This window comes from Chenopodium quinoa, unplaced genomic scaffold (genome assembly GCF_001683475.1).
Source record: "Chenopodium quinoa cultivar QQ74 unplaced genomic scaffold, ASM168347v1, whole genome shotgun sequence".
NCBI classification, from domain to species: Eukaryota; Viridiplantae; Streptophyta; class Magnoliopsida; order Caryophyllales; family Amaranthaceae; genus Chenopodium; species Chenopodium quinoa.
This window is the reverse complement of record NW_018745617.1, coordinates 3081988-3154076: the sequence shown is the minus strand read 5'-3', so window position 1 is coordinate 3154076 and position 72089 is coordinate 3081988. Positions and strand designations below refer to the sequence as shown.

At 37.6% G+C, this 72089-nt stretch overlaps 1 protein-coding gene and 1 long non-coding RNA gene across 6 annotated transcripts; both read left to right on the top strand.

Annotated features, from left to right (window-relative positions):
* Positions 1–17531: 17531 nt before the first annotated feature.
* LOC110716639 lies at positions 17532–21321 on the top strand. Of its 5 annotated transcripts, none has more exons than XR_002510542.1 (6): positions 17555–18160; positions 18348–18476; positions 18596–18721; positions 19302–19358; positions 20667–20914; positions 21018–21264. It is a non-coding gene; the product is annotated as an uncharacterized LOC110716639 (long non-coding RNA). The 5 variants fall into 5 exon arrangements; XR_002510543.1 differs by having other exon boundaries at positions 17560–18160; positions 20727–20914; XR_002510539.1 differs by having other exon boundaries at positions 17532–18160; positions 18596–19358; positions 21018–21321.
* Positions 21322–62075: 40754 nt separating this feature from the next.
* On the top strand, positions 62076–69591 carry LOC110716734 (fatty acid hydroperoxide lyase, chloroplastic-like). The gene is made up of 2 exons (XM_021895366.1): positions 62076–62673; positions 68124–69591. Exons 1-2 carry the CDS (start codon positions 62242–62244, stop codon positions 69162–69164), a joined length of 1473 nt encoding a protein of 490 aa, XP_021751058.1. The 5' UTR covers positions 62076–62241; the 3' UTR covers positions 69165–69591.
* The last annotated feature ends 2498 nt before the right edge of the window (positions 69592–72089 follow it).

Sequence of the window (72089 nt, the reverse complement as noted above, 5' to 3'; positions counted from 1 at the left end):
TTTCACAGTACTTGGTCAAGGAACAGGGATAGATCAATACGGTTCGAGCCATTACCGCAACAATCTCTTAGATCTAATAGGCGTTCAAAGAGAACTTTGTCATCTCCGTTTCTCATCACCTTTCAATGGCCACTAAATAAGACATTGAGAACGTCAACAAATCCATTGAGGCACTGTCTTCCATGATGCAAACCCTTACCACTAGGGTCACTACCATGGAACAAAACAAGGTCACTGTTTCCACCCTTGACAAACTGAAGGAACAAATGAGTAAGATCTCTGAGGATTTCACTTATATGGAACGGCCTCCCACTCCTTTGAATGTGAAGGATAGACTCCTTGAAAAGTTCTCCACTGCTAATATTCCAAAGTTCAAGCCTACTGATAATCCAATATTCCATTTGAAGGCGTTCTTTGCAACCATGGCTCTTAAGGGATTGGACGTAACACTCTTCCCTACGGTGTTCCCTCTCTCCTTAGAACATGCTTGCCAACAATGGTTTTATTCCTTAGATGCCAAGCGTACTGCGACTTGGCAAGATGTCACCGAAAGTTTCATGAATCGTTACAAGTGTAACATTCAAACTAAAACTTTTGAACGTGAACTCTCCATTCTCAAACAAAAAGAGAATGAAGGCTTCACCGCTTATCTGAACAGGTGGAGGGAAACAACTTCACTCTTGGTAGATCCTCCCAAAGAAAGAGAGATGGTTCGCCTCTTTATTCAAAATCTGACTCATAAATATAGGGAACATCTCAAATTTCTTCCACTGAACACTTTCGAAGCTGTATACGACATCGACATCAATATCGAGGATGAGCTAATAAAGACTACTGGTAGTAACAATAATAACACTTGGAAAAACAAGAAGAACGACCATCCTTCTTCTTCGTCTTCTAAGCACGAAAATACTACCAACAATATAAGCCAAGTTGATCTCAATGAAGTGTTAGCTCTTGATACTCCATTGCCCAAGAAGAAAAGAACTTACACTCCTTTAGGAATGACTTATGATGCGGCCTTTGATCGCCTTTACAGTTAAGGCTTGATCACACCTATTGGGCCATTTCCAGAGCCAAAACCTGAAGAAAGGAGTGCCAAATGCAATCCCAATGCCCATTGCAAGTACCATCAAGGAAGGGGCCACACTACGGAGCAATTTTGGAATTTGAAGGACGTCATTCAAGACTTGATGGATGCAAATAAACTTCCTGTCCCTCCAGGCGGCAAGAAGTAATGAATACAAGGCACACAGATCCTTCATGCAAGATTTCATGCTTTTTTTTTATTCTTTTGTTTCAACCCTCTCCCCCAATAAGTCTAGCATAGGTTCCCTTTATCCATGTGTACTGTCTATGTGTCATATTTCTTACCTTTTCCATCAATGAGCATTCCTTTCCTTTGCAATCGATCATCAAATTCATTTGCAAAATAAAAAAAAAAATCAATTACCGAACTAAACCCAAGGTACACCAATGACTTGAGGCACCTTTGCAACCATGTCCTGTTAACCGTTCAATCACATTCCATTTCTTCATCAACCATTTTGAGCCTCGTCTAACGTTTGGCCTTCATTTCTTCAACCCACATTCACTTAACCCTGGGATTGAAAGATGTGTAATTGTATAACATTCAAAAAGCAAGTAAAAAAAAAAAAAAAAAAGCAGCAAAGCAACAATAAAACAATGTCTAAAGGCAAGTGTTCCAATGTCTTTGATAAGAACACGTCTCAAATTGCGTCTCTCATCGAGTGCTTGGTACCGTGCCTGAGAAACATGAATGCTAAGTGAGTGATGGACCGCATGATCTGAGATTGTCTACATTGATTCTAAAGAATAAAAAAAAAGGTTGAAAATAAACTTGCAAAATTCAAAATTTTCAAATTCAAAATTACACATCTTGGGGATTCTCTCGGGTCTTGAGCCTTTTATCCCTTTCTTCCTTAAACCATCAACTTAACTACATTACATCCCTTGAAAGACCTCTTTGAGGTGTACATACACTTGTGTAAAGTTCGGTTAGAGCTACGTTCGGCCTGATTCCTAACGGATACGTAGGCAACCTCACATTGAGGTGCGGCCACATTCACATTCATATCTATACATGATCGAGTCAAAGAATATCCAATACTTATCCCTACCCATTTAGAGCTAGACTTGGGGGCTTGAACCCAAATCACATCTTACCCAGCCTGAAGAGTCATCATCTTTAACTCTTCTCACATCTCTTTCCATCGCCATAACCCTTGCAGCCAGCCTTAGTATCACATTCACACACTTCACTCACATCCATATCAATCATCCTTCCCTTTAAGAGCCCTTTATCATGAAATCTTGTTTCAACACTATGCATGTTTCATCATATTTAAAGACAACAGAAGAAACATTGTATACTTGCTTAGCTTCCTGACCTGAGCAATGTTCATTGTTTCGCATAATGTGCTAAGAAACATTTATATATCAATGATTTTTAATCATACAAAGCATATCGTGCTTAGCTCCTTGACCTAAGCAACGTTCATTATGCAATAATCACTATACGTGCTTAGCTTCCAGACCTAAATGACGTTCAAAATCGCTTCTTTACACCATATATGATGCTTAGCTCCATGTCTTGAGTTCATTCATCTATCGCGTCACATGATGTAATTGTCCTTAGCCTCCTGGCCTAAGAGCTTGAATCATGCATACATTATTTTCAGGACAAGCAATTCAATCCATACGATTCATTTCATCTTGCTCAATTAGGAAGTTCAAAACTTCTTTCCTTTTTCATTATTTTATTTTGGGGAAGTTCAAAAACTTTTTCCAAGTTTTAATCGAAGGAAGTTCGAAAATAAAAGTTCAGTTTTCACATCTTTCTTTTTCGGGAGAAAGTCGGTACCCTCCACTCATGACAAAAATTGACGGAAATTTTTTGCTTTTGCATTTTTAATTGCTTGTGTCTACACACACTCACTCAAGACACACACAATCACAAGTCATACACATGTCATGTCAAGTCAAACTTGGTCAAGTCAGTTGGTCAAGTCAATCATAGTCTATACGAGTCCCCTGGCAAATTTTATTTTGCAGGTCTTATCTACAGCTCACGTCCGGGGACAAGCGGACCATTTACAACCCACGTTCGGGGACAAGCGAACCAACTACAGCCCACGTCTGGGGACAAGCGGACCATCTACAACCCACGCTCGGGGACAATTGAACCACCATCATTTCATGACGCAAGGTTCTCGATACAAAGAGACTTGCAATCTCATCATCTTTCGACTTTCCTCAAGCATGGAAAGTATTATCCGGTGGATTTTTCTTCAAGTATAGAAAACCGCCAAATCGGCTTTCCTCAAGCATGGAAGGCATTATCGGTGGAATTCTTCAAGCATAGAATGGCACCATATTCATCAGTCGGCTTTCCTCAGGTTTGGAAAGCGTTATCGGTGGATTTTTCTTCAAGTATAGAAAACCGCCAAGTCGGCTTTCCTCAGGCTTGGAAAGTATTATCGGTGGATTTTTCTTCAAGTATAGAAAACCGCCAAGTCGGCTTTCCTCAGGCTTGGAAAGCATTATCGGTGGATTTTTCTTCAAGTATAGAAAACCGCCAAATCGGCTTTCTTCAAGCATGGAAAGCGTTATCAGTGGATTTTTCTTCAAGTATAGAAAACCGCCAAGTCGGCTTTCCTCAGGCTTGGAAAGCGTTATCGGTGGATTTTTCTTCAAGTATAGAAAACCACCAAGTCGGCTTTCCTCAAGCTTGGAAAGCGTTATCGGTGGATTTTTCTTCAAGCATAGAAAACCGCCAAAATTCCTTTGTCGGCTTTCCTCAAGCATGGAAGGCATTATCGGTGGATTTCTTCAAGCATAGAATGACACAAAATTCGTTCGTCGACTTTCCTCAGGCATGGAAAGTATTATTCGGTAGCTTTCTTCAGGCTTAGAAAGGTACCAAACTCTTTAGTCGGCTTTCCTCAAGCATGGAAAGTGTTTTAACAAATGTCACTCGGTGGATTCCTTCAAGCTTAGGAAGCTGCCAAATTCATTTGTCACCGATACACTAGTGCCAGATATGTATTCTATCCCTTTACTCTTTTATCTGTGGAATTAACATTTTTCTGCAGGTATCAGCGTATACAAAATGATTTAGGATCACAGAACGTCTTAAATCATTCTCCGTCCCTATCGGCTACTTTGACTATCGTTTTTGAAACTGACGTTTCTACAAACTCAGTCAAAGTGGGGGCTTCTGTAGACACCTAAAAATGTCTCCCCAAAACCAAACCCGATGATGAACAACCTTTCACCGCCACTATTGGTCGGGTTTAGTATTTAATCCCGAGAGTGCTTAAAAAAAATCGTATTTTATTTTTGAACAGTCCATGGATTAGTCTTGATGTTTGGTAAAAGCTTAGTTTTAATTTCGGCCTAAACTTATTAATTAACTTTAAACCCAACCCTTTTTATTTTATTGTTTTATTATTTATTTTTGGCCCAAACCTTTTATTTATTTTTATTTAATTATTTTCTTATTTTAGCCCGCATAATAAAAGTCAGAAAAAAGCCCGAAATTATTAATCGGCACTTTAAAGCCGAAAGAAATTAGGGTTAAAAAAATGAATTTAGACGGAAAAATGGACTGGAAGTTCCCGCGTCACGGCAGACTGCCACCGTGTCACGGGAACCCTCCCGTCTCACGGTGGGACTTCCCGTGACACGGGAGGTCTTCCGTGACACGGGACGTTCCGTGTCCTTTCCGTGTAAACCCTTAACGCGTTTTTTATTCCGTTTTCAGAAAATTTCCCGCGTCACTCCAAAACTGTACCGTATCACGGGGAAGTGTACCGTCTGACGGTACAGTGTGACCGTGTCACGGTACAGTTTGACCGTGTCACGGGATACTTTTTTAGGGTTTTTATCATTTTAGGGTTCCGTGTGCTCCCTCAGCACATTTTCCCTACTAATACCCCCTCATTTCTGATGTACGGGGCACCGAGAATTTTGTTATTATTATTTTCTTTCTTCTATGCTATTAACCTAAACACTAGCCTACCCTTTTCACTTAAAAATTCCTTCTTCAAGCACTCAAAGGAGTCCATATTTTACTCGAGGTTTTGTCCTTAAACCAAGGCGTGAAAGGTAGAACTGTTTGAGGGTTTGGCCCCAAAATCAACTTTATTTTAATTAATTTAATTTAGTTATTGTTTATTTATTTCCTTGAAGTTACTAACTCGTTTATTATTTTGTAGTTGCTAACAAACAGATTCAAAGTAAGGATCATGCTCCTTTTATTATTATTATTATTATTATTTTTCTAACGATTTTATGTTGTTGGAATTGTGATTAATTTGGTTTTAATATTAATGTTGTTCTATTATATTTATTTTTATTACCATATTGCATGTTAAAGGGAATATGTAATTGAAAATCATGCCTAATAAGATAATTTGGACAATCGGTTTAGGTTCCTTTTTAATCTTGTTGTTAATTCAAGTGATCACCATATTTTAGAATTATGTGTGCATTAATATTCAACCAATTTAGTTAAATAATAGTTTGGAGCGAATTGAATTATTGTTTGTATGCCTTTGAGATCACATGAATGCTTTTCAATATAAGAATCGAGTAGAGGCCAATACGGGTGAATGTGACTCCATGACTCACTTCGTACCATCATCCCCGATCCTCCTTTCGTGGTTCCGAACCATATGGAGTTAGTAATCTCATGGATTATGAATGGGGTGTAACCTTCACGGGTCAATCGTTGATGCCTATCGTTGTCCCTTATCGTGGTTGCCTTTTATGATCCGTGAACGGTTTACAAGTTCCTTAAAAACTTGTTGGCGGCTCCTTACTTTCGTTGTCCCTTATCGTAATGTCAATTCCCACTTCCTATAAGTTCCAAGCATATTCACCACATGCTTTTAACGTAGGCGCACTTCAAACGACGACTACACCGCGACACGGGACATTCCACCGTGTCACGGTACTGTTCACTGTGGCACGGTGACCCTGAGCGCAAAAAAAAAAAAAAAAAAAAGGAATTGCCGTGGCGCGGGAATTTGTACCGTGTCACGGGATTTTTCACCGTGACACGGTGGAATTTCAGATTTTTCGTTTTTTTTTGTGACGCGTTCGTTGCGATTTCATTGTTTGTACGAGTTTTTTTTTATTTTTTTCGTTCTTCCATTGCGTCCGACTCCTTGACTCAGATAAATAAATAATAAATAAAAGTCATTGTAATTTTTATTCGTAAGGTTGAAATAAATTTGCTATTATTTATTAAAATAAATGCGACTACAAGTATTGGCATCATATGCCTTATTTTAAATAAAAATTAAAAATCATAAAAAGCAAAACACTATTGATCTAATCTCTCTTCCCTTTAGGAACATCCTTCTCTTGGTCAATTAGGTCGGCCTTCACCATTAATGTGTCTTTCGTAGCCCAAACCGTCACACCCCTAGTCGAACTTTCACCCCTTTCACCCCTCTTGAATTTTTTCGGTTGTTTCTCCATGTAGACCATCTTTTCTTTACCCTTTCCTTTCACATAATTCTTCTTTCTTGGCATTATAGGAGCCTTAAACTCAATCCCTTGTGTTCTCGAACCTAGACGATCTTTAGGAGGAGCTTTCTTATTTCCAAGACGACTCTTCACATCAAACTTGCGTGATCCGAATCGTTCCCTCCTACTTCTAGGGTTCAACCATGCCTTGTATGCACTAGATAAAGGAGGAGGAGCTTGGTCACTTGCAGAAACGGTCCACAAAGGTCTTCCAATCCAATAAGCCTCGTACTTGAGAATGTTACTTTCATGCAACGATACTTCACGAGGACTATCGTTATAGCGTGGAATTACTTGTTCAAGTCCATACTGCCGCATCAGTCGAGAAGGACAATAAAAGGTCAGTTTTGAGATACTAGGAACACGGCAATACGGTGTATCATTCGTGCCAACCATCCTAGTAAGCCTCCACCAAGGCACCACCCAACGAATGGAAAATTCTCTCTTTGCAAAGAAATTTTTCCAATCTTCATACGACATGTTCGTAGAGTAATTCTTTTTCCTGCGGAATAGGTCGTTAGGGCCATATTTTTCAACATCTTCGGGGGCGTCGAATAGTTCCAAACGCTCCATCAACCAAATCTGCAAAAAAAAAAAAAAAGAAAAAAAAATCAGTCGAAAAAAAAATGTAAAATATTCCCGTGACACGGGATTTTATCCCATCTGACGGGAGAAGTTCCCGTGTCACGGCAACAAAAAAATAAAAAAAAATAAAAAAAATTATTAAGCAGATTCACGTGACACGGCAGGTTTTGCCGTGTCACGGCAGACACCCACCATGACACAGTGCCTGTTTTGTGTCACGGGGGCTACTCGAAGCGTATTTTTACCTACAGTAGTACCAGAGAGCCCTTCCTGATGGCTTTCCGGTCAGCTTTTGCCTCGTCGAGGCCACGAAATGTGTCTCCAAGGCACGTCGGCATAGGAGATCTTCCAGATTCGACATGTTCAAGCACAGACGCTAGACAAGCATGTCCTACCCTACTGTTTGCAAATAAGAGCTTGCTAAACATGCAAAAAATATATGCCCTTCTACAATATACATGATAAGACTCAGAGATAGGGCGATTAAAATATAAATTAGCAAGTTTTTCTAAGTCTACTTCATTACCACAAACAATTCTATTTAAATCTGGATCTGTTAGATTCAGATGGCGTTCAAAATCTTGGTAATAATATTCACATAGGGTAGGCATAGCAATAAGATTTCTAGCAGGAAATCCAAAGATTGCGCCGAATTCCTCCGGCAAGGGACATATTTCATCATAATCAAATTTGAAACAATGTGTTTCTGGACTCCAATAATCTAATGCTGCCCTAAGAAAATCATGTTCAATAGCTACGTGTCGTAGGGCTAGCAAACCCCTGACATGAAATAATTCTAACTCTCTTTTTTCAGCATTGGTCAAAGAATAAGACCAGTCGCGCAATGTATTATCAAAATTGTGAGACATGATTATTTAAATATGAAATTCTAAATTATTTTGTGTTTCGTAATTATGCATATCATGAATAAACTGGTCTTATTTTATAGCAAAAGCGCTCGAAACTGCCCAGAATTTATCTTTTCACGCGCGTAAAACACACCACTGAGTAATACGCGTCCCGTGACACGGGAAGTTCCACCGTGTCACGGGAACTTTTTCCGTGACACGGTGCACAGTGTCGTGTCACGACACATCACGCGTTTTCTTTTTTTTATCTTTTCCCGTATCTATCCGGATTTTTTATAGTATTTTATCTTCACTGTTTATTTTTCAATTTTTCTGAGAGTTTTATTTCTAATAAAACTCTCACCTTTTTTATCTATATTCTTATTATTATTATTATCTTTATTTTATTTATTTATTTATTCATCACTTTAAGATTTTATTTCTTTATCACTTTATTTATTTTTTGTCTTTTTATTTATTTTTCTTTTGGGGAAGGTAATTTCATTTATTTATTTTATTTCTTTATCATTTTATTTATTTTTGCTTGTCTTCCTTTTTTTGGGGAAGGTATTTTTATTTTTGCTTGTCTTTTTATTTCCTTTTCTTTTGGGGAAGGTCGGTACCCTCCATTACTCCACTTATGGTTTTTTGTCGTGTCATTAATAAATACACAATCACACACAAGGAGTTTCAAGCACACACTAACACACAATAATAAATACAAAAGAGTCGTAATAAATAAACATGTCAAGTGTCATCATAGTAATAAAAACCCTCGGTCAAAAGTCTCTAGAGCCAAAATCAGTATCATCTCCACCCTGCGCATATGGGAACAGTGAGCCGAAGAGTCCCTCCATCATCCGAGTACGGGGAGTAGTATCCCTACTAGTCCCTGTGACCCTAGCGGTAGTCAAACTCAAGGCAGGGCCCGTCCAGCCGGAAAACGGGGTAGACTGGCTCAAAGACGCAGGAATCGTCAGTGAACGCATCGTCCCATATATCGGAACTGAGAACAAACCCGACACCAGTGGAGGAACCCCGGACAATGGAGCTGAAAATGAACCAGGATCCAAGGGAGTCAAAACAGACCCAAGCTCAGGCTGTGGAGGCTGTGAAAACGACCGTCGTTGCCCCTGACTCTGGCCCGGAAAGCGCTGGGAAGACTGAGGTTGCTTCCACTGAGCCTCCTGAAATGGCTGAGTAGTCTGAGGCTCTCGCTGAGAATGAGAACGCCAGTGAATCTCAGGAGATCGTTTACCACGACCAAGCTCCTCCTCGTCCGAGCCTCTAGGCCTCGAGCGCGAGCGGGACCTCCGTCGCTCCTGAAAGATATAAAATCAAAAGGTGTCAACAATGCAAAATAAAACAAATGGTAGAAGTAAAAAAATGAATGATACCTCAAGAACGTCGCTAGAGCTTCGACAACTTGCACCACGCCGAAACTTGATGATGCAATACTTCAGGGCGTCAACCAGCTTCATGAGTCCCATCATCTCCGGGCGGTTAAGCTGAGGATAAAACAAAGAAAAGTCAGTAACAAACCGTGTTAAAAGGATGAATAATGCATCAAAGAAAACTCACCGGCTCAAAGACATCGGGCAGAGACTCCTACGCCTGTCTGTAACCCTCTGGCGCATCAGCAATATGGTCCTCGGTGATACCAATCGGCCCTGGATAGCGGACAGACTGAGGATGAATCTCGATCCTCCCCACAGGGCGAATAGTCGTCTGAAAATATGATCGAATAATCAAGTTATTCGACTATTTAAAATAGAGACTAATAAAGAAGATCCTCAAAAGAAATCATACCTCAGGAAGACGGGGTGGAGGAGCCAGAGAGGGAAGCAAATCCCGCGCATAGTCACTCTCCATGTGTACAAGCTCCTGCCATGGAAAAGTATAGCGCTCTCCCCTGTTGATCAACTCTCTGATCAAGCGTGAGTCCAGCATCGACTTTGGTGGAGATGAGGGCACCACAAACAATCGCCGCTATGCTGACGAACGACTCGCTCTTCCAAATACCAAACAAAGCGTCCGGTACCAACCAAAATGGTGCGGTGCGCAGAAAGACGCAAGGCCTACGGTAGATCAGTCATCCCGGCCCAAGGACGATACTGTACATCAATGGCAACCTGAAAACCATAAAAAGTCGGCGTGAAACAATGGAAACAACGTTAGAGGGAAAATAACAGCAACAAAATTGAGTCTTACGCCGACAGAAGAGGTGCCTCGGCGTAGCAGCCCACGCAGTGCAGGGACAGACTCCACCCGCGACTCTCCTCGATCACGCCAGCTGGCCCCGACAGGGAAATCATGGACCGCTCCACGACGCCGGCGAGGAGCCAAGCCTGGGAAGTACTCGTAGAACCATAGCTGCGATGAAAAGTAATCTTTAGCACATGAGTCGAACAAGTTAAAGTGAAATAAAAAGGGAAAAGATCATCACCTCTACGACTCTCCACAGACCATAGACGGTGATGGGAGACCCGTCATTTAGCTGCCGACAGCCATGACGTAGCGATAAGAGGAGATCAGCATATCCAAGGCTGGCCTAGCTATAGGATCCTATCCCATGGATCCTGACCAGAGCGGGGAGGTAGCAAAGGAGTACACGTGAACTCCTATCGGGAGAAAAGGTCATAGAGATCAGGATCAGGATGAAGATCCGCACTCGCTACTCAGCCGTCGTATCCTCCATGTCAAAGCCACGAGCTAAAACTAAAGCTAGCTCCGATCGTCCGCTCCTAGGACCACCTCGAGACACTGGTCGGCACCTGATGTGCTGAACGATCGGACCCAACAAATCAGTTGTCTCAGCCGATCCCCAAGACAGATCAGACATCTGAGCTACAGCCCGGTCAGTGAAGCGCAGCCCACTGATCATACTGAAGTCTAGGGGGGTCACCGTCATCTCCCCCCAAGCAAAATGAAAAGTGTTGGTAGTATCCCAGAAATACTCCAACAATGCGCGAACGACCGTCGCACCGCAACCCCGGGGGCTGCGAAACCCTACAACCGTCGTATAGAAATCTACTAAACTAGTCGATTCCCATAGGGCGCTCTTAGCAGGATCCCTCGTAATGATCCGGTGAAGTCGAGGGATCAAATCACCGGCTCCAGAACCGTGGTGGCAAAGCGTGCCATCGACTATGCCGGAGAGTGAGCGATGAGAGACATGGTTTTCACGACAGAAAACCAACTGGTCTGGAGTCCACGAAGGTGGAACCCGCCTACCTCTACTCGCGGATGCCCGAGGCTCGGACTCTAAAGCATCGTCGTCCATACCCTCAAGAATGGTGGGAGTGTCCTCCCGAAAAGCCCGACGCCGGTCGAGGGTAGAAAGATCGCAATCTCGTCGCCTAAGCATGCTATTATAAAAATCTAAATGCTTAGCATCATTTCCTAAGACATTTAATTCAAGTTGCATCTAAATACTTAGCATCATTTCCTAAGTTATTTAGTTATTTATCGAATTATACGCTAAATTTTTACCTCCAGGCTAAAAATTGGAAAAAATTATGGTATTTAGTTTCTCCATGACAAACTAATACTACAGTTCTCCTAGCCGCATGATACCCAAAAATGGAGATTTGCTCAATTCCACAAAAGTAGTACCCAAAAATGGAGATTTGCTCAATTCTCCATCAAATCATGCAATTTTTGTCTCAAATTTCTCACAAACACACATACATACATATACAAGTAAAATCATGGCAAGAATTTCACCATAAAACCTCAAAATTAAAAATCCCCAAATTATTTTTTTAAGGTTTTTTCATGAAATTACTTGAAGCAAATTTGAGATAAAATTAAGAAGAACTTACATAGATCTTTGTAGAGGTTCGAAAATGTGGAATATGGCGAAAAATTGGAGCAAATTCAGTAGAAAATCGAGCAGCAAAAAAAACTCAAAAAAATCAAAACAACTCCGGCCACCAGCAGACCGCCGCGACACGGTCAACTGAATTCGTGACAGGGCGAGGTTGTCCCGTGTCACGGTGAGCTTCACAGGCGACGGAGCTCCGGTGACTCCGACGGCAGCTCCGACAGTAAACAGCAACCTCGAACAACAGCAACAGCAGTAGGCAGCAACGAAACGCAAAAAATAAAAAAAATAAAAAAGAAAGAGAAGAGGCAAATCGCCGTGACACGGTGGTGAACTCCGGCCGACGGGAAGCAAAACCAAGCGCCGGTGAGCAGTCGGCGAGGAACGACCAACCAAGAAAATTTTTGAGCTTTTTGAATGAGAATCACACGAGGAAGAGAATGGCCAAAATGAGAAAAAAATGTTGATATTTAAAAACATAAAAATCCCGTGCAACGGACCCTGTTCCCACGTAACGGTCAGATTTTTGTGTGGTGCACAAGCCTTGACCGGTCAAAGATTCTTTTTTTTTACCGTTTTTCAGCCATTCGGTTCCCGTGACACGGGACCCTCTTGTCGTGTCACGGGAAGCTGCTCCGCGTGACGAGGGGTCCTTCCCGTGTCACGGGAATTTGTTTTGTGACACGATGATTTTTGTACAGTTATTTGCGAATATTCTGTTATTTTGACTGAAGTTGCACGGTTTTTTGCATAAATTGGACATTTATTTTTCGCTGAAATTACGCGGAAAATTGTAATTGATACTTAAAGGGGACTAAAATTACCATTTTACCCCTAGCAAGTATCAAAGTCTATTTTTCGGCATTTTAAGCACCTAATATGGTCGGATAATCGAATTAATGGTGTGAATCATCTGCGGCCCACGTTCGGGGATAATTGAACCATCATACACTTACAAATTTCAGCAATCGTCGGCTTTCCTCAGGTTTGGAGAGCGTTATCGGTGGATTTTTTTTCAAGTATAGAAAACCGCCAAGTCGGCTTTCCTCAGGTTTGGAGAGCGTTATCGGTGGATTTTTCTTCAAGTATAGAAAACCGCCAAGTCGGCTTTCCTCAGGCATGGAAAGCGTTATCGGTGGATTTTTCTTCAAGTATAGAAAACCACCAAATTCCTTTGTCGGCTTTCCTTAAGCATGGACGGCATTATCGGTGAAATTCTTCAAGCATAGAATGACACCAAGTTCATACGTTGACTTTCCTCAGGCATGGAAATTATTATCCGGTAGCTTTCTTCAGGCTTAGAAAACTACAAAACTCTTCAGTCGGCTTTCCTCAAGCATGGAAAGCATTTCAACAAATGTCACTCGGTGGATTCCTTCAAGCTTAGGAAGCTGCCAAATTCGTTCGTCACCAATACACTGGTGTCATATACGTATCCTATCCTTTTACTCTTTTATCTGTGGAACTAACATTTTTCTGCATGTATCGGTGTATACAGAGTGATTTAGGATCACAGAACGTCTTAAATCATTCTCCGTCCCTATCGGCTACTTTGACTATCGTTTTTGAAACTGACATTTCTACAAACTCAGTCAAAGTGGGGGCATCTGTAGACACCTAAAAATGTCTCCCCAAAACCAAACCCGATGATGAACAACCTTTCACCGCCACTATTGGTCGGGTTTAGTATTTAATCCCGAGAGTGCTTAAAAAATCGTATTTTATTAAATTCATATTTTTGAACAGTCCATGGATAAGTCTTGATGTTTGGTAAAAGCATAGTTTTAATTTCAGCCCAAACTTATTAATTAATTCTAGCCCAAACCTTTTTTATTTTATTGTTTTATTATTTATTTTTGGCCCAAACCCTTTATTTATTTTTATTTAATTATTTTCTTATTTTAGCCCGAATAATAAAAATTCAGAAAAGGCCCGAAATTATCAATTGGCACTTAAAATGCCGAAGGAAATTAGGGTTAAAAATGTATTTAGACGGAAAAATAGGCAGGAATTTCCCGCGCCACGGCAGGTACTTACCGTGTCACGGGAATCCTTCCCATCTGACGGTGGGATTTCCCGTGACACGGGAGGTCTGCCGTGACACGGGACATTCCGTGTCTTTTCCGCGTAAACCCTTGACGCGTTTTCTATCCCGTTTTCTAAAAATTTCCCGCGTCACGCCAAAAGTGTACCGTGTCACGGGAAAGAGGGACATCTGACGGTGGAGCTTCCCGTATCACGGTACAAGTTGACCGCGTCACGGGATACTTTTTTAGGGTTTTTATCATTTTAGGGTTCCGTGTGCTCCCTCGGCACATTTTCCCTAAATACCCCCCTCATTTCTGATGAACGGGGCACCGAGTCTTATTTTATTTTCTCTCTTCTATGCTTTAGCCTAAACACTAGCCTACCCTTTTATACTTCAAAATTCCTTTTTCAAGTACTCAAAGGAGTCCATACTTCACTCGTAGTTCCATCCTTAAGCCTAGGCGTGAAAGGTAGAATTGTTTGAGGGTTTGGCCCCAAAAAACAACTATACTTTTTTTAATTTAATTTAATTATTGCTTTATTATTTCCTTGAAGTTACTAACTCGTTTATTATTTTGTAGTTGCAAACAAACAGAATCAAAGTAAGGATTATGCTCCTTTTGTTTTTATTATTTTTCTAACGATTTTATGTTGTTGGAATTGTGATTAAATTGGTTTTAATATTAATGTTGTTCTATTATTTTTATGATCACTATATGCATGTTTAAAGGGAATATTTAATTGAAAATCACGCCTAATAAGATAATTTGGACAACCGGTTTAGGATCCCTTTTAATCTTATTATTAATTGAACTGATCACCAATATTTTAGAATTATGTGTGCATTAATATTAAACCAATTTAGTTAAGTAATAGTTTGGAGCGAATTGAATTATTGTTTGTATGCCTTTGAGATCACATGAATGCTCTTCAATATAAGAATCGAGTAGAGGCCAATACGGGCGAATGTGACTCCATGACTCACTTCGTACCATCATCCCCGATCCTCCTTTCGTGGTTCTGAACCATATGGAGTTAGTAATCTCATGGATTATGAATGGGGTGTAACCTTCACGGGTCAATCGTTGTTGCCTTTGTTGTCCCTTATCGTGGTTGCCTTTTATGATCCGTGAACGGTTTACAAGTTCCTTAAAAACTTGTTGGCGGTTCCCTACTTTATTTGTCCCAAATCGTATTATGCCAATTCCCACTTCCTATGAGTGCCAAGCATATTCACAACATGCTTTTTACGTAGGCGCACTTCGAGCGACGCCTACAGTAGTGTTATTTAAATCATATGATACTACTTTATATACCCTTACACATGCACTTGTGCACTTGCAAGTTGTTGATGTAGATGAGTACATAGTAGGAGAATGCTTTTGGAGAAAGTGATGGTAAATGGTAGAATGTGTTAGCTTAGATATATTCATATGATAATGTAATATTTTGTGATAAAGGTGGATGTACCTTTTTGGGATGATGGTTGATATAACAAGTTAGGATAGGTTAGTTTTATTTTGGATATGAAAAGTCTGAAAAAGGATATATATTGGGAAAATCTTGACGATGAATGTAATATTTTGGATATGAATGTTGAAATGATATAAATGCTACATTTTGGAGGTAATTTTCGGATGATATGATTAAATTAATGCTTTTTCAATTTATATGAAATATTACATATTTAATGAATTTATTGAAAAAAAATGTTTGGCAACAATTTTTGTCGTTGCTGTAAATGCATAGGATTATAACAATATAGTGAGTTTTAGCAACAACAAATGTCGTTGTGAAAAAACTATGCATTTACAGCGACGACAATTATCGTTTTAATAAATGAGTATACTTATATCATGAAATACAATGTATGGCAACGACATTATTTTAGCAACAAAAAAAGTCGTTGTGTAAAACAGAGTTTTAGCAACGACAAATGTTGTTGTCATATTTTTTGCAACGCCGACACGCGCAACGACCATGCAACGACAAAAGTCGTTGCTAAAGTGATTTTTTGCAACGACAAAGGTTTTTTAGCAACGACATTTTTTGTTGCCAAAAATGGGTTTTTTGTAGTGAACATTAACACAATAATGGGATCTCGGGCCTACAATACATAAAGTGAACTCTAGATAAACATCTTAAGGAAATCTAATACATCAAAGGGAGTCGGATTCTAACATCCTCCCCCACTTAAGCTGTCAACGACCTCGTCGACTTACAAGAGTTACAATCAAAATTAGAAAAATCCTAATCTATCTGGAGTCTCTGGTTCGCCGTTGATGCGGATGGCTTGTTGAATCTTCGTCGACTCTAGATCTGGTTCTTTGTTTATTCCGAGGATCTTGTCCTTGGGGTGTCTTTGTTCGAACAACTTGTTGAGAGCTTCATCTTTAAATTTCCTCTTGGGAGCTATATTTGTTGAGTTCTGGTGGAAAGCTGCTTTCTCGATCAAATGTTGGGGAGCTGCTTCCTTGAGATTGTGGTGGTGAGTTTCCAACTGTGGTTGGTGCCTCTTGAGTATCCATTCTCTTTCTGTTGTTTGCTCGACCACTGTACTCCCTTTCTCTTGGGAGGTTCCTCTTTTATGTCTCCTCGGTGTCTCTAGGCTCGTCGATGTTAGCTTTGAGCCGTGTATCCGATCTGGTTTTGGCGGGGGTGTATGGTGTATCTTTGATGTTGCTGACTTAATGGGCTTCATCTCCCGCTAATCAGGGTCTCTGGCGCGATCTTGTTTCTTCGATGTTGCATCCTTCGCTAGCTCCATCACTCGCATTGCCGACAAGTGTCGGACTTTTGGCTATTCCTTGATTGTTGTTATTATTATAGCACCCATTTTATAATGGAACCCATCCTGCATGTGGGCTCCTCATAGCTTCTGGTCTCTTTGTTTTTCCCTTTCTCCTTCGGGGCCTCTTGTACGGACATGGATGACAATCTTTTCTGAAGCTTGTCGATCTCGGCTTTGTGCTTGCACTCCAACCAGTAAGGAGGTTGTTCCCATCTTAGGGAATCCTTCTCCTTAGATTCCCATGGCCCTTTAAAAGCCTAGGAATTTACACTTGTTAGGGTGTATTAGGATTTGAATTCCTGACTGTTTAGGGGATCTTGAATTAGAATTGATTCTATCATTACGCTTTTTTGTAAGAAAGAAGTAGGAGTCGCCAATGAGTTTTGGGAAAACTCATAAACCTCGTTCATACTTTTCTCACCTGTGGAGTTCATGGGATAATTAGCACAAATCGTAATTTTAACCATGCCCTAATTGATCTACATAAACCAGAAATGAGTTTGGGAGCGAGGGTACTAAAATAACGTTCCCTTTAGAGGAGAATCGCTATTCTAGCCCTAGTGCAGCCTCTACTAGTTACAATTTCATCACCAAACAATATATGAAACGTGATACCTCACTAGTAGAAAAACTTTTATTTGCGTCGCCTCTTTTGCGTCACTCGTAGAAACAAGCGAAGCAAATGATATATTTTAGCTTCATTATAAGTTATTTGCATCGCTCGTTAGCTATGAAACAACACAAAATCCTGATATGCTTCAGCTTTATGTTATTTGCGTCGCGTTTATTTATTAGAACGGCACAAATAACAGTCTTATTTGCGTCACTCCTTTAAGGACAAGTGAGCAAATGAGTTTGTGAGTTATTTGCGTCACTTCTTTAATTAGTGAGCGACGCAAATAGTTAATTCACATCATTACATTTAAGTTATTTGCGTCACTTATTTAATTAATGAGCGATGCAGATAACTATAGGTTAAAAATTAATTCTAAATATTCTACTGATCTCGCCATTTGCTGCTGCCTCCAAATTCGATATACCCACAAAAAAAATACTTTTGATACCCATTTGTTGCTGCCTTCAACAACTGAATTCAACACAACAATTCGACCAAACTAAAACCCCAGAAAAATAGAAAGATCGAAGCAAAAAATCTCCCATTTTCGAGCACAAAATTGAACCAAAACCCCCAGCAAAATTGAACACTAAAAAACCCATAAAAATCGAGCAAAAACCCCCCAATTTGAGCAGATGTTCGGTGTATAAACCCCCAACAAATTTGAACCCTGCAAACCCCAGAAAAATCGAACATTTTCCAGCCAAAAAACCCCCCAATTCGAGCAAAAATTCCAACCTCAACCCTAGCAATTTCGAACCCTGAAAACCCTAGAAAAATTGAACATTTTTTAGCCAAAACCCCCCCAATTCGAGCAGAAATTTGAACCTAAAACCCCAACAAATTTGAACCCTTGTTTTCTTTATGATTTTTGTTGATTTAATGGTTGAAATTTGCCACAATCCCAGGTTTATTTTTCCCTGATTTTTAGGGTTTTGTGTTATTTTTAATTGGGTGCTCTTCAATTGTTGTTTTCAATGCAGTTATTGATTCAATCTTTGAATTTTGCCTCTAATTTAGGGATATGTTCGGCTTTCTAGGGTTATTGTGATGTTTTATTATTTCTAATTGTTTGTGTTTTGGAATTGTAATTAGAAAAGCAAAGCTTTACAGATTTGATAAAGAAGGAAATCAATGGGAAAATTCTAAAGCATAAGGTTTCTGGGAAAGTTCGATTGGTTATGCGGCAATCTAAAACTCTTAAGATCTGTGCTAATCATCTGAGTATGTGACTTTATTTCTATCATTTGTTAATTGTTATGGGTTTTTTTTTTGTATAATTATTGTGTGAAATTGCTTGAATTAATGAGTTTTTTCTATGAATGATCAATTTGTATTTGTAGTTATTGCGGGTATGATTGTTCAAGAGCATGTTGGGAATGAAAAATCTTGTACGTGGGTTGCTAGTGATTATGCTGATGGAGAGTTGAAGGAGGAGATGTTCTGTATCCGATTTGCATAGATTGAGAGTGAGCAAATTTGCTTTAAATTAAATGTTTATTATCTGTGATGCTGGTCCAATATCCTTGTGTTTTTGCAATTTGCCAATTAAACGAATTTTAGAGTTATCTTTGAGTTTGTTGTCCAATTTTTTGATTAATTTGGTTTCCATTGCGAATTTCTAATTTATTTTAATCTTGAATTTTTGCTTGAAGAACCCCAAACATTGAATTTGTTGCTCTTTTGCTAAATTTGATCTTAAAATTTGCTTAATTCTTCAAGTCTATTTGTGAATTTCATTCTACCCATACAATTTGCTGAATTTCATTCAACCCATACAATTTTCTGAATTTCCTCATCCTTAAAGAAGGTTTTTCTCATTAATCTTTTAGTTTTTCTAATTTCCCCTTTTAATTTTGCTTAATTTTTATCTACTTTGTTATAATCCATACGATTTAACAAATGTTTTGGATTTTTTCAATTTCTCATTACTATATGTTTACTTATTTCGTCAATTTCGATTCTGTTTTGCCTTATTAATCTGGTTTTTTCTTTCTATTTAATCAATAATTGAAGCTATAATTCCATTATATGTTGTCTATATACAAGCAACACTTGAAGAACTCCCTGTAAAAAAGAAGAGGCCGAGAAAAAGACATTGATTAGGTATGTTTATTGCTTGTTTAATAATTTATGTTATTTAATATATGAGTCAATGATTAATGTATTTGGCTGTCTATAACGAGTGCTTAATAACATATCCCCTGCTTCTATATATTTCAGATTTTTTTTTAATCTTTTAGTTTTATGCTTTTGATATTCGCTACTTTAAATTACCTTGATGTTATATGGGTCATATCGTTTGATTTTATAATGTTAGCTACTTTTAGGTTAGATGTTTAAAGACTTTTGTAGTGATTTGCATTGAATTGTAAGCAGCTATAATATACCTGTACAAAATCTGTTCATATAATTCAATAAAGGTGTCTAATAATAAACTTGTATCCAAATTCTAAGGATTAGTTGTTGGGGTGGGGGGGGGGGGGGTTAGGGGATTGAAAAACTGAATATTATTGATAAATTTAGGCCTTTAAAAAGGCTGCAACTATGTTAGAAAAACTTAGAAACAAAGCTAAGAAATTGTATAAAACTTCAAGGAGAACAACCCTTGCAAGCAGAACATGCTTATCAGACTTTCCAGTTGTACCACTTGACAAAACCTGACTTTATTAATTGACTTTTAGATATATCCTTGTATATGAAGTCCCTGGAATTTATGGCTTATATTTTGTTATCTTGTATAATATTGTAGAACTTTTAAAATGTGAATCTTACAGGTATCTAAGCAATATAATTTACTTCTAAGCAACACAATCTTACTAACTTATATATCTCATATGCAGCTGCATGTTTTGATGTATGTAGTTTCCTCTGTCTGAAATTTTGTTCTCTACTTAGGTAAAACATATTGAGTTGTAGCAATATAGCATAGTTTAGTTCTGCTTTACTCTTGGTTCTTCCTTGTCCTGGTATAAAAAAACTGATTATCATTGATACCACCATCGATTATTAAGGTGCAAAGTTGGGTAGATGAATGATTAGCTAATAGATGTCATTTTTTTTTGTAGTCTGTAGAATTACATACTTTATTAACTGCTTTTGTGCAAGGTCACAACTCACATATTTATGTTCTCGCTGCTGTATTGCTGTTAGCTATTAAGAATTGATTGCTTAGTCATCATGGTTCAATTGAAAATGTTTAATGTACAGTAGTAGGGCAATGCTTGTAAAATTAGTTACATTGGTTTGTCAATTGCTTTCCAATCAAGTGTCTGATTGAAACACCCTCTCTATGCTTGCAATTTTGAGAATAGATGTAGTTATAATCATTGAGTCTATCTTATTTATGTCTTATTGTGTGATTATATATCATGATTAGGATGATGTTCACATATTTATTTATATTTTCATTAGGTTTTTGGTCTGTATACTTGTATAGAGAACTCAGGTATATGTAGGTATATGTATTATCAGATTGCCAGTATATGCTCCATGTAGATACCCTTGAGAAAGTGAAAAACATTCCAATGCTGCGTTTGTAGCTGATTGTATGCCTGGTTTTCTATCACAAGAAAGAGAATCTACGTGAGTGTGGCTATTACGTCATGCGTTATATGTACGAAATACTTGAACATCATCATAACAGTGAGGATCTTATTAAGGTATGAGTTGTCAAATATTTCATTTTTGTTTGATAAATACAATTTGATGTTAGCTACAATCTTGAATTAAAACTTTCCTCTTGTATATTTGTTGTGTTGATAGGATTTTTCAATAACTACACCGTATACCGAGGAGGAGATAAATGAGATTCGAGATATTTGAGCAGAGTATTTTATATGTAATGTTGAACTTTAGATTTACACTTAGCAAATGTTGGACTTTTGTTTTGGATTATAGGCTTGACATGAATGAATTTGGTTAACTGGTGTTGGGATGATGAGTATAATGTCAATGATATTGAGATGTAAACTTATTGGGCAGGTTGTTAATATAATGTCGCCATTCCCAATTTTATGGGTAGGCCAAAATACAAAGGAAACTCTGCTGAAATTTACATTTGCATTCATTAATATTGCATTTTAATTTCAATTATTGGCGTTAGCATATTACGTTATACCACTACCGAGGGAAACAGGTACTACAAACACATACAAGCAATTATTATAATTAAAAAAAATCACATCATTTGTGTCACTCATTAAACAAAAAAGTGACGCAAATAACTCACCTTTGTATTGTCTAGTAAGTTAATTGCGTCACTCCTATATAAACAAGTGACGCAAATAAAAAACAAGAAGTTGCTCTGAATTGCTATTTACGTCACTTGTTTATAAAGGAGTGACGCAAATAACTCTTATTTGCGTCACTTGTTTATAAAGGAGTGACACAACTAACTCTCATTTGCGTCGTTAAGAGCGACACAAATAATTTAAAAGTCATTTGCGTCGCGAGCAGTTGCGTCGCTCATAGAAGCGACGCAAATACGCTATAAATGAGCGACGCAAATGAGCCTTTTTCTACTAGTGCCTAAAACTAAGTTAGTTAATTTTATTTACATGCATCAATCACGTAGGAATTACATTGAAAAGTCGTTATTCTTTATTTAATTCAAATTCGTGAAAGGAGTAAAAATAAAAAAGATTCGCCTTGGCTTAAGTGATCAATCAATAAATTAATTATTCAATTCTAATCTTATTAACGCAAGATACTATGTGGAATTGATTAATTAAATATCCTTTTAAAGTGGTCAAACAACACACTATTTAATCGATTAAGGTTCTTTTAGACAAGAAAAGTAAATATGATTTATCTAATTGCTCGGAAAATTACAACTTCTCTTTGCTAGATCTCTATTTAGAGCACTTACGGACTCCTTGTTCGAGAACCTCCACCGTAGTATCAAAGATTAAGAGGTATAGGACAAGAGGGTTTGGTAGCACAAGTTCACAAGATTTTCTGCCAGAGTTTTTAGGTTAATTTCTGTGTGTTTAAGCCTCGTATTAAGCCCCTATTTATAGGTAATGGGTGCAATTAAGGTTTCAAACATTCTGCCACAGCAGGTCTCGCGCGCATCTGGTTGAGTTGCGCACGGCATCCCAGCGCAACTGGATATCTTGCGCACGACACTATGGTAAGATTCGATTTTATATTTTTTTGAAATTCTGAATCTTCCGCGAGCGCATCACTAGCAGTCGCGCTGGGTGTTGCGCGCAACTGAATTAGTTGCACAAGCCAGACCAGCGCGACTCATTGAGATGCACACGAATTTTTCTGCGGCAGCATTAAATTTAACCTAGGCGCCTCTAAATCCGTCATTATTAGGTTTTAAGTACGGGCTTAAGACTAATTATGATCGGGTTTAGTTAATTGGACCTTGTTTGTATTTTTTGGGGTTAGGCTAGTCTTTTTGTGTCTTTGCGGTTTAACCAGTCATCCATAAGTATTCTTCACTTTGATCCAAGACAAAGATGGTTTTATTTATCGTCATTGCACTTCCTATCGGGACCAGAGGCAAAAAGTAGATGTCTACATAACCATTTGTGTGGGTCTCGACAAAGTTCTAGGCATCACCTCCTCCACTTATTCTTTGATATGTATCAATGGTGTTGGACGATACTCGAGAGCCATTCTCCATACCCTTTAGAGAGCTTGGAGCCGGGCTATCGTAGCATGTGGATGTCCCACTTAAATCATTTTAAGATTGACGGCCCTTCTCGACTAAGTAGTCCATCAATATCTCAGCTGCACACATGGCAACAACAAGGGTGTCAATCTAGTTTATGGCTTAAAATCTCTCGCTGCGCCCATTCCTTTAACCCATTGAAAAATTTTAACACACGACCTTTCTCATTAATGTTTGTGATGTCCAACATTATCGTCGAGTATTCCTTCACATAGTCGCGAAAAGAGCCCTTCTAGCGGCACTCTTGCAACTTCATTCGAGAAACAAAGTCAGTGTTGTCAGGGAAACATTGTTCCTTGAGTTCCTCCTTAAACCCCGCCCATCATGTTTTTATCTTTGTTCTTCCTACTTTGATGTCAGCATTCTTGGTGTTCCACCAAAATTTGGCATAATTCAACAAATACATGATGGCGCATCCACCTTCTGATCGTCACATAATTGACATAATCAGAAATACTGCTCCATGTCGAAGAGGACGTTATCAACTTGTTTTGCATTTCTAGCGCCACTGTAGTCGTGAGGTTTCGGTGGTTTGATTTTTACCTCACCAACACCATGTGCGTCTCTGCCTATAGTGCACATTAGAGTAGCACATTTCTCAAGTGCTTCATCAACGTGTCCTTGAGCAAGGTGTTGGGGTTTAGTGAGTCCGACTCATCGCGGAAACAAACCCCGACCCGAGGAACCACTCGCAATAATTAAAATCATAAAGCATAAATAAATAATCACAAAGAAAAGATAACGAATCTTACCCTCGAAGCGAGATTCGCCCAAAAACCAGGGCTCTTACTTGAAAGCTACGAGCACATCAAGCGCCGCGCCTCCGACGGTATCCACCCACAAAAAGGGCGAACACAACTTTAAGGTTCGCTACCTTGGGGTTAGCAAGGTCCGACCAAAACCCGAGTGTTATATGAGTTTAAGAGTTTTCCCAAAATTATGGAATGCTTTTTTTAACTCCCACTCAAGCATCATTTCCAATGCCCCAAGTTGGGTATTTATAGGGAATGATGAGAGTATGAAAATCTCTCCCATCAATGTGGGACAATGAGATTTTCACATTTTATTTTAAAGCTAAAATAAAATTATTAAGCAAACTAGTAATAAATAACAAGTGACAAGCATACATGAGGGAGTAGGTGAGGACCACTAAGAGATGGGGACCAAACTTGCTCCCTACTCCCTCCCTCACCTTGCGCCACATGGCAACCCCCACTTGGGCACCAAGGCACCCAAGTGGGCTTCTCATTTTGCTGCTGCCCTAGCCTTGGCCTAGCTATCCACGCACCACAAAGTGCAGGCTGCTTGCTAGCACCTTCGGCCAGCAGGCCCCTGCACTTGCGTGCGTGCTGCTGCAACCGAGGGCTGCTGCTAGCTTGCCTCGCACCTAGTGCGGGTTGCTAGCTGCAGCATGCTAGCACGCCACGCACTAGGTGCGGGCTGCTAGCCGGAGCTTGCTACCAAGCCCCGTACTTGGTGCGGGCTGCTAGCTCGGCTATACCCCCTAGCACTCGATGTTCCGATGCTAGGGGTATTTTGGTCATTGTTGATTTATTACTGTTTTCTCGTCTTGTCTTCTTATTATCTTTAACTCGACTTCCGACGATCTGTTTTGACGCTCTAAGCTCGAATTACCGACGCCTAAATATTTAACACTCGGGCGACGAATTAATTTCTTCCGAATTTATTCGTCGAGTTGGTTCGTATATTTTGCTTGGGTGTGACCCGAAGGGTTCAGTAAAGATTAAGCTGTAATATTAATTATATTAATATTACTGATCGGAAGCGGCCTCCACCCAGGCATTCCGATCACTTGACCTTACTGAATATATTAGCTTTCTAATAATTCTGAACCCGCTATCAGAATAATACACTTGTTCGAAGGACACCATTCCTTTCAATCTCCCACTTGTCCTTCCGGACAAGTGTGCATTTAGTGTATAGCCCTTATCCTATGTCTCTTCATGAACTACAGAGTAAGATTACTAGTCATCTCTGTTACGTCCAGAAGTGTTTCTCAAAATCCGAGTTTAACTGTTAATAAGCAGATGATTTCTAAAATCTATCTGAGCACGGCCATGCATTTTTCACAGTCTCGCTCTTCGAGAGGCCTTGTAAACAACAAGACATGTTCCCTATTGTTAGTAGGGGGACATTTCCAGTCTTGTAATGTAGCTTCTCTTACTAAGAGGACTCACCCGCCCGATATCTGTCTTTATAATCCCTAGTTACGGCAGACGTTTGGCGGATACCAAAGCGGACCAGTACTCAAACAAGAGATCTCCCACTACTCATGGTCAAAGGAAAAGAGTTCCGATAGTAATAATGAGAAAATACTTATGACGATTTTTAAATCTCTTAAAGTATCCTCATAGGTCGATCCAGTATGGTTCTAAACCAATACCTGTGCAAATGATTTATATCCTCATAGCACAAGAAACGGTGCTACAAATCATACTACACACTAATCTCTGATGGTCATCAATCGTCCACAAAATATGACCTTAATTAGGGATAATTTTCGATTAAAATATTCAATGTTCACTTAATAGGTGTTTCTTTATCCAAGCCATTGACTTGATACCCTATTTTGAATATTTATTAAAATCTAATGGACTCATTATTTAATTTTAAACCACAATTAAATAGAGACAGAGTGATTTAAATTGCATGAAAATTTTAATTACTCCAAAACTGAATGGTTCATCATGGTGCTTTACATCAACATTGTTCAAAATTTGATTAAAACACTATAAAATGGAATTCAAAGCCAGTTCATGACATGCTTGATTCCCATTGCCTCAATGTGTTTTTTGTGCTTCACTTGAGGCAAAGGTTTAGTAAGTGGATCGGCTACATTGTCATCCGTTCCAACTTTGCAAATTCTAATTTCACCTTCTGACTTCCATCCTCGAATCATGTGAAATCGCCTATGGACATGTTTGACCTTCTGATGTTCTCGTGGCTCTCTAGCCTGAGCAATAGCTCCATTGTTGTCACAATAGAGGTCTATTGGACCCTTGATGGAGGGTACAACACCAAGTTCATCAATGAACTTGCGAATCCAAACTACCTCCTTGGCTGCCTCAGATGCTGCCAAATACTAGGCTTCAGTTGAAGAATCAGTGGTTGTGCTTTGCTTTGCACTCTTCCAACTAAACTATCCTCCATTGAGACAAAATATGTATCCTGATTGTGACTTGAAGTCGTCTCTGTCTGTCTGGAAGCTTGCGTCAGTATATCCCTCAACAACCAATTCATCTTTACCACCATAAACCAGGAATTTATCCTTGTTCCTTTTCTGGTACTTTAGAATATTCTTGGCCGCAGTCCAATGCGCCTCTCCTGGGTCTGATTGGTATCGGCTCGTAGCACTTAAGGCATACGATACATCAGGCCTAGTACATATCATGGCATACATGATCGATCCAATAAGAGAAGCATATGGAATTCGACTCATCCTTTCTTGCTCATCAGGTGTCTTTGGACACTGCTTCTTGCTTAAGGTTATGCCATGTGACATGGGTAGGTGCCCTCTCTTGGCTCCTTCCATTTGGAATCGAGCCAGTACCTTATCGATGTAAGTACTCTGACTCATTCCAATCATCCTTTTTGATCTATCCCTAAAGATCTTGATGCCTAATATGTACTGAGCCTCTCCCAAGTCTTTCATTGAAAAACATTTCCCGAGCCAAGTCTTTACAGACTCTAGCAATGGAATGCTATTTCCAATGAGCAAAATGTCATCGACATATAAGACTAGGAAGGCGATGTCACTCCCACTGACCTTCTTGTAGACACAAGACTCATCTGGATTCTTGATAAAACCAAACTCACTGATGGCTTCATCAAATCGCAGATTCCAACTCCTGCTTGCTTGCTTTAATCCATAAATGGACTTCTTAAGCTTGCATACCTTCTTAGGATTATTCTGGTCGACAAAACCTTCAGGTTGTGTCATATACACAGTTTCTTCCAAAATCCCATTGAGGAAGGCGGTTTTGACGTCCATCTGCCATACTTCATAATTGTAATATGCAGCAATCGCTAGAAGAATTCGAACGGACTTAAGCATAGCAACTGGAGAAAAGGTTTCATCATAATCAACGTCGTGAATTTGCCTGTAACCTTTTGCTACCAGCCTTGCTTTGTAAATAAATACATTTCCATCTTTGTCGGTTTTCATCTTAAAAATCCATTTACATCCGATAGGTGTGTAACCTGCGGGTAAATCAACCAAGTCCCATACTTGATTTTCAAACATGGAGTCCATTTCGTATTTCATGGCCTCTTGCCATTTTGCAGAGTCGGGGCTCGTCATAGCTTGCTTGTAGGTTGCCGGCTCATCTCCATCCACTACTAGGATGTCCTTATCTTCGGTTAATACAACACCGAGATATCTGTCAGGTTGAGATCTTGGCCGAGTCGACCTACGTAGGGTAATGGACTGAGCATTTGCATTGTCGGGTTGACTTTGCATATTTTGACTTTGACCAATGTCAACAGCTGCTTGGTAAGCACTTTGATTGTCAACTTGTCCTTGTTGCTCGTCCTCTCGAACTTTGTCGAGTTTGATTTTCCTCCCACTTTTCATTTTGGAGAGATGATCCTTCTCCAAGAAGACATCATCACGAGCAATAAACACTTTGTTCTCGGATTTGTTGTAGAAGTAATACCCTTTGGTTTCTTTTGGATAACCCATAAAGTAAACCTTGTCAGATTTCGGATGAAGTTTGTCAGAGATGAGTTTCTTGACATATGCTTCGCATCCCCAAATCTTGAGAAAGACAACCTTGGCGGTTTTCTTGTCCATAATTCATATGGAGTCTTTTCCACTGCTTTTGACGGAGCACGATTTAGAGTGAGTGCCGTAGTTAAAAGTGCATATCCCCAGAAAGAGATTGGAAGTTCACTAAGACCCATAGTAGATCGGACCATGTCTAATAGGGTTTGATTCCTCCTTTCAGATACTCCATTCCATTGAGGAGTTCCCGGAGGTGTCAACTATGAAAGTATTCCATGTTCTTTCAGATGGTCATCGAACTCTTGGCTCAAATATTCGCCACCTCGATCCGATCAAAGCGCTTTGAGTTTCTAACCGAGTTTGTTTTCAGCTTTTTTCTGAAATTCTTTGAATTTATCAAACGATTCAGATTTGTGCGACATTAGATAGACATAACCATATCTACTAAAGTCGTCCATGAAGGTTATGAAATACCGATAACCACGCCTTGCGGGTGTACTCATTGGTCCACATACATCGGTGTGTATTAGTCCCAACAAGTCACCGGCCCTTTCTCCTAACTTGGAGAATGGTTTCTTTATCATCTTGCCTAATAAACATCCTTCGCAATTCTCAAAGGATTCTAAATCAAATGAGTCAAGAATACCTTCTTGTAGAAGTTTCTTGATGCGTTTGATGTTAATGTGGCCAAGGCGACAATGCCACAAGTAAGTTTTACTAGACTGTGTAGTCTTAGCTTTCTTTGTATTGGTATCAAACATTTGTCTAAAAACACGTGAAAGTGTCATTCCATAAATATGTTCAAGACATCAAAACAAAAGGTCTTGATTTGATGAAAATGACGTCCAACGTCGGAAATACATCAAAAGTATGGTAGATAAAACTAAATAAGTTCTACTTCTTTAGACAAAACATGAGATGACAGGTTTCTCTTGGATTGATCACTTCCATCCTACTTGTGAACTCGATTCCTCTTGAAAAAAGCACCGCTCACTTAGTTCCTGAAAAAGGAGTGTGTTGTGATTCAATTTTCCGGTATCTAATACCTTTTAAAATTGCTTATGATCAAGTGTATAAGATGATACCTGAGGTTGAGGTTACTTTTCCTTTCGCCTCATCATCCAGATACATGCCGCATTCTCTTTTTTAGTTTCCGGGATTACCACAATAGAAGCAGCGCATCTTCCTCTTGTCTTTGAACTCCTTATTCCTTGGTCTAAGGGTAAAGTTAGCCTTCTTGCAAGAATAGGTCTTTTGGAGCTCTTGGATGACTTCCCTTAAGGACAGTGTATCCCTGTTGGCGGTGAGACGCATCTTAAGCCCCACATATCCCGATTGAAGAGAGCTAAGAAGCATGTGAGCCGCTTGCTCGTCTTCCACTGGTTTGCCAATTAGCTCCAAATGGTTGAATAACCTTGTCATGTTAATTACATGAGCTTGAAGTGGCATTCCGGGCCTAAGTCTCGCACTGTAGACTTTTCCCCATACCTCTTGTCTTTATTTAGAGAGACAACCTTCTTGCGGTGGCTTGATCCTCATTTTGGAGAGTGACCTAGTCACATCCTCCACATGACCATCATAATTTCCCCTAGCATTCTTGGTGACCCTAAAATTGACTACATCCTCAAGAGCTTTGAGCATCATGTCCGGAAAATAGCCGGAGAAAACCCCTCTCCATTGATCCGGGATGGAGTTTGCCATGAGTTTGGAAACTCTCTTGCAATCTATACTCCATTCTTCATGAGCTTCATCACTCATGATCCCTTTCGAGTAGAAACTCGGGATCGGAGTGTCCAAGATATGCTCTAGGTAGCAATTACTGAGTGTCTTTCGGAGTTCATCTTCCCATTCCTTGAAGTTCACCAAATTGAGCAAAAATGGTAACTTTTCGGGAAGTTTCCAGGTACATAAGGTCGTTGTCATTAGTTGAAGACATGATTCTACAATTGAAAGAATTTTAATGAAAAACCATTCAAAATACTTAAATAAGATTGAATTTTATTCATGCAAATTTTCAATACTTATTTAACGTCTTATTCACACGTTTGTCCCTATTTTGTGAAAATAAGGCGATTCCAAGATCCGAAGAAACAAAGAGTGGTTACGCATGCTTTGGCTTGTCTTAAACACTCATACTGATGAGTTAAACCAAAACCAACGTGCACACCCGGTGTGCCTTATGCCCCTTGGAGAAGTGATGGCACCTCGCTTTGGCGTAGCCTACCATCACTCTCGTTCGGTTAGTAAGTGTTGTTTTGGATAGGCAAGTTTGACTCAATATTATTAGGGACCTAGGATTTCTATGTTGGTTGATTTAAGTGAACTTAACTAATCATCGCAACATCAAGAAAACCTAAACATGCATCTAACGAATAATTCACACACATATATATAAGCATAAAATATAAAGCGAAATTATAGATGCATATTGGCAACTAGCATGACCCCTTGTGATCTTCATATCTTCAAAAGGTCTTCATTTGCAATTCAAGGCTTTGTCTTCCAAGATACGCCGTCTTCAAGACTTAACCAAACTATGCAAAAACTAGTGTCTACAACTAGGAATGATCTAAATATTAAAGTACAAAAATACTTAACGGTGCGTAGACCGTATTTAGATTTACAAAAATACATAACGGCACGTAGTCCGTATTTTCTATCCTAGTCGGGTCCCACTAGTTGCCATTTCATAAAACCTGTGAGAGAGAATATATATATATATATATTCCATTCATCCATTCACTATTTGTGAATGCCCATGCAATTTACAAATTAAAACAAAGTAAAATGCATTTAAACAACGCGCGCACTAGTAACTAATCTAGGTGGTTAATCCGATTAACACGCCTAATTAAAACTAGTCAAAGTTGTTTAACCGATTATATAATTTATGTCATTAATAATTGAAGCTCCCACTAAATTCCGCATTTCCTTAATTAATCTAATTAATTAAGTCGGTAGCACCCAAACTTGTCAAAATGAAATTTTTCCAATGCCGCTCAAAACCGAGGCCTAGCCTCCCAAAATTTTAATTAAAATAAACAAAATTAATTAAAATAAATAAAACGGCAAAATAAGCAATATTACAGCTAGTCACCTCACCGCACCAAGCATACGCACATGCCAAAAAAACGAACACACGACCCACGGCACACGCCCGCAAGCTGCTGCCACGGCACAGCCGCGCGTGTGGCCGGAAGCAAGGCGGCGCTGCCACCTTGGCAGCCACATATGGGCTGCTATGCAGCCCGGTTCGCCAAGGTGATGCATTACCTCGTTTTGCGTGCCACGACCTTGGGATTTGATCCCTTTTCGCGAGACAACAATAATTAATTCTAAATTAATTTTTGAACTAATTTAGAGAGCAAAATAAAATTTTAAACAAGTCTAACTTAATAAAATTCTCAAAGTGCAAATAACCAAAGTAATTCCAAGAACCATTCTTAATTAAATTGGTTTAGCTTGGTGCAACATAAAATTGAGGCAATTTCTCACTTTCAATTTAATCAATTTAAATTAAACTTGAGAATTTGACAAAGTAAAGGGAAGTTGGAAAAATATGAACTTTAATGCTCATAATGAAAATTCCAACATCTAAATTTTTTTGTGAATCCTTGAAAATTATATCTTCCAACATGAAGATAACCAAATTTCTATAACAAAAATCGAAACTTTTATGTTTCCAATCAACTCAAAATGATTAAAACATCAAAGTTTAACACAAAATAACGTGGAATTTAGTGGTTTTTAAAGTTTCAATCACTTATCACAAATAAAGATTGAATCTTTAACACTTAGGAAGCCTCAAAAATAAAACTTTCACACTAAAAAGCAATTAGTTTGCAATTATGTGAAAATAAATCAACCTTTAAGCATCAAATACTACCAAGTAAGTGTGCTTTAAGGGGACATAAAAATTCAGAAAGTAATGCAAATAATCAACCATATAATCAACAATTTATGCCATTAATTTCAAGGTTAGAAAAGACTTAAAATTTTTCGTCAAAAACGAAAAAACCCTCGAAAAAGGCATTTCTGGTCAGAATTTGGCTAAAATCACTAGTCTTGGGCGAAAATCTGGGTTCTGGGCCAAACTCGACATTAAAAACGGGATTAAAATAAATAAAACTGAGCTACTAATCTAATTAGCAACTTAAACCAGAAAATTAAGCCAAAATAAACCTTGAAAAACATGACTATAAAAATAAACGAGCGGGGCTCCGATACCGCTGTTGGGGTTTAGTGAGTCCGACTCACCGCGGAAACAAACCCCGACCCGAGGAACCACTCGCAATAATTAAAATCATAAAGCATAAATAAATAATCACAAACAAAAGATAACGAATCTTACCCTCGAAGCGAGCTTCGCCCAAAAAACGGGGCTCTTACTTGAAAGCTACGAGCACGTCAAGCGCCGCGCCTCCGACGGTATCCACCCAAAAAAGGGCGAACGCAACTTTAAGGTCCTCTACCTTGGGGTTAGCAAGGTTCGACCAAAACCCGAGTGTTATATGAGTTTAAGAGTTTCCCAAAATTATGGAATGCTCTTTTTAACTCCCACTCAAGCATCATTTCTAATGCCCAAAGTTGGGTATTTATAGGGAATGATGAGAGTATGAAAATCTCTCCCATCAATGTGGGACAATGAGATATTCACATTTTATTTTAAAGCTAAAATAAAATTATTAAGCAAACTAGTAATAAATCAACAAGTGTCAAGCATACATGAGGGAGTAGGTGAGGACCACTTGGAGATGGGGACCAAACTTGCTCCCCACTCTCTCCCTCACCTTGCGCCACATGGCAACCCCCACTTGGGCACCAAGGCACCCAAGTGGGCTTCTCATTTTGCTGCTGCCCCTAGCCTTGGCCTAGCTATCCACGCACCACAAAGTGCGGGCTGCTTGCTAGCACCTTCGGCCAGCAGGCCCCTGCACTTGCGTGCGTGCTGCTGCAACCGAGGGCTGCTGCTAGCTTGCCTCGCACCTAGTGCGGGTTGCTAGCTGCAGCATGCTAGCACGCCACGCACTAGGTGCGGGCTGCTAGCCGCAGCTTGCTAGCAAGCCCCGTACTTGGTGCGGGCTGCTAGCTCGGCTATACCCCCTAGCACTCGATGTTCTGATGCTAGGGGTATTTTGGTCATTGTTGATTTATTACTATTTTCTCGTCTCGTCTTCTTATTATCTTCGACTCGACTTCAGACGATCGGTTTCGACGCTCTAAGCTCGAATTACCGACGTCTAAATATTTAACACTCGAGCGACAAATTAATTTCTTCCGAATTAATTTTTCGAGTTGGTTCGTATATTTTTCTTGGGTGTGACCCGAAGAGTGCAGTCAAGATTAAGCTGTAATATTAATTATATTAATATTACTGATCGGAAGCGGCCTCCACCCAGGCATTCCGATCACTTGACCTTACTGAATATATTAACTTTCTAATAATTCTGAACCCGCTATCAGAATAATACACTTGTTCAAAGGACACCATTCCTTTCACAAGGTTCAATTGTTCACAGAGTGCATCTCGATCATCCATCAATTTCACAATTTGTGCGGCTTGCTCGGATCATTGATCCGCCTTGACCTTGAGCCTAGCAAAGCCTTTATTCTAAGAATTCCATCTTTGTGTAGCCCTCATTGGTGCCTACAGAGGTTCATTGCAAAGAGGTTTGGACCTCAGCTCTGATAAAACTGTCATGGTCTGAGATTTTGGGCCTCAAAAGGTGCGGCGCGCTTTAGCCTTTTGGAGGCAAGAACGCTAGACTTGTGTGGAAGAGGGGATTGTGAGCACAAAGTAACACAAATTGGCAATTAAATCTCAAAAGCACTCGCGTCGATTTAGGTGATGGAGTGCGGGTGGCCGGGGCTTGTGACATTGATACTTCAAGGCGGGCACAAGCGGGTCTGAACCACGAGTTATTAGTCAATCAAGTTAGTGTGGAGGGGAACTAATATGCAAGTAAGACACAATATCTATAAAGGTCTAACAATAAACAAGTATAAAAGAAAGGAAACACTTGGTAAACGGTGTAAGATTTCATTCAATTATTATTCACCCTCTAAAGAGATTTAATTCGATAACAAGGAGAATCCCTAGTGAACACTAGACTAACATCAACACAATAATGGGATCTCGGGCCTAGAAAACATAAAGTAAACTCTAGACAAAAAATTCAAGGACAACTAATACATCAAAGGGAGTCGGATTCTAACACCTAGCCTCACAATGGCCTAGCCATGCGAGGTCAAGGTTTCCACATGTTGCCACAAAGCAAGCACTGGACGCAAGCCTAGCTTGGTGTGCGCATGCACTAGCTACGCCTATTGGCCGAGTGCGAGCGCTGGTCGCAAGCCCAGTAAGCCATGATCATGGGCGAGCTGGGCACGTTGACCGAGTGTGGAATGTGCCAGCTCAACCTAGCAAGGTTAACAACTACGTGTGTAGCGTGCTGGGCATTGCTAGCACTTGCTCCGGCTAGTAAGCACCAGCAGCCGACAAGGGCGTGCGGGCTTGCAATAGCCGCAACAACGTCCAATAGCATAGCAGCCCGCATGCTTGCGAGGCTTACCTTCATATTCCTAGGCTAGCAGGCCCAACAAAGAGCACAAAGCTGCCAACAACGACAGGCCTTTTCGCTCAAGGCAATCCGCTAGCTAGGCTGCCACTTGGCGCGCGCATATATGGTTTTGTTTTGCTTGGGGTGAAAGGAGAGCCTTAAGGTCCTCCCTTGTAGTCCTCACCTAACCCTCCTATGTGAGTACCACTTGTTGTTTGACTTTTTGTTATTTGTTTTTCATTTATTTTAGAATTAAATTAAACGCATTTATTTTTCAAATTTGCTCCCTATAGACACCCATTTATGTCTCCCCAAAACCAAACCCAGTGATGAGTACCTTTCCGTCGAATCATAATCGAATGAGGTGGAAGTGTGGAAGGTCTAGTGTTGCGGATAGTTTTTATTTCTTTTCTTTCTCTCTGTTTTTGAAAACCTATTTTAAGAAAACAGTCAATCCAGTTTGGTTTGGTCCACATCAAGGGTCCAATAATAGTGTAGTTGGATGGGGCTTGAAAAGAGCTTTCCAACGATATATTATAAGCCCAATTCCGATGAATAATGAGGAAGTTATGGCCAAATTACTTAATTGGGCCCGGTTTGATATTTAAGTGTGGCCCAATGATCTAGAGGAGGTCCTAATATTGATTTATCGTTCCTAATGCAATTAAAATTGATTTTAGTCTTCTAGATTCTTCTAGAAGGTTCTATTCATTCCTAATTTAATTAGCATTGATAAATTGACTTTGGTTAACTTTTTAGAGTTTTAATTAGAATAAAACAAGTGTTTTTAAAGAAAATATTATTTTTCCCTTCTATATGGCTAATTTTTATCAAAATTAAGAAAACGCGTGAAAATGGCTATTAGCGCTTGACGCCAGCTATTAGTGCCTAGCGCCTGGCGCTAACCTTCAACACCTAGCGCTAATGTCCAGTGTCTGGCGCCAATAGTGTTTTATTCTCGTCGAGACACTGATTCGTGTTTTTTATCCATCCAGCTGATTTTCTCTATAAATAGCCTCCTAAAAATCCGTTTTTCATCATCAATTCTCATCAATTTCCATCAATAACTATCGATTATCATCTACTCTCTAGTTTTCTAATTCTTTTCTCTCTCTAAGCTAAAGCTTACTCTCTCTCTCTCTCTCTCTCTCTCTCTCTCTCTCTCTCTCTCTTTTATAAACGAACCCTTTTGCATACACAATTCTGCATTCACAAGATCTAGACACACCTAGCTAAGTTCGAAGTTGCTTTCGCCCTAGACGTGAAAGGTTTTAATTTCTAAGGGTTTGGTCCCAAATCTAGTCTAAACTTTCTTTAATTCTTTATTTCAATTATTTAATTTAATTGTTTATTATTTTCCTTGAAGTTACTAACGCGTGTATTTTGTTATTAGAAAGAGATATGAGGCATCCAAGTAAGTGCTTTAATTAATTTATTGTTATTATTCTAGATCGTTATTATGATTCCTAATGACATGTTAGGGTGTTTTGATCTTCCTAGTATCATGTTTAGGGTAACAACTATAATATCTAATATCAAATATGACAATTGTGATTCCTGCGATGCTTCCTTTTCTTTCCTAATATTCATGCTAGTATCATGTTAGGCTAATATTTAATTTTTATTTCTTAGTGACATGTTAGGGTTTGTTATTAATCTTATTAGTATCATGCCTAGGATCTTGCTATTAATATGCTTTCACATGATTGTGATTTTTATTATGATTATTATTATTATTATGATGATGATGATTATTATTATGTTGCTTGATATATATTTATTGTTATTGCTTGATCACGCCTTTCATGCATATTTAAAGGGAATTTTTACTTGTAATCACGCCTAATAAGATAATTAATAATCTTGTTTGGGGTTAATTATAATTCAAGTGATCGCCAATAATAAATTTTTTTGTGCATTAATATTCAACCAATGTAGATTAAACATGTTTAGGGTAAACCTATTAATTAATTGCATGTTAGACAAAAAGTGCACATGAATTCGATCAGGATAAATTAGAGGCCTACTATTAGGCCAGGTTCAATATCTTTTAGGTTGGATTTTTACCTTCATCCCCGAACTTCCAGTCTTGGTTCCAGACCTATTGGAGTTAACGATCTCTTGGATCGTTAAGAGGTGTAACCTTCACCCTGTGAACGGTTTACAAGTTCCTAAAACTTGTTGGCGACTCTTTTGCTCTAGATTCCTTCCCTTTGGACGCCACCATGCTTTAATGTATGATCACAGTTGTAGACACCATTTGTGTCTCCCCAAAACCAAACCCGGTGATGAGTACCTTTCACATCGAATCATAATCGAATGAAACGAAAGTGTGGAAAGGTCTAGTGTTGCGGAAAGTTTTATTTTTCTTTTCCCTTCTCTCTGTTTTTGAAAAACTTTATTTTAAGGGAAACAGACAATCCAGTTTGGTTGGTCCATGATATGGATCCAATAGTGGTGTAGTTGGATGGGGCTTGCAAAGACCTTTCTAACGATACATTATAAGCCCAATTCCGATGAATATTGAGGAAGTTATGGCCAATTTACTAAACTGGGCCCGGTTTAAGCTTTATAAACGGCCCAATGATCTAGGGGAGTGCTTAATATGATTTATCATTCCTAATGCAATTAGGAATGGTTTTAGTCTTCTAGATTCTTCTAAAAGGTTCTTTTCATTCCTAATTCAATTAGCATTGATAAGTTGACTTTGTTGACTTTTCAAAGTTTTAATTAAAATCAAATAGCATTTTCAAAGAAATTATATTATTTTATCCTCCAATACGGTAAACTTATCAGATTTTCGAAAACGCGTTGAAATCAATCTTGGCGTCCAACCCCAGGCCTTGGCGCCTGGCGCTAGCCATTGGCGCCTGGCGCTAGTGTTGGCGCCTGACACCAGCTAGCCAGGGTTGGCGCGAGCTCTGTTTCCTGAGCGTCAGACTCTATTTTGTTAATTTATCTTTTTTGGCTTATTTTCTCTATAAATATCGTATTAAAAACTCCGTTTTCATTCACCAATGATCATCGTCTACATTCATTCATTCACCAATTGAATCATTCATCTCTCTTAAACATTCAATTCTTTCTTACTTTGCTTTTTTAATACAAAATTCCGCATTCGCAAGACTTAGATACACCTAGCCATGTTCGAAGTTGCCTTCGCCCTAGACGTGAAAGGTTTTAATTTATGAGGGTTTGGTCTCAAATCTCTCTTTCCATTATTTGATTTAATTGTTGATTTATTATTTTCCTTTGAAGTTACTAACGTGTGTATTTTGTAATTAGAAAGAGGTACGAGGCATCAAAGTAAGTGCTTTAATGGTTTTAATTGATATTATGATGTAGACATCATGTTTATATTGTTATTATGATATTCCTAGTATCATGTCTAGGGTAACTCCAATATCAAATATGCTTATTATGATTCCTGCGATGCTTCCTATGTTCTTCCTAATATTTATGATTGTTAGTATCATGTTAGGGTTAAAGATTAGATTTTTATTGCTTAGTGACATGCTAGGGTTTGTTATTAATCTTGTTAGTATCATGCCTAGGATCTTGCTATTATTATGCTTTAACATGAACATGATTATGATTATAATTATTATAATTTATGATGATTGTGAATATAATTATTATTGTTGTTTTGATGATGATTATTTTATTTATGATTATTATTGTTATGATTATTTATTATGTTGCTTGATACATTATTTATTGTTATTGCTTGATTTAATTTGAGGAATGTCTTTCACAGCTAGGACTGAAATAACACCGCGCGAAACTGGAAGATTTTATCGAGCACATAAAGTTGCTGAGGCATGTGGGAAGTAGCGTCAGGGGCCAGAGCTTGGCGCCAGTGTTTTAGTTGTAGCGCCAGACGCCAGTATTGGCGCCAGGCGCTACAGTTAAAATCTGGCGCCAGTCTCTGATTGCTGGCGCCAATTTCCCCCAATACCGAGCCAGAAATATGCGTTCTAACTTTGATCGGTTTTTCGTATTGTTTGCTCGATCCTACTTCCTGATTGAATTATTTCTCACTTTTCTGAAACCCATATGTGTTCTACATATGGACATAACCCTCTGGGAATTCATGCTCCATCTACCCGATTGAACGCTCCGTGCAACAAAGGGTACATCCGAGATGTTGAATTCACCAAACCATGGAAGCAAGTTTTTTTCTAAAGCTTGCGGTGTCCCATCCACTCGCGCCAACCCTTCACGGTTAGGCTTCCGCGCGGTGCATCCGGAAAATTAACCATGGACCCTCTTTGACTAAACCATATCCCGAACTTTAGAGAACTAGAGCCATGGTTATATAGGTTGCAAACGCATTGCATCATATCGTGCCTACTTGACTAATTGTGCATTATTTGTTGTGCATATATATATTCTATGTTTCTCTTAACCGTTTGTTGACTTGTGTTGAGATTAAATAAATTAATGACTTAAAGAACTTTTCCTAATTAATTAATTAATTAATTTTTTAATTTGAGTCAGTAAAGTCTAATTTTTCAATCGGAATTTACCTAGTACGACTTTAGGCATACCCCAGTTGACTAATAATACCGAAAACGGTCCCAGACCGAAGCTCCACTATTGGCGCCAAGGTCTGAGCTGTAGCGCCACACTATGGAGTGTAGCGCCTGACGACAGCTATTTTTTCTGGCGCCAAGCTCCACAGTGTGACGCCAGTCCTGTCGCTTGGCCGACAGCTCGGATTATTTGTCGAGTCATCACCTAAGGTCTAATTAATCAGTTTTCTGTTTAATTCCGTTAATTTTGCTGTCAATAATGTTTAATTGAACCAATGATCGAGTTTAGACACTAAGTCCCATGGTCTTACACAAGAGTCCAAGCATGTCACTTATACTCAATGCACACACCAATACACATACTTTGACCATGATTAAGAGAGCCTTGTGTGCGCGTTTTTTCGTCATTTTTTTAGGGGGGTAAGTCGGATATTAATCCTCCAACATAAAAATAATAATACTTAGTTCCCTAAAAATATGTACGTTATTTTTGCCAAAAATATGCACCCTTTTTCTTTTTCCACTTTTTTCCATTAAAATAAACCATAAAGTCAAGTTGATTCGAGTCAAGTAATTAAAACGCAAAATGGTTTAATTTACAGCGCGTGGTTAAGAAAAGAAGGACGATTAATCAAAGATAACCTCTTCGTACAAGTCCAACTTTTCGACAAACCTATAGCTCGCAAGAGGAAAGCAAGAGTCATAATGGCAACTCAAGAAGAAGTCAATGAACTTAAGAACCAACTGGCTACTGTGACTCAGACACTTAAGCTTCTCGCACTTAGGATCGACGATCCCGTGAAGCAACAACAAATGGACCTCATGCAAGAGAGTTTAAGCAAGTTGTCTAGTGACTACAAGTTTCAAGAGCTTACATCACAAGGGGTCTCGGTGGACAAAGATCTTCGTCCGCAGAAGTTCAACGCCAACGACATCCCAAAATTCAGAGCAATTGACAACCCTTACTTCCATTTAAGAGCATTTGAAACAATAATGAGTATCAAGGGTATTGATAAGAAAGTCTTCCCTTCTCTTTTCTCACTATCTCTCGAGACCGTTTGCCAACAATTGTTCTTTTCTCTCGAGAAAGAAAAGACCTCTCCTGGGAGTCTATAGCAAACACTTTCGTTGATAGGTACAAGTGCAACATTCAAGTCGAGACTGACCATAGAGAACTTGAAATCCTCAAACAGAAAGAGAATGAAGGCTTCACCTCTTTCTTTAACAAGTGGAGAGAAACCTCAGCTAAAATGATTGAGGTGCCAAGTGAAAAAGAGTCTGTGAGACTGTTTATCAAGAATCTCCAAGAAAAATATTATAAGCATCTTAAATATCAAAATAATCTCCATACCTTTAAGGCTGTTTATGACATTGGGATCAATATTGAAGATGACTTGGCTAAGTCAAAAGCTCCCAACAATAACTCCAACAGTGGCTGGAAAGGAAAGAAGAACGATAATCCTTCTTCTTCCAAAACCGCCCACTCAAATAATGTTAGCACCTTTAATTTAGGAGAAGTCCTTGCCATGAACAACCAAGGACAGAAGAAACCATTTAGGAGGAACTTCACTCCTATTGGCATGAGTTATGACACCGCATTTGATCGATTAAATGCAAAAGGTCTTATAACTCCCATTGGACCATTTGGGGACCCACCAGTCGAGAAGAGGTCGGTTAACTGGAACCCCAACGCACACTGCAAGTATCACCAAGGTAGGGGCCTTTCTACTGAAAGCTGTTGGAAGCTTAAAGAAGCCATCCAAGACCTAATCGACAATAAAAAATTGCCGTTGCCCCCTGCCAGTAAGAAGCCAAGCATCGACAATGCACCTCTAGCTCATACTCTGGCTATCTTCGACGAGGAAAACGAGATTGACCCTTCATCTCTCATTAAACCTGTTGAAGAAACTAATGCCATAGAAAAAGAAGAGGAGACCTTCTTCGATGTCAAAGATAGCCTTCCAGAACCAGCAATAAGGAAGATATACAATTGCTCACACTGTCTATGAAGGAGGCATCGCAACTACTACGTGAAGCTCTCAAAGTTATGAACGAACTCCATAAGAAATATGATGAGCTTCCACTTCCAAAAGAAGAACCTAAAAGAGAATTCACACCAGTGAGAACGACTTATGAGGCAAAGTATTTTCCCTTAAAAGTCACTGAAAAACCCAAGAAGAGCAATAGAATCTACACTCCAATTGGGATCCCATATGCGCAAATGTTCAAAATGCTCTCCGAGAGTGGCGAGGTCAAACCTCTCGAACTGAGACCATTCGAGTCATTAAAAAGGACAGATAGATATTACTGCCAATATCATCAATCAGGGGGGCACACCATAGAAAACTGTTTCAAATTCAAGGATTTGGTACAGAAAATGATTGATGAAAAGAAATTAGTCCAAACCCAACAAGAAGAGGATATAACCATCAATGGAGTTTAAGACAGTGATGAAGAAGATGTCTACCTAAAGGATATAGTGGGACCTTCACCTTCTGTATCATACACCACAGATGACATTTGGGCTGAAGAAGATTCATCAATAGATGTCCTCACAAGATCTGGGAGAATGCAACTTCCCGTTTCATCGCAACCTATGCCCACCGTACAACAAGTTCCCATACCTATCATCAAAGACAATGATATTGTTAAACAGTTTAAGAAGACAAAAGTTGAGATGAATGTGTGGAAACTTCTGGCAACATCTCGAGAACATAGGTTGGCTGTAATGAATGCCTTAGATAAAATCGGGATAGATTCTGACACTACTCCTGAGGGACTAGCCAACTTCCTCACAAGTGACCTTCCTAGTCCGATTAATTTAATCACCTTCTCTGACAAAGATTTACCCCCAGAAGGTGACAGACATTACAAGGCATTAAACCTCACGGTAGTCTGCAAAAGGATGAATGTTCCCATGACTCTTGTAGACAATGGATCGGCTATCAATATCTTTCCACTTAGAACTGCGAGGATACTCGGCATAAGGGATGAAGACTTAACTCCGTCCACATAAGTAATAAGAGCCTACGATAATACTCGTTGTCAAGCTCTTGGAAAAATAACCCTAAATGTAACGGCAGGAGCAATAGAACATGCTACTACTTTTCAAGTAGTAGACATCAAAGCCTCATTCAACTTGTTGTTGGGACGCCCTTGGCTTCATGATCAAGGCCGTCCCTTCATCTCTCCATCAACAAGTAAAAGCCATAATTGGAGGAATTCCAATCACTATCGATGCTTCGCCAATGAGAATAAAATCCATAGAAAATCCAATCATTAATGTGGAGCACGACGAAGATGATGAAGACCTATGGGGCTTTAACGAAGAAGTATCCTTAATCCAGGAGGATGAAAGGACATCTCTTTGCCATGACCCCCATTCCAACATGATTGTCAACACCATGCTGAAGAAACAAGGACACTTCCCTGGGATGACCCTAGGAAAGAAGAAAGGGATCGCAAAATCGCTGGAGTCACCTGGCCTCCCTAAGCTAGATACTTTCGGACTTGGTTTCGAACCGACTCGAAAAGATCTCAAGCGAGCACAGGATAAGTTGAAAGCACGTAGGGATGCTCGCATTCAAAAGAAAGAAATTCCAATGGATCAGTACCCTCTTACGCTTAATGGTCAGTTCATAAAAGAAGGAGAGGACTATACGTGCCATGAATTTCCCGAGCCATTTGTTGTAAACGCCATAAGACAACCAGGATTCGAGATTTTCTTGGATTGCTACTTCACTGATGAAATCCCAACTCCCGTCCACAAGGAGAAAGCACCCCCATGCTTTTACTTTAACGTCATGGGATTACTGTTTGGACGAGCAAAGAATGAGCCAACTTACGAAGAAGATAACTCCTCGCTCATTCAAACCGTCCTACAAAGTGAAAGCTTCGACCCCTCGAAGCTAATTACTCCAGCCGAAGGATCACTACAAGGGTGGCGCAAGACTATCAAAGTGACTACTCCAAGCGGAAAGAAGATATCAATCATGACAGGGCAAGGACCAATGTTCGAAGAGTCGTCTGAGTCAGAGTCTGAGTCAGAGTCTTCCCCTTTAGAGTCTTCTAAGTCTTTAGTAGTAACACCTCCCACTCCTATTTCTTCTCCTAGGATAGTTAGTGATCCAGTCCCTGAGGACATATCACTCTTTGATGTAATGATCTCAGAGTACAATAATATTCTCATTCTCCTTACTTCTTGTGTTCTTCTCTGACCCAAGATGATGAGCACTGCTTAGTTAACGATGAAAAAGACAAAGAAATTATTAAAGCAATGGAAACACTCGAAAAGAAAACACCGGTAATTAAAGAAACTGAAACAGTTGACATCTCGAATGATTCAACTCATAAAAGAGAATTAAAATCGGATTAACATTGAATAAACAAGAAAGAACCGATTTAATTAACTTGCTTAAAGAATTTGTCGATGTATTTGCTTGGTCATATGAAGATATGTCAGGCATTAATAGAGAAATAGCTCAACACACTATACCACTAATTCCAGGACCCGTAAAACAAAAGTTGCGTCGAATGAAACCCGACGTAGCACTTAAAATAAAAGAATAAGTTCAAAAACAAATAACTGCAGGTTTCATCAAGGTATCCAAATACCCCGAATGGGTTGCCAACGTCGTCCCAGTTCCAAAGAAAGACGGAAGGGTAAGGATGTGTGTCGACTATCGAGATCTAAATAAGGCAATTCCAAAGGACGACTTCCCTTTGCCACACATCGATATGCTGGTAGACAACACAGCAAATCACGCGCTTCTCTCATTCATGGATGGATACGCAGGGTATAACCAGATTCTAATGGCAGAAGAAGACATGGAGAAAACAACCTTTATAACACCATGGGGCACTTACTGCTACACGATAATGCCATTCGGGTTGAAAAACGCGGGTGCTACTTACCAACGTGCAGCAACTGCCTTACTCCATGACATGATGCACAAATAAGTCGAGGTATATGTCGACGACATGATTGTAAAATCAAAAGACCGTCCAGGCCATCAAATAGCCTTAAGGAAATTCTTCAAAAGGCTAACAAAATATAACATGAGGTTGAATCCATCAAAATGTGCTTTTGGAGTCACCTCAGGCAAGCTCTTGGGATACGTCATAAGCTCTAGAGGAATAGAAGTAGATCCAACCAAGATTAAAGCAATCATGTCAATGCCATCGCCCAAGACCGAGAAACAAATTCGAGGATTTATTGGCCGGTTGCAATGTATTAGTAGGTTCATATCAAAACTAACGACGATATGTGAACCAATCTTCAAGAAGCTCAAGAAAAATGTACCTATAATATGGGATGATGAGTGTCAAAAAGCCTTTGAAAAGATCAAAGCCTATCTCGCAAATTCTCCCGTATTAGCGCCAGCACTTCCCGAAATACCTCTTAGGTTATACTTGATGGTTATCAAAGAGACAATGGGAGCCATGCTAGCACAAGAGGTAGAAGGCAAAGAAAACGCAATCTATTACCTAAGTAAAAAGATGCTCGAATACGAAACACACTATACACCGCTCGAGAAATTGTGCCTCGCCTTGGTGTGGGCCACAACTAAGTTAAGACATTACATGTTGGTACATACCGTTTTCGTAGTCTCCCGATTGGATCCACTCAAGTACCTGTTCGAGAAATCTACACTCAATGGACGCATATCAAGATGGATAGTCAACCTAGCCCAGTTCAATGTACGGTTTATGCCACAAAAAGCCATTAAAGGATCCGTGGTGTCAAACTTTCTAGCAGATTTTCCAATAGAAGACTCGACACCAATACAGGACAATGAATTTCCAGATGAAGACTTAATGGTCACTGAAGATGATAATTGGACCTTGTATTTTGACGGAGCCTCAAACCAAAAGGGATGTGGCGTCGGAGTGCTACTAGTATCACCTAAAGAAGAGCACGTTCCAATCTCAATAAAGCTTGATTTCGACGTTACCAACAACGCTGCTGAATATGAAGCATGCGTGGTAGGCCTTGAAACAGCTTTGGCATCGGGAGTAAAGAAGTTAAGGATATTCAGAGACTCTTCTTTGATCATCAATCAGATATCTAAAAGGTGGAAAGTAAGGAGCAAAAGCCTAGCCCCTTACCAAACCTATCTAGAAACTCTTACCGATCAGTTAGAGAAGGTAGAATACACATATCTACCTAGAGAAGAAAACCAATTTGCTGATGCCTTGGCAAGATTAGCCTCAATGGTTAGGATTCCCAAGGAAATCGAGCAAATGCCTCTAACTATCGAAAAAAGGCACAAACCAGCATATATCCAGGCTATAGAAGACGACGACTTAGTCCAAGGCGAAGAAGAAGAACCGTGGTACACAGACATACTCAACTATGTCACAAATGGTGAATGCCCTCCTCATGCTGACAAAATAGCAAAGCGAGCATTAAGACTTTTGGCTTCTCAATATGTACTCATAGACAATGAGCTACATAAAAGGGTACCTAAAGGTCGAGCTCTCCTATGTGTAGGAAAGGTGGATGCACAAAGATTAATGAAAATAGTTCACGAAGGAATCTGTGGCACTCATGTAAATGGAAAAATGTTACTCCAGAAAATAATGCGAGAAGGATATTATTGGACTACAATGAATAGGGATTGCCATCAATACGTAAAAAGATGCCCTAAGTGCCAAATTTATGCCAATTTACAACATGTCCCTCCATCTTTGCTCTACACCTACACATCGCCATGGCCATTCTCTACATGGGGAATTGACATAATTGGCAAAATCACTCCCCCAGGAACAGGAGGCCACGAATTTATTCTAGTAGCAATCGATTACTTTACGAAGTGGGTCGAAGCGCAATCATACGCTAAACTCACTGCAAAACATGTAGCACTCTTTATCGAGAGAAATATTATTTGTCGATATGGAGTCCCACATGAAATGATAAGTGACAATGGAACTCACTTTCAAGCCGAATGTGAAGAATTGCTACAAAAATACGGCATTTAACATCATCAATCTTCCCCTTATAGACCTCAAGCAAACGGAGCAGTCGAGGCAGCTAATAAAAATCTAAAGACTATCATCGAGAAAATGACAGAAAATTATAAGGATTGGCCTGACAAGCTTCACTTCGCATTGTGGGGTTATTGCACGTCAATCCGTACATCAACGGGAAATACGCCATTTTCCTTAGTATATGGAATGGATGTCGTACAACCTGTCGAACTAGAAATACCATCTCTACACATTGCGTTAGAGAGTAAACTCGATGAAGCAGAATGGACTAGGGCAAGATATGAAGAATTGATTCTACTCGACGAAAAACGACTAGAAGCTCTACATCACACTCAGTGTTACCAAACTCGTATGGCTAGGCATTTTAATAAGAAGGTCAAGACAAGAAATATCAAAGTAGGAGATTTGGTATTAAAATCACTAAGGAAAAATGTTTTAGACCCAAGGGGAAAATTTAGACCTAACTGGTCCGGCCCCTACATTGTCAAAACAATCCTGTCAGGAGGTGCAGCGAAACTAACTGATATGGATGGCAATGAATTCTCAAACATGACTAATCTTGACCAACATAAAAAATACTACCCATAATTACTTGAGTAGGATACTCAAGAGAGCTACGTTCGGCCTGATTCCTTACGAAAGGATACGTAGGCAACCCTTTACGGGTGCGGCCACTTTATTTTTCGACATCTCCGCGTTCCAAAATCAATTAAAAAGTCAACAGAAAATTGGCGAATTATTGGCGTCGCAAAACAGAGCCTGGCGGCGGCCAGAAGTCATCAGCGCCAGCCGATGGAATTGGCGCCTGGCGCCAGACTTCAATTGCAGGCGCCAAATTCCAATGACTAGCGCCAATTTAGGAATAAAATCTGGGCGAATTTCGGTGTTTTTCGGAAAATTTTCGACTTCCGTACTCGAGGAATTTCTGGAAAATTAATTTTTTCGATTTTCATTGCTTTAATAAAATAAATTTAAATTAAAACAATTTAATTGAAAGCTAAAATTTCATTAATAAAATAAAATTTCATTATTGATTGAATTTAAATAAGGCTGAAATAAATTAACTTTAAATAAAAATAACAATCTAAGTCTAATAAATCTAAAGCTAAGCAACGCTTTTAATCTTTCTTTTCCTTTATAGCTCTTTTCCAATTCTTTTCGGCTTCCTCCTCTTCATCCATCACTTTAGCTAGTAGGCATCCTTTAGAGGACCTACATTCAATATTGGAGTATATGGTCTCCCCTTTAGCTAGCACTCCATGCTTCTTTTCCACCCAAACTTTTTTGTCTGTGGTGTTAGCTTTCCTTTTTCCTTTGTCTTTGGTAGTATTTTTCTTCTTAGGAATTGTAGGTGTTTTGAATTCAATTCTTGAACCTAAGCGTTCTTTGGCAGGAGTCACCCTGTCACCTAGACGATTCTTCACATCGGTTCTACCCTGATCAATCGAAAATTTCTTCAGCAACCACTTCTTTACATCATTGGGCAAAGAAGGAGGAACCTTTTGGGTAATCACTTCCCATAAAGGTCTAACATTCTAGTAAACATCAAATCTGGCTACTTCTTGAGAAATAGGGTACTCAAAGGGAGGACGAAGATCCCCGGAAGGAATATTTTGAAGCAAGTCGTATTGTCTTTTTACCGTGCAGGGATAATAATAAGTAACACGAGACAAGCTTGGAAGACGGCAGAAAGGTTGCTTGTTAACACCAACCATCCTTTCTATTTTCCACCATGGGACGACCCACTTGATAGCAAAATCACGTGATTCAAATACTTTTCTCCACCCATGGCGCCCGATTTTAGGGATGCGCTTCTTCCTCCTCACGAAGCAATTGGGAGTATATTTTTCAATATCGTCCGGAGGGCTAATTAATCCTAGCCTCTCCATTAGCCACATCTGTAAAAAAAAAATTGCAATGCAAATAAATTATTACAATACAAAAATATATTTTTTGATTTCTGTAATTAAAAATATTATTTTTCTACCTGTAATAAAATTGGAGAACCGCGAAGAGGCGCTTTTGGGTCCCTTTTCAATTCATCTAGACTAATCATAGTCTCTCCAACTATTAATGGCATTGGATTTCTCCCTGATTCAATTTGTTCTAAAACAGTGGTTATAATTGATTGACCCTCATTATTTTTACCACTACTAAGAAAAAATTGATTGAGCATGCAAAATAAGAACGCCCTTCTTCTGTATATATGAAAAGATTCAGAAAGAGGTTTACCAAAATAATGGCGTGCGAATTCTTTCAAATTAACTATGTTGCCATTCACTATTTTTGATAAATCCCTTTCCTTTAAATTAAAGAAGCGCTCAAAATCCTTATAATAGTATGTATCTACTCTAGGGATTATTACGAGGTCTATTGCAGGGAAGCCTAAAATAGCACCAAATTCCTCTGGCAAAGGGCTAATCTCATCATACCCTATTCTGAAACAATGAGTATCAACATTCCAAAATTCTAGAGCAGTATGTATGAAGTCTAGGTCTAGATTTACCCCTTTGATGCCATAAATTCCCCAAGTGAAATAAATCTAATTCTTTTCTGTCTCTAGCATTAAGAGATCGACACCATTCATGAGTGTACTAGGTGAAGGTTTTAGTGGCTAAAGACATGATTATTATTTTTTCTAAAGAAGAGAATAATCTTATTCGCTGGAATTATGAGAAGAATCGGCTGGGCAGGGGGCTATTTATGCACAAATTGCAAAGATTTTTAATCAGAATGAAACACAGAGTCAGCGTCAATTGGCGTCAAACACCCGTGATTGGCGCCAACCGCCAGAGCTTGGCGCCACACGCTAAGTGTAGCGCCTGGCGCCACACGCCATAGTGTGGCGCCAGCTGGCGCAAAGTCACCAAGACAGCCGCGCGTACTCAGCTTGCGTTTTTAATATTAAACTCGAGTTGGTTAATGACTTTATGGCTCCGTTTAATTCTCATTAAACACCCTTCTTCTTTTTTTTTATCCTTTTCTTAATTAATTAAATATAGCTATTATTTTTTTAATTTATATTATTCTTTTTGGACTTTATTTTAAACCAAACACCCCACATTCTATTTAATTTTTTCCTTTTTTATTTTTTCTTTTTTGGGGGAGAGAGTCGGATACCCTCCATCAATAATAAAACTGACGGAATTTTTTGCGCAAAATTGTTGTCACACTTTTCTTGCACACACAAACATACACACAACAATAAATAAATTCATAATAATACAAAATGTGTCTAAATAATGAGTCAAAGGCAAAGTTCTATAAAAAAGTCAAAATAAAATATAGGAACAAACTACGGTGCCGGAGGACGTAGGCCCATCATGTCATAAAATTGCGCCGTACGAGGAGTCGCCTCTCCACCGGCTCCAGCTCGAGCTCCAGCACCAGCTCCAGTCTCCGTAGGAGGAGGAAGACTCAAGATAGGACCACTCCAGCCAGGATCAACCTGAGGCTGAGGCCGCGGAGGCTGCTGCGATGACGAGCCCACCTCGTACATCCCACCACCTCTGAAAGCCGAAGTAGCCTCTCCTACCGGTGCAGTGTGACCACCCTCAGAAGAAGATCCCGAGCCCTCTGCAACGTCGGCTCGAGCAGCCTCAGAGCGACCGCCTCTACCCCCTGACGAAGTCCGACGACGTCTCGAGCTAGACCTCGCTGGATCCCTCCGCCCCTCAGGTCTCGTACGGGTGTGAGAAGCGATAGGCTGGCTCTGCAAAAAGAGTTAAATCAGAAACAAAGTAAAATTGAAGTAGCAATGCAAAAATAATGAGTAAAGAAAGGCTACCTCTCGGACGACATCATCCCGACGACAGGTGGTCGCGTTCCTCTTCCGAACGAGCTGGCTCCAGAAGGCATCTATGCATCGTGCCATAGCCGAAACCACCTCGCGTGAAAACTGTCAGAAAAAATAAGTCAGTAAAAATGCATGATATATGAACACAAAATTCTGAAAAAAAACTAGGCTTACTCGAGTCTGGTGGCGAGGAATCGAACGCTCTACGAAGCGCTCGCCCTCGGGAGCTGGAGAAATCATCTCCTCGATCGGCCCGTACATCCCCTGGTAGTGTATAGACATACGGGGTGGCACGAACTCAGCAGCACCATCCTAATAAAGCAAAAAAAAATCAGTAAAGCATTACTTGGGGGCTACTTAGCGAAAAATAAAAAGCTAAGAATCTTACCCTCACATCCTCAGCCGGTACAGGGGCTGGAGCTAACAAAGCTAGTAGCTCCTCAGCATAACACCGCCCAAGGATCACATGGGACCGCCAAGGGGTACCAGCTCCCTCATACATGCTCGACAACCGCGCCTCATCGAACATATGACATGGTGGAGCGGCAGGAACGACGAAGACATCAGAAGAGTGCTGTCTAGCGATCCTCTCTCCTAAGTACGCGACCGCTCCATAGGTCCCCAGAAAATAGCGACGCTCAGCAGAGTATTGTGCGGCTAATCCAGGGACTGTCCAACCGCCCCACGTTCGGTATACCACCTCAGGTCCCTATAAAAAGCATCAATCAGGCAAAAATATATCTAAAACACCGCGGAAAAGCAAGATAAAGAATAAAAGACGTACCGAGATGATTCAGCTCCGGACCCGTGCAGTAGACATGTCCACGTGGTGGCCGCCCCAAGAGGCGCTCACTGGAAATCCCCTCGGCGATGGTCTCGCCGGCGCAACGGAAGGAAAATACTCGTAGAACCAGATCTACAAGGAGTTAAAAGTGTGAGTAAATGCTAACTAATATGTAGGGCTAAACTTTATAGGGAATAATGTTTACCTCTACGACCTTCCAAAAAGCAGACAAAGCGACATTCGTCTTAAAGGACCGGTGACGACACGGGTCCCTCAGCGCACGAACGAAGTCAGCATACGCCAAGCTGGCCCAGTCATAAGTCCCGATCCGCTGGAGATCACGGACAGCAGGAAGGTAGTAAAGCAATGCCCTACTACCCTTGTCAGGAGAGAATGTCCCTGACAACAACATCAGCACAAAGATGCGCACCCGCTGCTCTCGGGTGGTCGCATCGTCGTTAAGAGCCGTTGCCAGCGTCGAGCGGCGAATTCCCGTAGCACTGAACTGAGTCGCCTCGACCTCAGCTCGAGCCCGAATAGCGATTGGCCCCAACAACTCCTCGACCTCTAAAGAGAAGACGTCCATCCCACCGTCAAACGGCAGTGGCACAGAAGTGAACTCCAGTCCTGTGATGAGACTGAAGTCCGTAGGGGTGACCATCATCTCGCCCCAAGGGAAATGAAAGGTGTTGGTGGTGTCCCAGAAGAACTCCACCAAAGCGCGCACTACGTGATGACCCCCGCTGGAGGCGACCATAGCCTCAGAGGTCTCAAACAGAGTAGCTAACCCACAAGACTCCCATAGGAGCCTCGTCTCAGGATCCTTGGAGATGTGCATCCTGTATAAATCGCCTAAACCGTCACAGCCAGAGCCGTGATGCCGTGTCCTCCCGGGCTCGGTACCCTGTCTCACCCTCTCGGAAATGTGTTGGACAGGGGTGAAGAACAGACTCCGCTCGTCCCATTCCGGAAGCCGACCGAGTGAAGTGGACGGCGTGGCATCGTCCTCTACGGGCTCATGCTCCCGTCTAGTGTTTCGGGACCGTGAACCCGAGCCTCGTTGTCTATTCATGCTATATTGTGCAGAATCATCATAAATTAAAGTTCTATAGTATCTAAGGTTCGCCTAGCCGCATGATACTATGTTCGCAAAAAACAGAGTACGTAGTACTAAAACAGAGCACAAATTCAAATTGAGCATGACAACATTTTTTTCAAGCAATCAAGCAATTTTTTGCAATACTATAGTAATTATTGTGACAAATTGGACAAGAATTGCTAGCAAAAACATCAAGAACGAGTCACATTGTTCTTCACGACCTTAAGAGGTCCAACAATGGCAAATTGCTCATTTCTTCACCAAATTGAGTCAAAAAAGTCTCAAATTACTCCCAAGGCAATATACAAACATAATCAAGCAAATTCATGGCATAAAACTTGACAAACAAAGCAAATTGAGCATTATAAATTTCGAATTTTCATGAAATTCGTGAATAAACATGCCAAGAATTCATAAAAACTAATGTGATTTTGAAGAAAACTTACATAGATCATGAAAATAGATGAGAAGAGCTTTTATTTGCAACAAATTTGAGTGAATTCGGTTGAGAAACGAGCAAGCAATGAGTAATTAAAGCTTTCGGTTTCCTCGAGCAGTTTCGCGACAAACAGAGCAGCGAAATGAAGAGAAATTGGGTATTTAAAGAAATTCTCGTGCTGGCGCCAGTCCCTATGCATTGGCGTCACAAGTTGGGCTTGGCGCCTGGCACCAACATCAGCGCCTGGCGCTAACGCCTAATAGCTGGCGCTGATGGTTTTTCAGCGACGCCAAAGCATCCAGCCACCTGATGAGGTTGTGCTAGCCTTCTGCAACATATTTTGGGTTCCTTGGTACGCCAGTTAGCCCCTCTAAGCAATTTGACATGATTTAGTAATCGGCTTGATTACATAAAGTGATCGACCTGATAAGAGATCGTCTCACTTAGCTTAAAGCGCCTAAGCATTGGCTCATTAGCAAAAGGCACCGACATACAGGTTCAAAGCAACAAGAGCGCCGACGTACAGGCATAGCGGAAGCAAAGTTCAGGCGAACTTTTTAAAGATCGACAGGCGTGGATCTTCGGTAATTTCCTTTGGAAAATTATCGCATCAAATGAGGATGACTTCAAGAGAAGATATCTTCGACAACGTTCCCTAGCTTGCGGAGAGTTGTCACGAGCAACTGAGGATTATTTCAAGCGAAATAATCTTCGATGATATTCCCTATGATGTGGAATATTGTCAATGCGGATGAGGATTGTTTCAAGAGAAATTATCTTCGATAATGTTCCCTAGGATGTGGAATATTATCATTGCGGAGAGGATAGTTTCAGGCGAAGCAATCTTCTAATTTGGAAGCAGTTACAGGCGTAGCGGTTTTCAAGCGAGATGGCATTCTCTAGCTTGCAGGAGGTCATCAAAACAGTAAAGCGGCAGCAAATCGGTTACTTTCAGAGACGTGTGCTCGACGGTGCAAGATACGCGTTTCTTAACTCTTTTATCTGTTTAACTAACGATAGTTTTACAGGTATCGGCGTTACAAAAGTGATTTAGGATCACAGAACGTTCTGAATCATTCTCCGTCCCTATCGCTACTTTGACTTTTGTTTTCGAAACTTGCGTTTCTCCAAACTCAGTCAAAGTGGGGGCTTCTGTAGACACCCATTTGTGTCTCCCCAAAACCAAACCCGGTGATGAGTACCTTTCACATCGAATAATAATCGAATGAAACGAAAGTGTGGAAAGGTCTAGTGTTGCGGAAAGTTTTATTTTTCTTTTCCCTTCTCTCTGTTTTTGAAAACTTTATTTTAAGAAAACAGCCAATCCAGTTTGGTTGGTCCATGATATAGGTCTAATAGTGATGTAGTTGGATGGGGCTTGCAAAGACCTTTCCAACGATATATTATAAGCCCAATTCCGATGAATATTAAGGAAGTTATGGCCAATTTACTAAACTGGGCCCGGTTTGAGCTTTATATACGGCCCAATGATCTAGGGGAGGGTCTAATATGATTTATCATTTCGAATGCAATTAGGAATGGTTTTAGTCTTCTAGATTCTTCTAGAAGGTTCTTTTCATTCCTAATTCAATTAGCATTGATAAGTTGACTTTGTTGACTTTTCAGAGTTTTAATTAAAATCAAATAGCATTTTCGAAGGAATTATATTATTTTATTTTCCAGTACGGTAAACTTATCGGATTTTCGAAAACGCGTTGAAATCAAGCTTGGCGTCCAACCCCAGGCCTTGGCGCATGGAACCAGGCTTGGCGCCTGGCGCTAGTGCTGGCGCCTGGCGCCAGCTAGCCAGGGTTAGCGTCAGCTCTGTTTTCTGAGCGTCATACTCTGTTTTGTTAATTTATCTTTTTTGGCTGATTTTCTCTATAAATATCGTATTAAAAACTCCGTTTTCATTCACCAATGATCATCATCTACATTCATTCATTCACCAATTGAATCATTCATCTCTCTTAAACATTCAATTCTTTCTTACTTTGCTTTTTTAATACAAAATTCCGCATTCGCAAGACTTAGATACACCTAGCCATATTCGAAGTTGCCTTCGCCCTAGACGTGAAAGGTTTTAATTTCTGAGGGTTTGGTCCCAGATCTCTCTTTCCATTATTTGATTTAATTGTTGATTTATTATTTTCCTTTGAAGTTACTAACGTGTGTATTTTGTAATTAGAAAGAGGTACGAGGCATCAAAGTAAGTGCTTTAATGGTTTTAATTGATATTATGATGTAGACATCATGTTTATATCGTTATTATGATATTCCTAGTATCATGTCTAGGGTAACTTCAATATCAAATATGCTTATTATGATTCCTGCGATGCTTTCTATGTTCTTCCTAATATTTATGATTGTTAGTATCATGTTAGGGTTAAAGATTTGATTTTTATTGCTTAGTGACATGCTAGGGTTTGTTATTAATCTTGTTAGTATCATGCCTAGGATCTTGCTATTATTATGCTTTAACATGAACATGATTATGATTATAATTATTATAATTTATGATGATTGTGAATATAATTATTATTGTTATTTTGATGATGATTATTTTATTTATGATTATTTATTATGTTGTTTGATACATTATTTATTGTTATTGCTTGATCACCTTTTATTGCATGTTTAAAGGGAATTGGTACTTGTAATCACGCTTAATAAGATATTTAATAATCTTGTTTAGGGTTAATTTCGATTATAATTCAAGTGATCGCCAATAATAGTTTATTTGTGCATTAAATTCAACCAACATAGATAAACAGGTTTAGGATTAATCTTATTGATTGCATGTTCATTAAAAAGCGCACATGAATACGAGCAGAATAAAGTAGAGGCCTATTATTAGGGCAGGTTCAATCTCTTTTAGGTTGGATTTGTACCATCATCCCCGAACCCTTATTTGGTTCTAGACCTTATGGAGTTGACGATCTCTTGGATCGTTAAGGGGTGTAACCTTCACCTCGTGAACGGTTTACAAGTTCCTTAAAAACTTGTTGGCGACTCTCTTGCTCTATCTTCTTCCCTTTTGGACGCCACCATACTTTAGTGTATGATCACAGTGGGGTTCAAGCTAGTGGGATTTTAAAGGCTTGAAATTATTCCCTACAACAGTGGGGTTCAAGTTAGGGGTAATGCTTAAAATATTCCCTACACTCCCACATTGTTGAAATATCAAAAAGGAGGGGTTGTTTTTCCTTTAAATACCCAAGGCTTGCCTTGGGGATCAGAATTGATTGCAAGAGTTGAGCTATAAAAAAAGACATCTGCATTGAGAAAACTTTAAACAGAGATCCTCTTGTTAATAGTGTTAACATTACCCTAGCGGGTAATATTAACCAAGTTTGGGAGTTTGGGTGGACTACATTGGAGGAGTCGCGTTTGAGGCTCTAGCTCCGTTCGTGAGTTTGTGTTCGTGCTAAGTGGAAAACACACTTCAAGGGTATGAACATCTTTTCCCTCCACTCTCTATCTCCCTCCCTCCTTTATGTGTTTATTGCTTTATTGATTATATGCATGTTTTGCTTTAGTCGCTTTAATTTGTGTATCTCGTCCAAGGGAGGATTATGGTTCCGAGCTATGTTCGCACACCGTAGAACCCATCACACATACTCACAACATCAACTCTCTCTTTTATTTTCTTATTATTTTGTGCAAATTAAAGGGAATTGGTGGTTGTATTAAGGTTAAATGTGATCATGGGATGGGCCTTGCCTAAAAGCTTCGCCCATTTTAGGCTGGCAAGGCCGAAGTTCAGGCAAAAAAGCGTTTTCCCAGTGCCCGAGCCCATTGAGATGACCTAAGAATTTCGCTAGGTATTTCAAACCAAACAAATCGGGATTTTTGGGCTAAAATTTTAATTAGAAATTAGTTTTTCGGGTTGTCTAAACCCATTTACTTTTTTGAAAATCGGGTTAGGCCGAGCCTAAATTTTTCAAGCCAAAAATTCTCCCAAACCCAAGTATTTTTGGGCTAGGAAATCTAATTAACGTGTGCTTTATCATTTTTTTTGGAGCATAAAGTGTCTCAATGTATCTCATCTGTGATATGCCTATTTACTCCACATATCCTTTTTTTTAATTACCCCATAGAGTAAATAAAGTTCATTTATTAGAAATAATACAAAAATTATACACAAAAGATTGCAAGTGAGGTTGATGAGATGAGAGAGGACATGTGGGTTGTAAGAAATTTAACCAAATAGAACAATGAAGAAATCTCAAAAGTAAACTTCAATATGGGACAAATAAAAAGAAATTGTATGAATTATTGAATACTTGTCAATTGAAATGTAGAGGTTCTTTGTAAATAGGATGAAGAATGAACTTGGTTGGAGCTCTTAACCTTCACAACTTTTATAGTCTAGTATTTACAATGAAGATATTTGGGAGTAAGAAGGAACGATAAGGGAATTTTCACACCCAAGCACTTCACTTGGCAAAATTTGAATCTTAGACCTCAAGAATATCTATGAGCTAGGTAAGAGTTTTTTTTTTTTTTTTTTTTTTTTTTTTTTTTTTTTTTTTTTTTTTTTTTTACCAAATGAGCAGATTTTGCTTAATATTAAATTATACTCCTTTATTTTACAATAACTTAACTAATACACCTCTCAGTATTGTCCATTCCTTAATATAAACAAACAGAAGACCGTATCAAATAGAGAATTGGTGCCTCAAATTCGAGGAAATTGGCTCTCTAATTAGGAGTATATGGGAGAAGAGTGCAGTATAGGGATCAAGTATGTTCATTGTGGAACCAAAACTACGTGAGCTTAGACCATTGATAAGAAAGTGGTGTGTGAAGTATAAAAAATTCTGGGGGATTAATTGGGCTAATATTTCAGAAACTCTCGAACAAGAAGCAATGAGGATAAGCACTCTGGAGGAAGGTAATGAATTTTTGCATACGTTTAATTCTAGTATTAGCAAAATTGATGTGGATTTTTTATATTGGAAACAAAGGCTAAAAAAGGAATGGGTTAAAAAAAGGGGATGTGTCTTCCAAACTGATGTTTTCTCAAGTCAAACAAAGACAAAAGAGGAATGATATTTATATGCTTAAGGACTCTAGTAATAGGTGGGTTGAAGGGAAGGAAAACGTGACTAAAGTGGTGGTTGATTTTCTAAAAGAAGTGTATGATCCTAGCTTTAGTGGTAATGAAGAGGAGGAAATTAATCTTGTTCTAAGGGAATTAGAGTTACCTTGCATTACGGAGTCAGAGAAAAGAATTTTTGAGCAAAGGATTACTCCGGAAGAGATTAAAACAACCATGTTTAGTATCAAAAATGACAAATCTTCGGGGCCGGATGGGTTTAATGCAGAATTTTTTAAACAACACTGGGACACTATTGGGGAATCAGTGGTGAAGGGGATTACCAGTTTTTTTTTTAATAGTGGCTTCTTGTTAAAATCTTGGAATCAATCAATCCTTGTTATGATTCCAAAAGTGGATAATCCGGAAGAGGTTGGGCACCTAAGACCCAAAAGTCTTTGTAATACAATTTACAAATGCATCTCGAAGTGTATGGTCAATAAGATCAAACAGGTCTTACCAAATTTAATTTCGGAATACCATCACGCTTTTGTGCCAGGAAGGCATATGGCGGATAATACACTACTAAGCCATGAAATCATAAATCTCATAAACAAAAGGAAAAAAGGGCAAGATTTAGGGGTGATTAAAATGGATATGAGAAAGGCTTATGATCGAGTGAGATGGGATTTTTTAGCCATTGTTTTAAGGAAATATGGATTCCCGGAGCATTGGATCTCTTTATGCTCCCAATGTTTCTCTATGGTTTCGTATTAGGTTCTTATTAATGGAAACACCTCGGAAATCTTTAAACCAAAGTGTGGGCTTCGACAGGGAGACCCACTATCTCCATACCTTTTCCTGTTTTGTATGGATATACTCTCGAGGATGCTCAAAATTGGAGAGGATATTAATCTTTTCAAAGGTATTAAAATTGCGAGAAATGCTCCAAGAATTAGTCACTTATTCTTTGCAGATGACGCACTCTTGTTTTTTCAAGCCTCAAATAAGGCATGCCATGAAGTGGTGTCGACTATTCAGAGGTTTTGTCGAATTTCAGGGGAGCAAATAAACCTCAACAAATCTTTTGTCAAGTTTAGCCCAAGCACTTCAAATCAAGATAAGTTGGCATTTAAGAACATTCTAAGGATGAGAGATATGGAGAACCTAGATACTCATCTAGGGTGCTTATTGACTTAAAAGGTAACAAGAGCTCGAACTTTTTATATGTGGTAGATAAAATCGCTATGGGAATTATGGCTTGGAACTCCTGTAAGCTCTCTTTCTCCTTAAAGATTATTTAAGCAAATACGGTTTTAATAGCAATGGTTGCTCATGTGAAGAATAGCTTCAAGCTACCATAAAGCATTGTCTCTAAAATAGAGAGCTTAATATATAACTTTCTTTGGGGAAATAAGGGTAACAAGGGAATACACTAGGTTAGGAAGAGCATTGTTCAACTTCCCCGTGGAACGGGAGGTTTGGGAGTAAGAAACGTAGATGTCCTAAATGATACTCTACTCATGAAACAATCGTGGAGAATGCATAATAACCCACAACTAGTAGCAAAAGTGTTCTCTACAAAGGGTGGATCGATGCTCAAAACTGGAAGATTACAAAAAGGTAACAACAGAAATATGTCATGGGGGATGAGGAGTATTCGTAAGAGTGAAGTACATTTTATGAAGGGGCGTGCATGGAAAGTTGGAAATGGAGCAAAAATAGGAGTGCTCAAAGATATATGGGTGAATGGTAGAATATCAAAAGCCAATTCGGAGGTTACTCTGAGACAAGCAATGACTTGGAAGGTCGACAGATTTATTAACAAGTCATCTTGGACATGGAAAGAAGGGGAGCTCAGAAAGGCATTCAATGCAAAGGATGCTGTGGAAATAGGAGCTCTGGATCTACCAGAGAAGGAAATAGAGGACATTCTACATTGGAACTACACGAACTCAAGGACGTTCACTACAAAATCAGGGTATGCCTTCCTTATGAGTCAGTTTTCGAACAATGACAGAGTTACAGACTCAGAGGTAAAGTTTCTGAAGTTTTTTTGGAATAAAAAAATTTTACCAAAACGGAAAAATTTTGTCTGAAAAATCTTCTATAATGGTCTAGCTGTTAAAAGCAATCTACACTTTCGAAGCATATGTGAAAATGGGACCTGTGAGATCTGTGGAGAAGAAGAAAATATAAACCATACTCTGAGGCTATGTACAGTAGCAAAACGAGTGTGGAAATGTGGTAGCCTTGGGATTATTTCTACTATGAGCCCGAATATTTCAATCAAAGATTGGATAATTTGGTATATCCAGCAATTCTACAGCTTGGATGGTAAAGGTAGTACTCGCATTACTACCTTCCTAGCAACAATTTGGGAGATATGGTTGGCTAGGAATGAGTTCAGTTTCCATGGAACTAGAACTCATATAACAAGGATACTTGAGAAGGTGAAACATAGTATACAAAATCAAAGCGATTTTGAACATATTGATCTTCAAGATTTGGAGTTTCTTCATCCACCAGAGGAATGCATCAGTAGGCTACCAGGGTACAAAATTGCAAGCATAGGACAACAAGAGATAGGCTCATCTAGAATTTTGATACAAATTGATGGGGCTTGGAATAAAACTACAAAAAGAAGAGGAGCAGGATGGGCGTTGGAGTATAATGGATTCTTGACAAATATAAAAGGATGCTCATATGGAGTTGCAAACTCAGCCTTACAAGCAGAATCTATTGCTTGCCTACAGGCAATCAAATGGTGCTGGGAAGCTGGACTCCAAAGCATAATAATTAAAATGGATGCTAGCAATTTGGTGGATATTCTACAAGGAAAAGGGCCACAAGACAAAATGATATATTGGACGATCAATGAAATAAGCAGGATTGGCCATAACTTGGAGTGGTGTATAATTTGTAAAGAACAAAGATCAAAGGTTGAAGAGGCTCATCAAATGGCAAAGATGGCTGCTACAAATGCTATAAACTCGAGACCTGATTCTGCTATGCTTTTTAATTACCTAGCTTTAGCTTAGTTTCTTGTTTTCTGCTTTAGTCTGTGTCAAAAAATATATATATATATTATGCACTCATAAACATAGTAAAGGACTGTTAATATATATATATATATATATATATATATATATATATATATATATATATATATATATATATATATATATATATTATCCTCTATGTTTTTAGATCCATGCATGCATCACTTTCTATAAATGAAAGTTTTAATTAAGATGTATCACTTTCCTTTTACCTAGTTAATTCTCACCTACCTCACTTAACATTAAGGCTCCATTAAGGCATTGTTTGGTTCAACTTATTTACTTATTTCAGAAGAAATAAGTTCTGATCGGATCATCGTTTTTATTCGGTATTTTTTGTCGCTATAAACAAAATTATGAAAATTACATATTAATACATTACACATTATTACGAATCTAACAAGACCCCTCTTGATATATACAATAATTATATATGTAATTACACATATAAGTTCAAAGCTTGGTCAAATCAGATAATTAAACCAGATCAAATAAAATCAAATCATCATATAAGTAAAATAAGTTGAACTAAACAAGCCCTTAATTTGATGAAAAGCATTTCAATGAAATATATATGAATTTATGTGGAAAACATGTTTTCAAGAAAAATTACAATTTCAACTTAGTTCTTTTTCTTACTAAAAAAATTCAAAGAGAGATTGAATAGGAGAGATTAAAAGGACAAAATGAATAAAAGGAAAGAAAAAAGAGATAAGGAGAGGGTAGCAAAATGTACTATGTCTTCCCTTATTTTGTAAATGAAAATGTTTTAGTGTCAAGAGTGAAATTTTCACCATGGAGAAAATTAGTTTCCACTCCTTCACAAACCAAATGTCATTTTCATCAACAGTAACAATATGACCAGCTATCTTAGGGGTTATTACTTTGTTAGTGTTACTAGGGTTAGTTCTCGTGCCATGCACGATAATATTAATATCCATTATTAAAGTATTATTATAATTTGTTTATTATAAACAAAAAAATATCTAAAAACATTGCTGACAAAATTTGATCAAAAGAAAAGATTCTGAAAGATTTGTTAGATATAAAATGGTGTATATAATGATACATGTGTTAAAAAAATACAAAATTTGTGAACTAATATTTAAATATTGAAATGTATGAAAAGCAAATTTTATTGGTTTGTGTAGGACAAATTTATATTATTAGTCAACAGAAAGATTTGTTATATAAATTATTTTGGAGAATTTTTATTTTCTATAAGAAGCCTTGGAAGAAAGAAAAAGATTGAGAATGAGGAAGAAAATATTAATAAGGAATAACAATTTACTATAGTTAAATTTTACAAAATATTGTTTTATTACTTAAATAGTTTTACATATGTTTAATTTGGAGCTATTTTCATATTAACATATTAATATTTTAGTATTTTAATGATTTGAATATAAAAATTTAAATGTAGTAGAATCATAAAAAAAATTATGGTGTCTAATCATTGACTATATAGACAAATATTTTTAGGTAAAAAATATGAATATTTTTTTATAAGAATGTATTGCAAATTATGTTATGAATATTTTTTTATAGCTATAATTATTTGTCCTAAAGATATGTCAATTTTTTTTTTTAACTATATTGTATAAGATAAGAGAAATATTTTTGTATAAGATTTGTTTTTTTTAAGAATTTTATTTTAAAAAATCCCACTAAGGACATACCAAGATCGGAGATGACATATGTCATTGCCGGTGTATCTTTTAGTATATATTTATTGATATTGATAGGGGTTACTTCGTCAATGTTATAAGAAAACCTTGTTATTTTATAGACGATTTGACTAGTTGCACTCAAACACGTAAATTTACATCAAACCATACACGCCTTTTATAATTTAGTACTTCGTAATTGATTAACTCATTCAATTTTTTTTAAACTTGTGTTTAATATATTATGTGAATTATTGCGGAATGGAATGAATAATACAGAGTAATGAATAAATGCAGAGTACAACTCGTGGAAGTACAACTCGCTAGAAAACTTGTAGCTTCCCACGTTCTTGTCCAATCAAATCTTTCCATGCCTTATCACTTAAGATCTCATTAACTTAATTCGGACACCTACACATAACATTATTATAAACTATCCCATGCTACATTTATTCGTGTTACACCAAAATACAAATACAAAAAAATAGCCAAAACCCAAAAAACAACAACAAACTCCACTACTTCACAATAACAAACGACACAACAAGCTAAGCTAAGCCAAGGCAAACCACCTTAAGGGTCCAAAATGCTGACCATATCAACCATGTCAGCCCCAAACCCAATCCCCACCACCATAACACCAACACCTCCACCGAGTGGCGGCAACCTCCCGCTCCGGTCCATCCCCGGAAGCTACGGGTTGCCGCTACTCGGGCCGATTGGTGATAGGCTAAACTACTTTTGGTTCCAAGGGCAAGACACTTTCTTTAAGAAGAAAAGGGAGAAACATAATAGTAGTGTGTTTAGGACAAATATCCCTCCTTGCTTCCCTTTCTTTGTTGATGTTAATCCAAAAGTAATTGCTGTCTTAGATGTTCCATCTTTCTCTCATCTATTTGATATGAACATTATTGAAAAGAAGGACATTCTTGTTGGAGATTATATGCCTAGTACAAAGTTTACGGGAGATATGAGGGTTGGTGTTTATCTTGATACAGCTGAGGAAAAACATGCTAAGGTATGGAATTAAACTATATTATATAATGATTTACATTTTGATTCATACTTTATTTTTAATTGTATCATATTATCATCTACTTGATTTACATATTAATTAACTATGCTAGATGAATTGAATAGTGTTTGAACATATTCTTTCAAAAATTTAGCTTTGTTGAAACGGCTAGTTTAAGAGATGATAAATAATCAAAACTTGAGATCAAATTTCGTCTACATACATTTCTCATTGATCTTTATAAACCAAAGACTATGATGGTCTCATGGTCTTAAGATTGCCAAAGTAACTCTTTCATAGTTCTTATTTAAAAGTTATGATCGTGTATGTTGACATGTTGTGAACTTGTAATAGAAAGGTTCTAAATTAAAACTATTGTAAGAACATTTTTTGTTGGTATTGTTATATTGCAAATTTACAATCGTAATTGATTTCATAATGTCACCATTATGCAACCGAAAATAAATAGAGTTCTTGGTTTGTTCCATACCTTTGAATAGTTTGAGCTCAAAGACTCAATTTCAAATCTTTTATTATTCTTATGGATTTAAGTTCTTTCCTCCATTCTTTCTAATTAAGATAAAGTACGGCTACATATAATTATATTCACAATAAATTACATGTAAAAAATCTCCCTTTTCAAATAAAATGCAATTTCTCCTTCAAATAAGAAAATATCAAATAATTACCTCAAAAAAAAAAATCAAATAAGAATTTGTCTTGTATGAAAATTTGTCATTTATAGTTCTTCCGTTTTTCAATAATTGCATTATTTGAAAACGACTCAAAATTTTAAATAGTAGTAAATAAAAATAAAAGGGGGAATAGGAATTTTTTTTTCAATATTAACATTTATTTTGAAAAAAGTAGGTGAAAGAAATAAAACAGTGGTTTAACATTATATTTTAATTTTTTCACAAAAAAAAAAAACATTATATTTTAATTTTTCATGCGGATAATATTTCCCTAAAATGAAATTGACCCTATTATTGCAAGGTATGTATCCGAATATAATCCTTATTAGAGCAATTGATACAGAGTTCTCTGTAACTAAAAAACAAAAGTTTTATTTTATTCTACCCAAATAATACGGAGTAATAATACTGTAATAGGTTTATAAAATATCTGTGGATCACCCCTGGCCACATGCACACACCAACCCATATAATACCTTCATTAAATATCTTGAAATGATTTGTGGAATCCATATTATCTTCATTAAATAATATGTGGAATTCATATTATCTTCATATTCTTCATTAAATAATTTGCGGTATTCAAAATAGATATTGAATCATTAAATATCTCAATAATATACATATAGTAGTAGCAAAATTGTGCAAGAAAATATTGTTACATTTTTTGTGCAAGAAAATATTGTTACATTTAAAGCTGGAAAAGCACGTTCTTTTCTTTTAACAAGCTAGCTGTCTTAATTGTCTATATTTGAAAAATAATAGAACTGAGATAAATTAGAGTTTATTGATAAATTTGGTAGCCACTCTACTGTGCAATAAAACACGAAACACGTTTATGGTCCTCCACTTTCAAGTTTCAACTATCTTTAAAAAAAAAATGTACTCATTCAGTTTTTTTTTTTGCTTTTGGAATGTTGCATAAAATTGTTTTATATGATTAGGTTCCAAATATTTGGTCCCACAAATCTACACACTCCGTTTGCTCTACCTTATCAAAACTTAGAAGTATTAAACCTCTGCCCAAAATTAAAAATACTATTAAAAAATAACTCAAGTGGTTATGGTTCATCTTCTGATTTCAAGAAATCTGGATCGATTCTCATCATCTGTCTTGATGCCTTTTAAAAAAAAATCCATTTTAATCAATTAAAACAAAGGGGTATTATTATTTTTATTTTTATTATTTTTATTTTTTTTGTGTGGTGGTTAATAAGAAATGAAGGTAGTTATAAAGATAACGAAAGCAATATGATTTTTTGTACTTATAAAGTGAAATAGCTAGTTTCCTGTAGAGTACAGAATAGATCACAATTTTTTGGCACTTGACCTTAATACTTTGAGTGTGAAATCTGTGAATTGAAAATATAGGCACAAGTACACAACACATGCACCTATAAGGCTATAACTACTCTTTTCATTTATATTAATCGCAACACTTTTGATTTATGTCCATTACATATTACGGAGTAAATGAATATTTTCTTATTTGGTGATTACCCATTATTATTTTATGAAATATTATTTCTCTCTTCCTCTACTACACAAATATTATTTATGGAATCTCTCTCCTACTAGTACTAACCTTACTATCCTCTCTTTTTTTTAACTTCGTTCACTCTTTTCTAAAAATTAAATATATTCTCACCGACTACACATCATATTATAAAAATTTTCATCTGGAATATATTCCTAAAAGATTGGGCAATGCCTAGTGTTTTAAATACTGTAATATACTTTTAAAATAGTTTTGATATAAAATTTGAGAAAATTGTGTTACGTACTCGGTACTCCATAATAATCTTGTTTTGAGAAAAATATATTGTGTACTCCCTCTACTCAGAGGTGCTCTTTTCCCTTTACAAAGAAAAGGACATTTAATAGCCCAAAAAATTAACACAAAAGGTAAGTGGTGATACTAATCAAGTAAATAAAGTATACAATCATTACAAAAAAATGCAAATATGACCAAATTGCTAAAAGACTAAAAGGAAATACATTAATTGAAAAATCGTGACTGGTGACTTGATAGATGATGTGTGTTTAATTGTTTATTTAAATTATTTATGATTAGGGCTTTTTTTCTACTCAAACAAGTTAAGAAACTCAATCACATATAGAAAAAACTAATTTTAGTTTAATATAAATTTCAAAATAAATAATTTTTAATAATCAATAAAATTCAGTAACTTTAGAAAATAAATATCAATGAGAAAATTAAGAATAATTTAAATCTAGTATAAATATTTTAATTTAATAAAAAATTAATTTCAGTTTAGAATAAATTTTTCATTTAACAAAAGAAAAAATTCAATGCGACAAAAATAACTTAAATTAAAATAAAAATAAGGTGAATACATAGTCTAATAATTCAACCTCAAATATACTACAGAATCTATAATTTTCTTTAAAAACTAAATAACTTCAATATAAACTCAATTTAATACTTATCAACTCTTAATAGGTAGGCCCACTTCACTAATCTTTGTATGGAATATAAGGCCCCATTCAGTTCAACTTATTTTTTCTTAATTGAAATTATGTTTATTGAACTGAAATTATATTTACTAAACTTAAATTATTTTTAGTAAACTTAAATTAATTTTACTGAATTGAAATTATTTTTGTTGAACTGAAATTATTATTTTTTAGAATTTCTATTATATTTCTTTTTTAAAGTTACTGATTTTTATTTTACTAAAATTAATTTTACCGAACTGAAATTAATTTTACTGAACTGAAATTATTTTTACTGAACTAAACTTATTTTTTACTAAACTGAAACTATTTTTATTGAATATTATTTTTTTAAGGTGAAGTAAGAAAAACTATTTATATTTAATTAAATTTACTTTTGCAATTCTTTGTTAACAAAAACGAAGAAAATTCTCTCTTTACATTAATTAAATAAATAAGTGTAGCATATGATATGGCCATACATAAGAGAATGATAAGAAGGATAGTTAGAACATAAATGCTTAGAGAACTTTGTCACATGATAGCCGTGAGCTTATTTGATGTTTGATTGCGAGATAGTGAAGTAAAAGTAGAGAAGATGGATAAATTATACTTCGTATTTTCTTACATCAAAAGAGAGAAATAATTAAATTTACAGGTATATTGTTAAAAGTTCATGAGATAATTACTAATTTGTAATTTGAAAAGAAAAAGGTTGATAAATGAAGATATTTAGATATGAGCTTGCCCTTTTTATTCAAAATTACAGTATTTGTATAAGCTTAGAAGGATATCAAGATTTTTTTTTAATGCACACTACAAGCTTATATAATAGAGATAAAATGTGCGACAAACCCAAAACTACAAACGTTTCAATTGAAAATTAACGTTGTATACTTGTATTGTGGTAAGTATTTCGCAGTATACATCGTGTGCATGTTACGTTTTTTTCATGTGGTACAAAATGTTTTGGTATGGCCTATTGTTGCCTTGTTGGGGTGAATGTTGCTCCAAAAAATGGGCTGACTTTTCACATGGATGTGGCCCTTGTGTTTTGTTACTATCTTGCTTTAGTGAAAAGCTATAAAGGTACAGTAGCCTCTTCGATTCTTCGTCGCATAGCATTTGCATGTTTTTCCGAATATAATAATTTTTACTTATTTGAACATATCTTATTCTATGTTAATGTATTTGAACTTATGGAGTATCTGAATTCATCTAAACTTATCTAAATCTAGTAAACCTTATTTTAGTTGTAATTTGTATTTTAAATAAATAAAACAATATCTTAACTATACTAAACATTTTTATAAATTTTTTAATATACTTTTATTTATGGAAAATTATAAACATTACCCTAAGTGCTATGTTAAAAAAAAACTAAAAAGGAAATATTTAGGATAAATTAACATTAATTACACCGATTTGTGTGTAATTTTGTCATAAATTTCCAACTTAATTCCGTTTTAATAGGTATATTTAATGTTTATAAATAGTCCTAATAGCTACATATATCATTAGCCTTTATTTATTATTATCCACTCCACATTTTTAATTTAAGTTTCAATATAAGTATTACTCGCGAGAAATATTTAAATACGTTTAAATAAAAAACTTTTTAAAATAATTTACTACACTCCTTTTTATTTGTTTCATGACACTTTTTATTTATTTATTCAACTCGTGATACAACTTATTAAAGAAGTCATCGTATAAATTGAAAACTATTAACGAGATGATTGTATCCTTAAGTAGTAAAGTATCGTACTTTAATTTGTATTAGTTTAAGGGTCTGTTCACATTTACTTAATTTCAGTTTAGTTCAGCTCCAATCAATTCAGTTCAGTTCAGCTCTTAATTTCCCTCTCTCATAAAATATTCATTTCAGTTTAGTTCAGTTCATTTCAGCTCCAATCAGTTCAGTTCAGCTCCAATCAGTTTAGTTCAGTTCAGTTCATTTCAGCTCCAATCAGTTCAGTAAATGTGAATAGGCCCTAAGTCATTAAAAGTCTTATTACTACTCCCTTAAGACTTATTTTGATTTATTGAACTGAGCTGAATTGAAATGAACTGAATTGTTTATGAGAGAAAGAAATTAGAAAATAAACTGATTGGAACTGAACTGGACTGAAATGAAATTAAGCTAAAGAGAACAAGCCCGTAGTACCCTTTTGTTTACACCTTGGCCCACTTTATGTGATAGTTTTTTGGGTCAAATGGTGCAAACATTAAGAGACAAAGTGATTAACAAATTAAAACATTTACTTACAAGTTGCTGATATATTTTGTTGATGTGAACAGATTAAGAACTTTACAACAGACATTCTAAGGAAAAGCTCAGGAGTATGGGTGTCTTCACTCATATCAAATTTAGAGATCATGTGGAACACGGTCGAACAATCGATCTCCAAAGATGGCAATGCCAACGTGTTAAACCCGTTACAGAAGTGCCTATTCAACTTCCTTGCACAAGGAATGCTTAGAGCCGACCCTGCAAACTACTCACCAGAACTCGCCGAAACAGGCCATGTTATGATCGATAAATGGCTTGCTATACAACTCCTTCCGATAGTCAACATAAACTTATTCCAACCTCTTGAAGAAATCTTCTTACATTCATGGACATACCCTTTTTTCTTGGTTAAAGGGGACTATAACAAGCTCGTAAGCTTCGTGTCTAAGGAAGCACAAGAAGTCATTCAACGAGGCAAAACAGAGTTTGGGTTGACTGAACAAGAAGCAATACATAACTTGTTATTCATCATAGGGTTTAATGCATTTGGTGGATTTTCGCGGTTTTTACCTGCCTTGGTTAACAATCTAGGGTTAAACAACAGCGAAATTCAAAATACCCTAAGGAAGGAAGTAAGGGAAAAATGTACCTCACCTTCATTGTTGAGCTTTAGTGCAGTCCAAGACATGCCTAACGTGGCATCATTCGTGTACGAAACACTACGATTTCAACCACCCGTACCTCTACAATTTGGACGTGCTAGGAAGGATTTTGAGTTACAAACACACGATACAAGGTTCGCGGTTAAGAAGGGTGAGTTACTTTGTGGGTATCAAACAATTGTAATGAGGGATCCAAAGATCTTCGATGACCCAGAAACATTCGTACCGGATCGATTTACGGGTGACAAAGGTGCTGAATTGTTGAACTACTTGTTTTGGTCAAATGGACCACAAACAGGGAAATCTGATGCAAGTAATAAGCAATGTGCTGCTAGAGATTATGTTCCTCTAACAGCATGCCTGTTTTTGGCACACTTATTCTTACGATACGATTCGATATCGATCGATTCATCGGGCTCCATTACTGGGGTAAAGAAAGCTAAGTGAAATTATACAAGAACAAGGTATTACATGTGAATTTCTTTCAAAAAAAAAAGGTATTACATGTGAATTTGGTGTTGGAATCACCAGTATAAATAAGAGCTTCAAAAGTTCAAGACATGCATAGACAAGTTATTTTTATTATTGATTTGTAACTTGTAGCACTTCATTTGATGTGATTGTGTGAAAAAGTGTATTTAGTTATTTACCTAGTTATGTGAATAAGGGGTGAGCATAACTAGTACCCCGTCAAATATCTAGGAAAGGGAACTAGAACTTGAATCGGTCAAATTGGTCGTTCCTAAACTCTAGAATTGAAATGGGTTCAGTATCATATGTATCTGATTATATATTTAATTTGTTCAAAACACATCATTGTATATATTTTAGGCATTTTCATATTGGGACATTTAATAAACGTTTAATTAGGTCATTTTACTTGTTATTTTGGATTTTTGGTCATAATTATGACATCTTAATAAACAATACTCCGTAGTATTTTTTTTTTATTTACCTACCATATTTATTTATTTTTTATTTTACCTGCTTTAGTTTTTAATTTTTTTACCACTATTACATAGATAGTTTCAATTAGGAAAACCGTTATTGGGGCCCACTCATTACTTCTTTTTGTTTTAATCTTTCTTGATTTATACGTTAAGAACGTTGCTTGGCTAAAGATTTAGGGAGTCTTTTGTATACTTGGCAATCGGGTCATTTTGGGTCAAATGTTAATTGGGTTAGTTTGGGTCAATATATGATCATGTCGAGGTCAAGTTTGGGTATTGTTGGATCAATTTGGGTCGGGTTAGTTTAAGTCGGGTGAATTTTTGGGTTCATATACCGAGTCATGTTTGGGTCGGATCAAGATCAGATTGGGTACAGTTGAGCCAACTTCGGGTAATTATCTATCCCTACACCCTAAGGCATGGATCTCTACCTACACTCCCATCAAAATGCTACATTTTACCCAATTACCTTCATATTGTACAAAACCTCTATTTGCATTTTCTCTCTCCTCACTCATTTCTCAGCCATTTTCTCTCTCCTCACCCATTTCTCAACCATTTTTTCTCTCATCAAAAACTTTAATGACAAAATTATTACAAAAAATTGTTCAATCACTTCAAAATTCAACAAAACAATGGCAAAATTCTACAAGAGTAAGTTATTTTCTTCAAGTTTGGAATTAAAAATAGTATAAACTCTAGTTTGTTGCGATTGTATTTCAGGAACATAGTTGAAATATCAATCATGGAAATGGTATCAATGTAAGTATAATACTATATTTTTAGTAGTTTTTGTTCTAAAACTAGTTAATTAAATCAATACATTCTTTGTATTTTATTTTTTATTTTATTTTTATTTGTAGAATGAAGGAAACACTTTCAGAGAAGAAAAAAAAATTCTGGAAGGAATATAAGTATTAACAAATTTGGTTCGTTGTTTTTATTTATTTATTTATTTTAATTTTTTTTTATGCATGTTCGTTTTCATTTTGATAAAATGTTCATTTATATATTAGTATACTGGCATATCATAATATATTGATAAATGTTTATTTTTATTTTGGTAGATGTTCAATCACATAATAGTATATGGTCATTCACATATTAACACACGATTATTAAATTTTGATAAATGTTCATGTTTTTGTTATCTACTTTAAATATTTCAGGTTCATTTTGATTCTTTTCTCATATGGATATATAGTCAATCACATACTGATAGCTTCAAGAGTGTTTATTTACGTATATTTTTTATGTATGTGTTCATCCATAATTATCTTTTATGGTCATTTTCAAACTAATACGAAGTATATGTTCATTTATATATTAATAAATGTTCATATTTATAAATATGTTCATTCATGTATTAATAGTTGTTCATTTTCACATTAATAGATGATCATTTTAACATTAATACATGTTCATTCATATATTAATACATATTCATTTATATACTGAACGACCATGTCAATTTTCATACTTATCCGTGTTTATATTCATATGAAAATTGGATCATTTCAATCTTTATTCTTGCTCAAATTTAATATAGTATTTTATTTTAATTAAATAAGACTTGTGCATATAGTGTGTTAGGCCGCACAATAGCAAGGAAAGAAGATGACAAAAAGAAGAAAACCAAAAGGACATGGAGTCGCACAATATGAATAAATGATACAAGCTTGAGTTTTATCAGGATCGAGAAGTTTATTCACTTTATTGTGTTTGATATATAATATATGTAGAATTGTATTGTACTCTTAGTTTAATATCCAATTATTCAATTTTTGGTGGCACTACTATAAATGAACTTTATTAAGAAGGAAATAAACTTTTTCTTTGTCCTTGATTACTACTATAAATAGTTAACTAGAAACACAAACATAAAACTACAGTAATTTTAATATTTCATGTCGTATTAGCATAATTGAGCATTTAATAATTATTATACAGAAATGAACATTTAATAATACAAAAGTGAACATTTACAGTGATGAAAATGAACATTATTTTATAGGCAATTCACAACGGAAAAAACAACCAAGATGACGTCATTAAGAAGGAGTGGGGGTGTAGGCATCTCTACCAACTTCGGGGTGTAGGCAAAAATTTTCAAACTTCGGGTATCAACACTATCAAGTCAAGATTGGGTCAAGTCCACTTCGAGTTGGGTGGATTTTAGGTTTCGAGTCAATTTTGGGTCAATTTCGGGTCACAAGTTGGGTCATTTATGTTGGGTCATTGGGTTTAGGTTAAGATTGCCAGGTCTAGTATTTTGGCCCTTGAGAATCCAATCTGAGGTCAAAATAACAAATCATCAATCAATTATTCAATTAATCAATCATCAATCAATAACTATACACTGAAAGACACACCAGCAAAAACACGTGTCATCTTCCGATGTGTGCCTTAGTTCTTTTTTTTA

What these genes read in the sequence shown, in the direction of transcription:
- LOC110716734 (XM_021895366.1), top strand. Translation starts at nt 62,242, where the DNA reads ATGCTGACCATATCAACCATGTCAGCCCCAAACCCAATCCCCACCACC. An exon ending in CTGAGGAAAAACATGCTAAG is followed by an intron (nt 62,674 to 68,123) that starts GTATGGAATTAA and finishes TGATGTGAACAG; the next exon opens with ATTAAGAACTTTACAACAGA.